The sequence below is a fragment of the Lucilia sericata genome, unplaced genomic scaffold, assembly GCF_015586225.1.
Source record: "Lucilia sericata isolate MDLA Ls3-8-SP2 unplaced genomic scaffold, ASM1558622v1 Contig001027F_arrow, whole genome shotgun sequence".
Taxonomy (NCBI): domain Eukaryota; kingdom Metazoa; phylum Arthropoda; class Insecta; order Diptera; family Calliphoridae; genus Lucilia; species Lucilia sericata.
This window is the reverse complement of record NW_023995008.1, coordinates 98,198-167,500: the sequence shown is the minus strand read 5'-3', so window position 1 is coordinate 167,500 and position 69,303 is coordinate 98,198. Positions and strand designations below refer to the sequence as shown.

The 69,303-nt window shown below is 26.2% G+C and overlaps 1 protein-coding gene across 5 annotated transcripts; it reads right to left on the bottom strand.

The window, feature by feature from the left end:
* Positions 1-10,247: 10,247 nt before the first annotated feature.
* LOC119609655 (transcriptional regulator ovo-like) lies at positions 10,248-66,033 on the bottom strand. 5 transcript variants are annotated; one of them, XM_037964508.1, is made up of 5 exons: positions 65,050-66,030; positions 16,643-18,109; positions 15,009-16,480; positions 12,746-13,291; positions 10,248-12,676 (listed from the first exon to the last, which is right to left on the bottom strand). In XM_037964508.1, the coding sequence occupies exons 1-5, from the start codon at positions 65,648-65,650 to the stop codon at positions 12,491-12,493; spliced, it is 4,272 nt and encodes a 1,423-aa protein (XP_037820436.1). In that variant the 5' UTR covers positions 65,651-66,030; the 3' UTR covers positions 10,248-12,490. The 5 variants fall into 5 exon arrangements, with proteins under 5 accessions (XP_037820436.1, XP_037820439.1, XP_037820435.1 ...); XM_037964511.1 differs by having other exon boundaries at positions 15,321-16,480; positions 65,050-66,023; XM_037964507.1 differs by having other exon boundaries at positions 15,009-18,109; positions 65,050-66,033.
* Positions 66,034-69,303: the final 3,270 nt, after the last annotated feature.

The window sequence follows — 69,303 nt, the reverse complement described above, 5'->3', positions numbered from 1 at the left end:
CACCTCACAACTTAAAAGAAATTAGCATTTAAGTGGTAATATTTTTCAGATAGATTTGCATGATTTCAAGTTAAAATGTAATTGTCAGACAGGTACAGACATTAATATTTTATTAGGTAACTATTTTTGCTTTTAGTTAGTTTAAGTAAAAGGGGATAATTCCTGTTAAATAAGAAAAAACCGTTACACATCTATTAATTTATAAATAGATACCTGTTCTTAAGTATGTACTTTTGGATTTGACTTCTTATATAAAGAGAACTTTTAAAAGGACAAAAGTCAGTTATATTTGAAACCTCTTATAGTAAGCATTACATTTCAACCACGTTAAGTTTAAAATCTAAAACCATGCATCTTAACTGTCACTTTACTTCTTGCAAATGGCATGGACCACAAAATGAAATATTCGATCATTTTGAAACTCAACATAAGAAATTTCTACGTGAACCTAAAGGAAAACTTTATTTTGATTTAAGTTTTGATGATCTGCAAAAAGAGGCCCTTATACTCTGTTCACCTAATGGTCTCTATTATTTTAAACAAAATCTTCAACAATCTCGCAGTGATGGTATTGATTTTGGTGTTTTCCATATAGGAGAATCTGAACAAGTGGAATATAAACTTAAATTGGGCCTTAAGCGTGAAGGTTATTGTGAATATTGGGGTCCTTTTACCAGTCAAACAGATCAAATACAATATCCTGATAAAAATGCTTTTAAACTTCAATTTGATTTTAACTATTTGGAAATCTTAAATGATATCATAACTTCCAGACGTTTACGTTTGTATTTTGGTGAATTTGATGATAACGAAGATAAAATATCGTCTGGACGCGAGCATATTGAATGGTCGGAGAAAGATGATCATCTTAATCGTTTGTGCATTGAACGTTTCACCTGTGCCATCTGTTTTGAGTATATACGTCGTGATGCTAGATTTTGTGAAAATAAACATTTTATTTGTCTGGATTGTTTCGATCAAATGTTGCAAAGGAAAAAACTTAAATGTCCCACTTGTCGAGGTCACTATTTATACGATTGTGTTGATCATGATGTCGAGTGTTTATTGCGCATGATCAAGTGGCCGGATATGGATGAAACTGAGGAGGTTAGCGAGATGGTAGAATTCTTTAAATCTAAGCCTAATATGGAATTTGTTACAGTTAGAACTGGTGAAAATATTTAATAATTTAGGAGGAGCAACATTTTAATTTTAATATTTATTTGTATAAAGTTATTTTAATAAAGAATAAAATTGATTTTGAATCGGAATAAAGGATGTGTGTATTTAATTTTGGGTATAATGGTCTGATCTCAGGTCAAGACTTCTTTACGTTTTATATCAGAAACAATAGACTTGTCTATAATAGGGACGAGATAGTACGGTGTCTAATCAATAACATTATCTGACCTGATCCATAGTCGTAACTATAATCTGAGCTATAGTTGAGACTACTGTCGAGTCAATAGTCCGATCTATACTAACGATTATAGTCTACTCTATTATCGATACTATAATCTGGTATAAAGAATGTTATCTCGTCTATAGTGGATACCATATCCTGTTTTATACTTAGTCGAAGCAATAACCTTTTAGTCGACACTATAATCTGGTTTACAGTTAAGACATCAAGTCTGGCCTACAATCGAGACTAGTCTGAGAACAAAAGGCTGCTATAAATCCGAAGAATATCCTAAATTATCGAAACGGCTGGTTTTACACCGTAAGTAGTGAGTGTCAAAAAGGACTACTATGGCCACTACAGCATCACAGCAGACCTATTTAAGCCTATCAAAATTGAGTGGCCACCCTATATACCTCATCCATATGCTTTTACTACAGACCAAATTTTAGATAACAGAATAAAACTTCTACAACCAACTACAGGCCAGATTATAGTCTCAACTATAGATCAGACTATTGCCTCGACAATAGAATGGACTATATCCCCCACTTTAACTCAAACTAAAGTCTCAACCTAAGAACCAAACCAGATAATATACTTGAATGTAGACCAGACTGTATTCTCAATCATAGACGAGACTATGGCTAGATAAGACCCGATAGACCAGACTGTGGTTTCAACTATTGGTCAGATTATAGCTCCGACTATCGACCAGCTCATATTATATTATTGATACATAGCACTCTGTTCTCAGTGGAGATGAAATATAGTCTACTCTTTCTCCTGATTATGACAAACTCTGCAGTAGTCATGGTATTCGAGACACATTCTCCTGGCGCAATATCCAAGAACGGGGGTTTTATATGCTTTCTATTAAAATTTAACAGTAAGCAAGACTTAGAGCCGTCATATAGAGCCCACGATAACTTTTAAGCCGAGACTATAGTCTAGTCTTAAGTTCAGGCAATAGTCTGGACAATAGTAGAGATAGTAGTCTGGCTAGCCTATCGTCCAGACTACAGTCAACGACATTATATGCTTTAGTCTATAGTGGAGTAGTGGAGAGACATAGGCATTTCTTATATTCGAAGCAACAGTCTGGATTTTAGTCGAAACAAAAATCTAATTTATAGTTCAGACTATGATCTGTTCTAGAGTTATTAGGATATAGTGGTCCATAATCTGTTTAATAGTCGATTATAGAGGAAACTATTGCTCTAAATTCGCGGATATTATCTTTTTCGATCTTTACTCAAGATTATAGTATGTTTTATATTCGAGATAATAGATAGTTAAGTCAATAGTCTAGTCTATATTCCAGACAATAGTATAGCCTATATATAACAATTGAGTCTAATTTATAGACAATAATATACTTGATGATTTGGTCTGTAATCAAAACTACAATTTGGGCTACAGTTGAGACTATAGTCTGGATTATATCCGAAACTAAAGTTTGATCTATAGTCGAGACTTTATTTTGGTCTAGAGAATATTATATGATCTATAGAGTGGAGACTATAGTATATAATATAATCAAGCAATAGTTTATAGTCGATACTATAATAATAAATTTGAGACTATTGACTTTTTTGCAAACGTCCACAGTCTTAACTAAAGTATAGAAAAATCAAATAAAAAACACATTCAATTAAATTTTTTATTTTTATTTTATTAAATATTCTTTAAACTACAAATAAATATTATTAAACATTAGTACTACTTTTACAAAATTACTATTCTATATTAAACTCAAATACACACCCTGTAATAATCAAACATTTTCACCACCTTTAACCTGAACAAACTCAACATTCGGCATAGATTTCAACCATTCTAACATTTCATCATTCTTCTTAGTCTCCACATCGGGCCATCTGATCATGCCCAAAAAACGATTAACATCTTCGTTAATACAATCGTATAAATACTGACCCCGACAAGTGGGACATTTTAGTTTCTTACGCTGTTGCATTTCTTCAAAACAATTGCAACAAATAAAATGTCGATTTTCACAAGATCTGGCGTCATGTTTTATATACTCAAAGCAAATGGGACAAGTAAATTGTTCGACACACAAAGCATTAAGTTCCTCATCTTCTTCTGACCATTCGATAAAATCCTCGGGTCCGGGACATAATTTATCATCATCATTGTCCTCAATATTACCAAAATAGAGACGTAAACGTTGCGAAGGCATAGTTTCTTGTACAAGATCCAAAAATTCGCTATCAAAACGTAATATGAATTCTCTTCTGTCCGGTTGCTTTAACAAATCCTGTTTACTTTCGTAGGGACCCCAATATTCACAATGTCCTTCACGCTTGAGACCAAGTTTAAGTGTGAATTCTACTTCTTCAGATTCTCCTATATGGAATACACCAAACTCATACACTTTACTCGGTGAGGCTTGTGGGTTTTTCCTTAACCAATAGAGACCATTAGGAGAGCACAATACAAAAGCTTCTTGTTGTAGATCGTCAAAATTAAAATCGTAATAAAGATTTCCTTTCGGTTCCCGCAGAAATTTCTTGTGACGAGTTTCAATATGATCGAATATTTCGTCACCGCTCCATTGGCAGGAATTGAAATGGCAGTTAAGAGTCATGGTTTTATAGTTTATAAAATTAGTTTAAACGGGGTTTTACAAACTGATTTGAATGTTGTTTATTGTTTGAAGTTTATCTGGTAACTGAATACTGTCTCATGCCAATAACTCGATTTATATATGTAATCGAAGATGTAGGTATATGCTAGAACAGGTATAAACTACATGTTATGGGTCTAGAAAATTTCTTATTGTCCATCTGGCTAATGCAATAAATCCCTACAGGTACCTGATTTATGTTAAATTTAAAATTAGTTTTAAAGTAGTGTAGAATTCTTTCTTAATTCCCCTTAAAAATCTCAATTACCTATAATATCATAAGATTTACTAATTTTTTATATTCGAAATACTTTCAACAATTTTTAAATCATATCGATTATAGTCCGGACTATAATCTCGTAGACTGTGGTATGGCAATAGTCTGATTTATAGATGAGACTGCAGTCTATTTCGTTTAAAGTCGAGACAAATGTATGGTCTATAGTCCAGACTATAATCTGATCTATAATCTCAACTTTAGTCTGTTTTTGGTTATGGTTCAGACTATAGTCTTTTCTGATTACAGTCTGATCCATAGTTCTGGTAGTAGACTGACTTGTAGAGGAGACTACTGACTATTTAGTTTATAGTCGAGTCTATAGTTTATTTGAGTCTATAGTTTAGTTTATATTCTCAACGTTATTGAGTTTCATGGTTGATACTATAGTCTGATCCATAGTCGAAACAACTGTCTGTTATATAGTCGGGACTATAGTCTAGTCTATATTTCTGACAGTAGACTACTGTCGTCTGTTTATGATCAAGACTATAGTATAGTCTATTGTCGACTATACTCGTGACAATTGTCTGGTTTATAGTCGAGACAATAGTGTCGATTTGTAGACAAGACTACAGTTTGTTCCGATTAAAGTCAAGACTAAAGTAGTTGAGACTCTTGTATGGTAGTCTGTTCTATAAACGACAAATAGTTTGTTCTTTAGTCTAGACTCTGTAGACTAAGCTCGATTTTTAGAGGCGATTTGGATTATAGTCTGCTCTATAATGAATGCAATACTTTGATGTATTGTCAATACAGTTATAGCTAGTTATAGCTATAACTATAGATAGGTCTATAATTGAGACTATAATTTGGTCTCTAGTCTAGACTATTACTAATATTGAAACTATACGTAAAATATATTATATTTCGCAAAATTGTATTCTCTTCGATATGCGTCGTAACCAGCCACCAGCATATAGTAAGTGCGGTTTCTGACACCCCTAGTCATACCTGGTTTTTGGAAGATTTAGAATCCTACAGTAGTTTTAAACTAATTTAAAATTTAACACAAAGCAGGTACCTGAAGTGATTTATTTTATTAGCCAGATGGACTATAAGAAATTCTCTAGACCCATAATATTTAGTTTATACCTGTTATAGCATATGCCTACATCTTCGCTTAAATATAAATCGAGTGCTTGGCTTGAGACAGTATTCAGTTGCCAAATAAACTTCAAGCAATAAACAACGTTTAAACTCACATATAGTCTTCAATTCTAAAACCCCGTTTAAACCAAGTTAACTAAGTTTAACTATAAAACCATGACTCTTAATTGTAATTTCAATTCCTGCCAATGGAGCGGTGCCGAAGACGAAATATTCGATCATATTGAAACTCGTCACAAGAAATTTCTGCGGGAACCGAAAGGAAATCTTTATTACGATTTTAATTTCGACGATCTACAACAAGAAGCTTTTGTATTGTGCTCTCCTAATGGTCTCTATTGGTTTAGGAAAAATCCACAAACCTCACCGAGTAAAGTGTATGAGTTTGGTGTATTCCATATAGGAGAATCTGAAGAAGTAGAATTCACACTTAAACTTGGTCTCAAGCGTGAAGGATATTGTGAATATTGGGGTCCCTACGAAAGTAAACAAGATTTGTTAAAGCAACCGGACAGAAGAGAATTCATATTACGTTTTGATAGAGAATTTTTGGATCTTGTGCAACAAACTATGCCTTCACAACGTTTACGTCTCTATTTTGGTAATATTGAGGACAATGATGATGATAAATTATGTCCCGGACCCGAGGATTTCGTGGAATGGTCAGAAGAAGATGAGGAACTTAATGCTTTGTGTGTCGAACAATTTACTTGTCCCATTTGCTTTGAGTATATAAAACATGACGCCAGATCTTGTGAAAATCAGCATTTTATTTGTTGCAATTGTTTTGAAGAAATGCAAAAGCGTAAAAAACTAAAATGTCCCACTTGTCGGGGTCAGTATTTATACGATTGTATTAACGAAGATGTTAATCGTTTTTTGGGCATGATCAGATGGCCCGATGTCGAGATTAAGAAGGATGATGAAATATTAGAATGGCTGAAATCTATGCCAAATGTTGAGTATGTTCAGGTTAAAGGTGGTGAAAATGTTTGATTATTACAGGGTTTGGGTTTGAGTTTAATATAGAATAGTAATTTTGTAAAAATAGTACTAATGTTTAATAATATTTATTTGTAATTTAAAGTATATTTAATAAAATAATAATTATAAATTTAATTGAAAGTGTTTTTTATTTCAGTTTTCTATACTTTAGTTAAAACTGAGGTCATTTGCAAAGAAGTCGGAAAAAAGTTAAAAGTCCGAAATTTAACTATGTTTAGATCAGATTAACTAACTATATATCAGATTATAGTGTCGATTATAGAGAAATATAATAAACAAAACTTTCAAATGTAGTCTCGTCCATAAATCAGACTATTATCTGGACTATAGATCGGACTATAGTCTCCCAGATTATAGTCCGAGAGAATAGATTGCAGTCTCCTCTACAAATTAAGTTAAATCTCACAACTATAGACCGGACTATGGATCTGACTATAGTTAAGAATATAAATTAGACTATAGGCTCAACTTTAAAGTAAACTTTCTAATATTGTCTCCACTTTTGTATTGCATGACTTTAAACAGAACAGATTGCAGACTGAACGGTACTATTGTCTAGACTATAGACCAGACTATTGCCTAGACTTGGTAGCAACTAAAGACTTTATTATAGTCGCAATTAGAGACTAGATGGTAGTCTGTAATGTCGTCTATAAATCTATAAACTATTGTCTGGACTATTGACCACACTATAGTCTACCAGATTATAGTCCGGACCATAGACTCGACCATAAACAGAATAGACTGTAGTCTTCTCTACAAATTAAATTATATCTCACAACTATAGACTGGACTATGGATCTGACTATAGTTGAATATAAAATAAGACTATAGGTTCAACTTTAAAGTAAACTTTCGAATATTGTCTTCACTATAGTACAGATTATAGTCTAGACTATAGACCCTATTTCAGGCACGACTTTAAACAGAACGTACTTTTGTCTAGACTATAGACCAGACTATTGTCACGACTATAGTCCACACAACTGCCTCGACTATAGACCAGACTATTGTCTCGACTTAGTATCAACTGAAGAACATATTATAGTCTCAATTACAGACCAGATTGTAGTCTAGACCAACGGTTCCCAAAAGGGGGTCCGCGGACCCCTAGTGGTCCGTAGCAAAATCCTAGGGGGTCCGCGAAGACGAACGAAAAAAATCATGAATAAAAAATATTCTCCAAATTTTTCATAAATACTAAAATACACAATTTTTATTCAATAATCCCAGGTTTGTTGGTGACTTTTTGAATTTTATTGTTTCGGTCGTTTATCAGGATGAAGCTAGGCCCTACAAATTTATTGTTTCACTTTTATAATGTAAAGTATTACTTGATTTGTAATTTTTATAAATGTATATGTATCGAAATAAATGTTTTTATATCAGACGGATAATGATTTGCCTTAGAATTAAATACTGATACTGGTATCCCGGAATATGAAATATAAATATTCCATTCCGACGTGATACACAGATTTTAACTTCATTTTGTTGTCCAATATTATTAAATCAACATCAGAAAATTCATAGCGTTTTGCGTAAATAGTCAAAACCACGCAGTAAAATAATTCGTAGGTATTTTAAAATTCAAATTTATGATCCAAATTCACAGTACATTCGCAAAGAGTTCAGGTCATATTTTATGTGGGTAACGCATTCCGCAACAACATCGAAGAAGTCTAACTTTCACATATTTTCCCGAAAACTTAGCTTACATACTCAGCTCACTCCTATGCAATCGCAAAAAAATTTAGAAACATGACTCTTTAAGCACATGTCGACAATACTGAAACCTTTTCGCTACCTTGACCAGAAATGAACATGAAAGCTCTCACGATCATAAAATTAAACATCATGTTAGAAGTCATTCTATATTTAAAACCTTGCAATTGAAAACATCTCCGAAATACTAAATATTCTCAATGTACGGGAATATTTTATAGGGTTTATGGACCAGGACCAAGACAATATTCGGATGAACAATTATTTATAACAATAAGATATCAAAATATGTATGGGGGTCCGTGAAATTGAATAAACTCCTCAAGGGGTCCGCGAAGTAAAAAACGGTGGGAACCGCTGGTCTAGACTATAGACTATCCTCTAGTCTCTACTATAAATAAAATAAACTTTAGTCTTCTCTATAAATTAGACTACTGTACACTAGACTAGTCTCGATTGTAGAACAGACTGTTGTAAGGACTCTACTTTAAACTTTCAAAGGATTTACTAGACCAGACTATTACAACGGCTATAGATCAGACTATACTCTCGACTACAGAACAAACTGTATTGTCTATTATAGACCGAACTATATTATCATCTAGAGAAGACTTTATATCAAACTATAGTCTCGACTATAGAACAAACTGTATTGTTGACTATTGACCAGACTATAGTCTCAACTAGAGAACAGACTTTATACCAGACTATAGTACTAAATACTTAGTACTAAAATCTGGACTATAAACAGAACAGACTATAATCTAATGTACAAATCACACCAAATCTAAATTAGATCATATAGACCACACTATAGTCCCAACTATAGATTAGATTATAAAAAATTTCTTATTTGTTTTAAATAAAACTCAAATTTTTTTTTAATTTTTTTGTAAAAAGATTTTTCTTTATAAAAAATTTTTATTTCAATTTCATGTTGCATGTGTTGCATTATGCAAATAGTATAATGTAGCATGTGTTACACATTATTTTTCTTATAATAATTAATATAAAATAATATTAAAACTAAATTGTTCATGTTTTTTTTAACATATTTCATTTTTAACTAAATACAAAATACTTAATTTATTAAGGATAATAAAGGAAAAGTTTGGAAAATAAAATAAATTTTTCTGTTAAAGAATTATTAAATTTTAAAGATAAAAATACTAAAACACAACTTAAAGTTATTCCAAATTATTTTAAACAAAAGGAAGAGAGATATGAGTTGAAAACTAAAAACTACATGGTAGTATTATATAAATCAAGTGGTTAGGGGGGCGGGGGAAGGAAGTAACAGTTTTAATAAATTAAAGCATTTTTTTAAAGGGAAGTGTTTTTCTAAGTTTATAAATATGTTTATGTTTAATATAAATTAAAATTAAAAAAAAAAAACCATCACCACATTGATTGCACAATAAACCCGATGATTGTTATAGTTTAATTAAAAATTATTTATTTAAATAATTAATTAACACTTTGGATGATTATTTTTTTTTTTTTATTAAAAAGTGTTTTTTTTTTTATAAAATTTTAATAAAAATCCTTTTTGTTAAGCGGATTTTTATTAAAATTTTGTTTTCAAAGTTTGCTGTACATAAACAATGTTTTTTTGTTTGTTAAAAAAAAATATTAAATTAATTATAAAAATCTGTTTCTTTTTAATTAGTTTAAGTGATTTAGATTTTTTATCATTTATGAACAGCAAATTTTTATTTGTTAAAAACTTATTTAATAATTAAAACTACCGTTTTGTTTTATAAAGTTTACTGTTGTTGTTTTTTATTATTATTATTTTCTTAAATTATTATGATTTTTATAATGTTTAAATTTTGTTTTTGTTTTAACTTATTTTTAAATATTTGAAAAAAATCAAAAAAAAAAAATTTAAAATTTTTAAGGCCTCTTGTTTGTTTTTTTGATTTTTTTTAACGAAATAATAATAATAATAATGTTAATGATATAAATTCTTATAAATTATATTTAAATTACTTTATTTAAGTTTAAGTTTTAGTTTAATGTACACATGATTATATAAAAAATATTTAGTTTAGTTGTTTTTTGTTTAAATTATAAAATTAAAAAGATAATTCAGTTTTAGAGAGTTCAATTAATATAAAAAAAAGTTCTCTGAATCCATTAAATAATTCATTTATAAAATTCACTTAAATAAAAAAACTTAACAAACAAAAAAAATATTCAATGAATCTAAGTTTTAGGGAAGGAGTATGAGGTGTGGGGGTAGGGTAGTAGGTTGTTTATTTGTGTAGAGTAATAATAATAAAAATATATATCCTTAAAACAAAATGAAATGATTTGTACACAATTGCAATTGAGTTTAAAAGTTAAAAGCTTTTGCTTAGTAAAAGGAGTTTGAAGATTTAACAAAAGAATTCTAAAAATTTTATTTTGCTTTAAAAATTTTGCAGAGAATTTAAAATTTAGGTTGACAAGTTATTAGGAAATATAAGGGAAACCCCTGAAGCATACCCTTTGACCCCTGGGGGTCTATTCCTTTAATCAATAATATTAAAAAAAAATTTTAAAATATTAAACAGCCGATCCCTGGGGGTCTTTAAACAAGAAACCGTCATTAGGGGAATGCATTAGAGTCCCCCTGGGGGGTCTTTTTCTTAACTTAAGTTAACATTTTCAAATTGTTATATAAAATTTATAAAAAATCCTTTACAATGCGAAAATTTAACCCCAGGGGGTCTATAGACCACATTTCGACATTTCAGGAGTACATTTGGGTGCCCCAGGGGGTCATTTTCATAACTTAAGTTAAAATTTTTAAATTGTAATATAAAATTTTTAAAAAATCAAATAATTTTTAATCAATTTTAAGGCATTATCCTTTACAATGTGAAAATTTAAACCCAGGGGGTCTACACACCAGATAACAAAGACTCCTGGGGGGGTTATACCCAAACTCAATTTGAATTTAAAAATGTAATAATTTTTTAAGTATTTTGACAACTTTTTCTTTGAAACCGAATTACGCAGAAGACCCCCAGAGGTATTTTAATATAAAACCGTTAAAACAAAAAAGATCCCCAGGGGTCTACAGGCCAGATAATAAGGACCCTAGGGAAGCTTAACAAAACTCAATTCGCAATTAAAAGTGTAGGAATTTTTTAAGTATTTTGACAAATTTTTCTTTGAAACTGAATTACGGCCAAGACCCCAAGGGGTATTTTATTATAATATTCACTTTTTGGTAAAACAAAGAAGACACTCCGGGGTTGTTAAACTTAATTTAAAGAAATGTTATTAAACTGTAAAATAAAATATATAAAAATATCTAATATTTCTAAAACGATTACAAAAAAAAGCTTTGTAACCCCCAGGGGGTCTTTAGCATACAGTTAACACCAAAACCTGGAGTTTAAAGAGGTTTTTAACTAAGGATTTATATAAAAAATGTATAAAAATTCCTGCACTTTGCTGGATTTCCTATAACAAATATTGAAAACAAGCCCCCCGGGGGGTCACTTAGCCAAAGTTTGATATTAAAGAGATCTAAATTCAAATAAGAATATTTTTAATTTAAAAACAAATTAATAGCAAAATAGTATCAGAAATTTTAAGTAATATATACTACAAACTCCTGCTCTTTGGCTGCAGGCCTTACTCTTAAACACAATTGCCATAAAATAGTTTTAAATAAAATGTGAAAAAAAAAAAATGTTAAAAATCAAATTTAAAAACTAAAAGGTTAAAGCCTGGTTAAAAACAAAAGTTAATATATAATTTACAAACTAAAAATAATATTATACATTTAAAAAAAATCTAAAAAAATATTGTTTACAGTATAAAGCCAAAATATGTTTTTTTTTCTTACTAAAGAAAACTTTAAAAGTTTACAATTTTAAAGCATTTTTTTAAAAAAATTAAATTAAAAAAGAAATAAACAAACTCATAATGACTTCAAAATTTTTTCACTAAACTAAAAGTAATAATGAGATGAGATGTGTTATAATGTTTTAAAAATAAAATTAAAGAATTTTCTAGCTTAAAAAGAAGAAAAAAACTACAAAATGACTCAACTAAAAATTCACTTAAAGGTAAATTCATATAGTAAGAAAAAAACAAAAAGAAATTCAATTTAAAAAAAAGATTTACAAAAGTTTATAAAAAAAGAATTTGCTCAGCAAAAATATGTAAAAAAATATATAAGTTTTTCTTAAAATAAAAAGAATTTCTACATCAAAAAAAGATAAATATTTGTAAATAATTATAAAATAATAATAATCTCGGAGTTTTTGTTCTGGTTAATAGTTTCTGTTTAAAAGGCAGTTGCTGTTTCTTTAACAAACTCTTAATTATGCACCGGCATAGGCAGTTGTCCTAGTAAATTGTTGGCAAATTGTGAATTGGTAAATTTAAAATGACGTTTATCATAGAATTTCAGTAAAGCCGGTGAATAAGGATGATTTTCTTTTAAGTGTATATAATGAACCTCAGGTTCACAAGTGGTATGACCACATTCCTCACAAACATACATCTAAAAACAAAAGAAAAAGTAAAACATTAGTATTCCTTAAAAAAAAATTCTTTAAAAAAGAAAACTTACCTTAGTTCTTCTCTCTTTATAGGCATATTGATGCTGTACACTATGAACTTTCAAGCAATGTGATTCCAAAGAACATCTTTGTGTAAAACTCTTCTCACATAGATTACATTTATAAGGTCTTACACCGGTATGGGTACGTGTATGTCTTTTCAAATCGAAAGTATCATTAAAACCCTTACCACAGAAAGTGCATAAGTAACGTTTAATTTCCGAATGACATTTCATATGACGATTTAGTAGACGTTGCAGCGAAAAAGCTTTCAAACAAATGCGACAAACAAATTTACCATTAGGTTCACTTTGATCATTACTATTAATGCTGGAGGAATTAGAATTACAATTATTATTGGTGGGTGAACCTCCATTCATCATGATAGCTGCTGAGTTATCGGGCATTATGTTGGAGGGTTTTTTCAAATCATCTATACAGTCTATGCTGCGTATACGATGATGATGATGACCATGAGTATTTTCAATGGCGAGAGGATTCTTAATGCCATGTCCGCCATTGACAAATTCCAATTGTACCTCGGGTGGCAGGCCCAACTGTTGAGGAGAAAGGGGAAAGAGAAAAGAAATTAAAAATTTGTAAAAAATATTGTTACAAACAAAAAATGCAAATTCGAAAATTATTCCTATTTGTTGCAAAAATAATTTTTACCCTCCCAAAATGCAAAAATTGTTTGCATTTTTATCTGAGGCAAATAGTAGAGGGCAAAAAAAATGTAATTTAACTTTAGATAGTCACTTACAATTAAAGATTTTGTTTTTTTACAGAAATATATTAACTAAAAGGCAGTTTAGGGGCAAAAATGCAAAATTATTTGCATCTTAAAAGTGCAAAATTCAAAAACATTTTATAAAATTTTATCATATAAAGCTAAATTTTTGGCTTTTTATCAAAAAAATATTACAAAAAATGCAGTAAAAGGGCAAAAATGCCAAATTTTTTACAACTTAAAAGTGCAAAATTCGTAATCTGTGTTTAAATTGGGAGCAATTCTAATACATTATGCAAAAAAAAGTCAGGAAAAAATGCAGTTTTGGCACAAAAATGCAAAATTTTTTGAAACTTTAAAGTGCAGAAATCACAAAAAATCTAAAAAGAAATTTTGCATTTACATCTGAATGTGTTACATAAAACTAAATATTTGAGTTTTTTGGAAAAATATTACGAAAAAGGCAGTAAAGGGGTAAAAATGCAAAATTTTTTGCAACTTTAAAGTGCAGAAATCACAAAAAATCTAAAAGTTTTGCATTTACTTCTGAATGTGTTACATAAAACTGAATATTTGAGTTTTTATGGAAAAATATTACGAAAAAGGCAGTAAAGGGGTAAAAATGCAAAATTTTTTGCAACTTAAAAGTGCAAAATTTAAAAAATTCTAAAAAAGTTTTACATTTACTTTCCGATTTGTCATCTAGAACTGAATAAATGAGTTTTTGTAGGAGAATATTACAAAAAAGGCAGTAAAGGGGTAAAAATGCAAAATTTTTTGCAACTTAAAAGTGCAAAATTTCAAAAAGTCTAAAAAGGTTTTGTTTTTCTTTTTCGATTTGACACATAGAACTGAATAACTAAGTTTTTGTGTAAAAATATTACGAAAAAGGCACTAAAGGGGCAAAAATGCAAAATTTTTTGCAACTCAAAAGTGCAAAATTTCAAAAAATCTAAAAAATTTTATATTTACATTGCGATTTGTCAGTTAGAACTGAAAATATTACAAAAAAGGCAGTTTAGGGGCAAAAATGTAAAATTTGTTTGCATCTTTAAAGGGCAAAATTTGAAAAAATCTAAAAAAGTTTAACATTTACTTTTCAATTTGTCATATAGAACTGAATGTTTGAGTTTTTATGCAAAAATATTACAAAAAGGCAATTTAGGGGCAAAAATGCAAAATTGTTTGCATCTATAAATTTTTGGCATTTATAAAGAAAAAAAGGAAATTAAGGGCAAAAGTGCAAACCAAAAAAAGCTTAAAAAAGCTATAATTCTCTAAAAGTTTTGCAATTCTGCAAGAAAAAATTAACAAAAAGGCAACTTAAGGGCAAAACCTCCCAAATTTGAAATATTAAATTTTACAACATACGCAATTTACATAAAAAGAAACGGTTAACATCAAAAAATTACGTTATTTACAATAAATAACTAAATAATTAAGAGAGAAAAAATAAAATAAAGAAAAACTCCCCCTTCCCTTCCCTAAAACTTGTACACAAAGAAAATATATGAAAATATTTAATTTGGACAATAAATGCTTACCCGTTGCTGAAGCACTTTGCTTTCATGCAACATTGCAACAGTAGGCGATGTCGGTAGAGTATTTAAACTGGCCGCCATAGAGGCGACCAATGAACGCTGATGATGTTGCTGTTGTTGCTTTAATGAACTAAACGACGAAGACGACGACGATATTGTGGAAACAGAGGAAGGAGACGACGACGTACTAATACCACTAGTGGTAGAACAATTTGTAGCACCACCAGCAGCACTACATTCCTCCTTCAGACCATATGGACAAGAGGAGTTAGATGTAGTGGAGTTGGCGGAGGCGTTAGAATATGTTGGACTTACACTTTGTATGATGGGTTTTGTGTCCAGCAATGATGTATCTAAGAGAGCTGAAGCTGAACCCGATGATGTATTACTGGCTGCTGAAGACATAGGATGATGACCTTGAGAGGCAATCAATAAATGACCATTGGCAGTTGTTGTTGCAGAGGTGGAGGAGGTATGATTCGACGAAGATGTTGCATTTGGTGAGGGTAGTGATAAATTACTGTTATCACTATGATGTTGATGATGCATATGATGGTGATGATGATGCAAGTGTTGATGCTGTTGTTGTTGTTGATGATGATGTTGCTGATGGTGTTGTTGTTGCTGCTGATGTTGTAACTGTTGCTGTTGTTGATGATGAGCTTGATGTTGTTGCAATTGATGATGATTAAGGTGGTTATGTGGCTGTTGTTGTAAAGGATTATATTGTTGGTTTTGGTGTGAGTTGTGATAACCATTTTGTTGTTGCTGTTGTTGTTGCAGTAAGAGAGAATTTTGATTTATTAAAGAATTTAAAGGTGATTGTTGTTGATTTGACTGATGATAATTCTGTTGCTGCTGCTGCGTTTGTTGTTGATGATGCTGTTGCATTTGCATAATCTCGCGTGTGGCATGTTGATACGATGGTGGTGGATTTTGTTGCTGTTGCTGCTGCAAACTGTTGGGATGACGGTCGAAATTATTATAGGAATTATTGCTGTGTGTGCGACTTATGTTATTGGTCAATTGTTGCATAAGACTCTCGTGGAAAGTATCCAATTGTGTGCTGCCATTATTGTGGCAGTCGACTGGTGTAATGGAAACTGAGTCTGGTGTTAAAGACGGTGTTGAGACCAGCTCAAAATCTTGTCTCGGCGAGGTGGAATTCTCATCTTCCACACAATTGCGCTGCAAAAATGAACTCAAATCCACGGCATCCGACAACTGTTCCAACAAATGATCCGTTTGTGAGGACAACATGAGAGTGGCAGTAAACTGCAGAGGATCCACCGAACCATTAGCTCCCTGAGCCGCTGAAGCTAAATCATTCATAATAGCATCTTCATAAGCAGATGCATTAAAATTACCCGAATTCCCCATGGTAGCTTGTATAATATTCTGAGCAAAAGCTCCTATATCGATCTTAGCCTCATCGTACTCTATGTCGGGCTCATCTTTTAGTATAATACCATAAGCTGAGGGATTGGGACCATAGGGCAAGTGAGGATGATGAGGATTAGAAGCAGATGCCGCCGCAGAGGAGGGAAAATGTTGCGGTGAAGAGGCCGAAGAAGGAGAAGAAGGATGATTATATTTAGCACAATGAGCTAAAGAACTATAAGGAAGAGAATTATTACCGTGACCGTTGTGGAAGAGCATGCTGGAGACAGAAGAAGAATTTTGATCCAACACCGAAGAACCGCCACCTAAAGTATCACCCCCCGAACCGGCAAATTGTTGTGAACCACTAACACCACCACTACCAGCGGCCGACATTAAATAAGCGGCTGCGTTTTGCAGTAAAAAGTTCGAAGTGGCCGTTGAATTGGGAGAGCCGTTAAAATTGCTAGAAGAAGAACCATTCATGGCATTACCACTTTTAAGAGACTCGTAGAAGGGAGGTAAAGCTCCCGAAGGAGGAGAGTTGGGGCCATAATTGCCCCTGCCATCACGTCCTCCTCCCATGCCTCCACCTGAACCGCCACTTAATCCCCCAGAACCACTAAAACCGGTGGGAGAACCTCCGCCGCTGGCCGATTGTTGAGAACCAGAACCAGAGTTACTGCCAAAACCTCCCTGGAAACTTTGTCCTTGATTACTGCCGCCTGAACCTGAAGTAGTGCGTCCGTGTCCTGCCGCTGCGGCCAAAATACCGGGAAGAGAGCGCACAAAACGAGGATTAAGGCGAGCCTGTGCCAAAATGGTGCGAGCAGCCAAAAGAGCACTACGACGTCTGGCTTCTCTTAATTTACGCTCACGCTCCAAACGTTTGGCATTCAACAGTTGTTCCTCGTCGTTATCCAAAGAGGATTTTCTACGAGGCACGTGATAATCTATGGGTTCTTGTTGTTCGGGACCCAAATGTTCTAAACTGGCCAAAGGCAATAGAACTTCGTGGGAACGTCTTTGGTTTTCTGCTTCGTTGGCGGGTGTTCTCTGTATAACACTACACCTTACGGCCGGCTCCGGACAAGGAGGAGGTGAGGGTCTTTGATCTTCTGGTGGTGGTGTGCAACGTACACGCAATGACAAGGGTTGCTCTTCGGGCACTAAAGGTTTTTCATCGACAATCAATTTTGAACCATCATCCGAGTCACTATCTGAATCGGAATTATCCTCAAACGATTCTCTTGATTGTTCTAGATCTTTTTGTTGTTGCTGTTGTATTTGTTGTACAATTTCCACAGGATATTCTTTGCGTTGAGCTGAGGTTAAGATGACACCACCAATCAATGACTTACTGCTGCTGCTGTTGTTGTTGCTGCTGCTGTGGACAGTTGTTGCACCTAGATAAGAGTTAATGTAACGATGTTTAGGTGAGGCAGATTTGGGTGTTTCTTCTGATTCCTTATCGGGCTTTGGTTCTGATTTGTAATTACAAAAAGTTTCCTTAGAAACTTGACAGTCTTTGAGTGAAGTCGTAGAGGTGGAGGAGGAGGATGTTAATGTTTGTGTTAATGAGGCAGGTGATAAAGAGGCTGTTGAAGAAGGTGATGCCGTAGAATTGCGTGAACAATTCAAAGGTAAAGTGGTAGTGGAAGCGGTGGGTGATACTGCTGCAGGTGATAATCTATCGTGTTCGGTGGTTAAAGAAACAGGACCAACTAAAAAGAAAATATAAAGTTAAAACAAATTAGTTAAGATTTTTAAAAAATGTTTGTCCAAAAAATTATGTAAGAAAAAAGAAAATGGCGTTAGAACAAAATGTTTACAAAAACAGCTCACAATTTTTATAAAAATTTCACTATTTATTTTTATAAAATGTTTTAATTTAAGTGAAGAATAGAAAATATTTAACAATTTATGATTTTAAAGATTAAAATTTATTAAATTTTTGAGAAAATTTTTAAAAAATTTAAGTTTTTTTATTTAAAACTTGTTGTTATTAGCAGATAACGGTATTTTTTATAGTTTTTATTAGATTTCCTAATTTTTCTTAATTTTTGCGATTTAAAACACGTTTTTTTTCACTAATTTGCTAGAAATTTTCCAACAATCTGTACAAATAAATCTTAATTTTAAAAAATAACTGTTCTTTTGCTGCTTTTGTTACTTAGTTGTTGTTGTTTTAATGTAATTTTATTTTTGCTTGAATATAAAAGAGATTAAAAGAGAAAACAAGAGTCAAACTTGAGGATGCTGTTCGTTTAAAGTGGATGAATTAGAGAGAGATAGCACTACATAAGTAAATAAAAACAAATTTTGCGATTTTTGTTTAAATAATTTTAATTTTGTATAAAAATTTTGAAATTTATAAAAGTTTTAAATAAAATTTTAGTTTTTCTTATTTTTTGGTTTTTTTGTAGTTGTTTTAATGCATTTTTTATTGTTTTTATGTTTTGCTCTAAAAAAGTTAGAGTTGCCAATAGGTTCAAGGACTTTAGAAGACGTAATAAAAAGGGAAAGTATTACAAAAGCTACCCAATAAACCAAAGAACGATATGATAGCGAAAACGGTATTGCTTTTAAAGGGCGATTATGATATCATATTTCATTATTTAAAACGATATTATTATAATATCGTTTTATATTATTTTGTTTCCAATAAAAAAATTAAGAAAATACAAACATTTGAAAAAAACTTCAAACATAAAAATAATTTCAATAAAAATTTTCGAACATAAGAAAACTAAAAAGGATATTAAAATAAAATCAACTAAATTATTGATAAATAATCCAAATAAATACGCGAATTTCGTTCGATACTTCAGTTTTGTGGTAAGTTGACATGTATGCAATTTTGAAAAGTTTCAGGTATTTGCAAGACAATGCATAATGTGATGAAAAATATGATTACTTTAAAATATGTATTAATGTATGTATGTAAATATGTACAAATGAATGCAATCCTTCTCTTTTCAGGCTTTTTTATATGTATAATAGCGAAATATTAAGTTAAATAGCGTTTTAAATGAAATTTTAAGAATAAAAGAGCATACAGAAAAAAAAACTGAAAAAGGCGATTTAACTATCATTATTTTTGGAAATTATGATAACGAAAACGATTTCATAATTTTATGGAAAAACGATATCATAAGGAAAGGTACCATTTAGTACGTAAATACTATCGTTCTCGATACGAGAACGACTATCACTTATGATATTTTTTATCACCTAAGTGATATCGTTTCGATATCGTTATAATATCGTTTGGTTTATTGGGTACTTGATGAAGTTAATAAGTGGAAGGGGGATAGAAATTGTTAAATAAACCACCTGCTTAATTAACAATTTAGCGAAACATTAACAATTAAGCGATTTTTTGGTGGAAAATTTAAATTTTCTAAAGGATTGAACTAATCCGCTTACGAATCTTGTTTGGTTAATGGTAAAAACTTTAAAGTCGACATATTGGACTTTTAGAGAATAGAATAAAGTTTATAAATAAAGAAGTCTTAGCGCTGTTATAGCGTCTGAAATATTAACAAAAACGGGGGGTTTTCAATCTTTATGACACGATATTTTGAAAACAAGGTATGATGAAGAAATTGTGGGATTCAGCCTAAGTTAGTTCTGTTGGAAAAGTATAATTTGATCATTTGGTATGTGTAATTTTAAGAAAAGTTTGGATATTATAAGAAACTAAGAAATAATATGATTATTTAGAAATCAAAAGATTTATCAGCAAAATATATTTTCCAACGGCAAATATCTAAATTTTTATATATAATTTAGATTTTGTTTTAAAAACCTTTAAAAAATCAAAAATATATCTTCAAAATTGCATTAAAAAGATAGAACGAAGTAAAATATCTTCTAAATTGTTATTTTTTAACTTTTTTCAAGTTTTTAGTGTTTTCTTATAAAAATGAGATTAAAAAGTTTAAAAAAGTCTAAAATTTCTAAGCTCCTTTTAATATTGTTTAATTTTTTACAAAAATATTCATTATACATAACTTTGTTGTTATTTTTCCATCTAACTCTTGACAAATTTAACGGTTTTAACAGAATTTTGTAACGGTTTTTTTTGAGCTAATAAGAAAATGTGCTTTTAATTAAAATTTAGATATAATTTTAATAAAATGCCTGTTTTTTTTTATAAAACTCACCTAAACCACAATAATTACACCATAATATATAATTCCATTTAAAGGGTTTTATAAAAATTAAATGATTTTTATTGTTAACAAACAAATTTTGTAAAATTTCATCAGACATTGTTTTGTCAAATTTTCAAAAATCACTTAAGGCACCAATAGTTAATATAAACTTTATTAATAACACTATAAACATTTGCTAGAGTTTTTAGTTTATGTTTAATTAAATAAACTTTAAATTTGTTATTAAACACTTTAACAAAAATTAGCGGTTTTAAAAACGGCATTTTTTAGCAGGAGTTTCAAATTAAAACTAAAAACAAACAAAACAAAACGTAAGAAAAAACAAACAAAACAACAAAATAAAAATATTACAAAAAAGTGTTATAAATAAAGAGTAAAAAAACCAAAAAAAAAAACTATTATACATTTAACTAGTGTTTATAACTGTTATAAAAAGTGGCAACTCTTGTTAAATAAAATAAAGTGGTAGCTTTGTTTGACAAAAAGCGAGAGAGCCATCTATGTTTACTTAAATGAAAACCAAATGATAACGGTTATTTTAAGGAGTTACCACAGTTAAATATTCGCAAACATTTTAGTTAATTTTACTTTTTTATAAGTTTTTAAATAATTTATGGCATTTAATAAATTATTTCAAAGCAATTTGTTTAAGTAAAATAATTTTCAAAATAATTTGCATAAATCTAAATGAAAATGTGAAAAAATTAAACATTTATAATTATTTTTTTTTATACTAAACAATAATAATAATAATAGCAGCTAACACTTTAACGAAACTAACAAAGACAAGGTTGAAAACTTGAAATGCAATTCAGGGGCTTACATACATGGCAAAAACACACCCATACATTTGTTGTTGAAATATATAAAGAAAAAAATTGCATTCAAATAAATGTTTTTTTTCTGCTTCTTGTAAGTTCATTGTGGTGGCCGTAACTAGCTTTGGCTTTAGCTTTAGCTAGTTAATTGCTTACTTTTCTACACTTTTGTATACATATTGTTTAAATTGTTTGAGTATTTGTTTTATATGTAGTAAAAACAAAGCCCTGGCTTTACATTATATGCAATACGTTTTTTTTTCTCTGTCTAAAGTTACTATTTGAGATCAAGATCAAGGTTTTTTTCATTCTTGATTGTTTTTTTTTTGCAATTGTTTGTTACAGTTTGTGCTAGGAGACTTGAAGGTATGAAATCGTTAGAATTTTTTAGTTTTTAATAAAATTTTTGTCTTTAATTGGAAATTTTATAAATTTGAAAAATTTTTTCTTTAAATTTTCTAAAATTTTGTTATATAATTTTTTTAAATCACTAAATTTTAACAATAAATATTAAATGTTTAATATTTTTTCTTAAATTTTTGTAGAATTCCTAAAATTTTGTCATAATTTTCATTTATTACCTTAAATCGCTAAAATTAACTAAATTTCTCCTTTTAATCGCTAACATTCACCAATTTTTTATTATATTTTTTTAAAATCACTAAAATATTTTTTATTTTCTCAAAATTTTCTTATAATTATCTTTAATTTTCAAAAATTTTGTAATTTTTCCTTAAAGTTTTGTTAAATTCCTAAATTTTTTTCATCATTTTAATTTATTTCCTTTTAAAACGCTAAAATTTACTAAATTTTTCCTTTAATCGCTAACATTCACCAATTTTTATATATTTTTCCCCTAATTCTTCGGAATTTCTTGCAACTTCATATAATTTCGCCAAATTTTCATATAATTTCTGTAGTTTGTCAAAAAATCTATAATATTTTTCTTTAAACTTAATAAAATGTTCACTAATCAAGAAATTTGTTATATTTTTTCTTAAATTTGAAATTTTCTTATATTTTCTTTGAATTTGCTAAAATTTTCTTATGAATTGCTTCAATTCTTTAAAATTTTGTTATATTTTTCCTTATATTTTCTTTAGTTACTAATATTCTAATATTTTCCTTTAAATTGAAAAAAATCTTTAAAATTTAAAAAATTTTCACTAATTTTTCTTTAATTCTCTAAAATTTAAGTTCTTTTCTTATATTTTGTCTAAAATTTTGTTATACTTCTCTTAAATATGAAGTTTTCTTTAAATTTGCTTCAATTCTTTAAAATTTTGTTTTATTTTCTTTTAATTCACAGACATTTTGAAAATTTTATTATATTTATTGTATAATTCTTTAAGAATTCCAAAATATTTCTTATATTTTGGCTTAATTCATTAAAAAATTCAAATATTTTCCATTTAAATCGTTAAAATTTTTGAGTTTTTCTCATATTTTCCTTAAATTCACTAAAATTTATTCAATATTGTTATATTACCCATTAATTCATTTAAAATTTATAACATTTTCCTAAGTATTCCCTTTAATTTGTTACAAGTTTCCAATATTTTCATTACTTTTCACTTTAATTTTTTAAAACTTCTAAAAATCGCAAAATTAAAAGGATAAACTCAAATGATTGGCACCACTTCATATTTATTACAAAGTTGCCACATGTCTATTCAATTCATCCTTAAAGCAAATCATTATAAATGTGTTAACAATTAGCGGTTTTTTTCATTGTTTAAAAGAACGTTTTAGCAATTTATATATTTAATTTATATGTTTTATATTGACAGGTGTTTTGTAGTTTCTATAACCATTATATAACCATAAAAAATCTTTTTATACAAATATTTATTAAATATTGCAAATTTCCCAACAAATCTATGATAATTTACTTGCAATTTAAATGATTTTTTGATTGATTTGCTTAATGCTCGTAATACAAATAAAAAATGATTAATGATTTTATGCAAAAACAAAAATAATAACTAATGGATTTTTGCAAAAATACTTTATTAAATAAATGATTTTGTGAAAGGTAATATTAAAGTTTTAAGCTCAACTGTAATGAAAACAAATAAAACGTAGCGTAAACACCTAAGTTACTTAGTAAAAAAAAATAATAATTTTAATAATATAAAAAAAAAAATTATTAAAAACTACATTATACACATTAACATAACAAGATAACACGTGTAAGAAATTACATATAACAGAAATAAAAGAAATTATTTAAAATAAGAATTGTTAATTACAACAGGAAACAAGAAAACAATTTTAAGAAAATTTTTAAAAAACAATAAAAATTTTCAAATTTCTTAAAAAAATCAAAAAATTTTTACAGTTTTATACAATTTTTTTTATAGAATTTTGTGAATTTTTATTCAAATTTTAAAATTCTTATTTATCTCCTTTGAATTTTAATTTTTTTATAAAAAATTTAAATTAGGAATTGAAAGTTTTTTTTTTTTTAATCAAACCATCATTAAGCATACAAAATTATTATAATGTTCTGTTTAATATTTGAAAGTAATATGTTATTCCTTATTTTTAGCTACAAAATAAAATACACCAAAAACTGGTTCTAAAAAGGCCTAAATGTACACAAAACCAGCGAAAAAAGAAACATTTTAAGGCGTCTGCGTTTAAAATACACGTAAAACCAAACTTCAAATCGTGTTTAAAAAAAACTTTTAAAGCGTGTTTAAGCGAAAAAACAAAAAAAGACGTAATACTTTGCAAAAAAATGTTATTTAAGATTATTTTACGTGATTTTATTTTGTTTGGTTCTTTGGTTAAAACGCCCAAAATTTCTTTTCTGGTGGGTAAAAGGGAATATGTTTGTTTTGAATTTGTTAAGGTTGAGGAGTCGTTTGTAAAAAGTGTTTATTTTTTTAGTAGAAGACTACCTACACCCTTTAGTTTAGTTTGTTATTTTTCTTATAGACATCTTTAGTAGTATCTGGTATTTTTTTATTATTCTATACAATTGTGGGAATATTTATTGAATTGTTGTTGTTGTTCTTTATATCTTTAACTAAAATACTATAAAAAATGTTTAGAGCAAAAAGCAAGTTTGCTAAGAAACAGCTAATTAAAATAGTTAATTCTTATATTTTTTCAAAAAATTTTAAACATTTAAAATTTTAACATAAATTTCAGATTTTTCTATATATATTTTCTTCCATTTCCGTAAAATGTACAAAATATTTTTATATTTTCCTTCAATTTTCTAAAATTTTCAAAATATTTAGAAATTTTTCTTTAAATCATGAAAATTTACCATATTTTCTAATTGATAGTTTAAATTTTGTTATAAATCTTTTTAAATCGTAATTATTTGAAGATTTCTTTAAAATTTGCTTAAATTTTTAAAGCTCTTTAAAATTCGAATTTAGTTTCTTTTAATTTACAAAATTTTCTTTAAAACTTTTAAAATTTAAAAAAATTCTTATATTTTTCTTTAACTCATGAAAATTGAATAAATTTTCTTGTTTTTCTTTAATTTTTTAAAATTTTGATATGTTTTCCATACAATTTTCCTGTATTTTTTTTGAATCTCTACAATTTTGAAATATTTTCTCCAAATTCTTAAAAATTTGTAAAATTTTCTTATATTCTCCTTTAATTGTCTTAAATTTTGTAGCATTTTTGCTTATATAGCAAAAATTCATAAAATTTTTCCCTTAGTTTTCTTTAAATCTCTACAATTTGAAATAGTTTCTTTAAAATCACAGCTTTTTGTCAAATTGTCTTATACTTTCTTTTAATTCTCATTAATTTTGAAATTTTTTTTTTGCTTAAATGGCATAAAATCATTCAATTTTCTTTTAGTTTTCAACAATTTTGAAATATTTTTTCTTAAATCAGAAATATTTGTCAAATTGTCTTATGCTTTTTTTAATTCTCTTTAATTTTGAAATATTTTACTTAAAATTTTAAAATTTTTCTTTAAATCTCTTTTATTTTGAAATATTTTTCTTAATTCTGAAAAAATTTGCAAACTTTTGCTATATTTTCTTTTAATGGTTCAAAATTTTAATATATTTTTCATTAAAAAGCTTAATTTCTCCAAATTTTCCTTTAAAATTTCCACACTTTTATCATATTTCTTAAAATTCTTTAAAACTTTAATATTTTTTCCATTAAATCTCTAATTATAACAAAATTTTCCTTAATTCTTTAAAAAATTTTAAAATTTTCTTTTAATTTACTAATTTTGTTCTTAATTTTTTACATAATTTTAGGATATTTTTCTTTAATTTAACAAATTTATAAAATTTCCCTCTATTTTGCTTTCAAATTTTGTAAAAAACTTATAATTAATAACAAATTTAAACAAACTTTACACATTTTCCTTTTATTCGTAAAAAATCGCTTATTTAACAGGATTCCCTTTTGCTGCTGGCATCATTGTTTATGTTACAAAGCTGCCACTGGGTAAAATGTCAAAGGGAAAGGGTTACCATTAACTGTTATAATGACTGTTAGATTAACTTAACAAGTGGCAGCATTTTTGTTTACTTTTGTATTAAAGGATTTAAACTGTTATTTAAAGGTATTTTTAAAGTTTTAAGGGAATAATTAGTTAATTTAATTGTAATTAAAACTAAATTTTAAAATAAAATTGAAATACTTTTATTTCAATGCAATAAATATGTTATTTAATTAATATAAATAGTTATTTTCCTCCAAAAAATCTTTGTAAATGTCAAACAACTAGAGTTGTTTTTTTCAGTTACACCTACAAATTATTCAAACCCAGTTAATTGTTTGAAAATATGCAATTAACTATTTGTTTATAATTACAAAATGAATTGTAAAACCAGCTTTAATAGAAATCATATAAAGCTGTAGTTGATCTCTAACGTTTCTCTAATAAAGTTTGTTAAACATTTTGTATTGTGTTAAGGTCAAGGTAACAAATTTTAGTTGTTTTGTTTTATTTTTTGTCGTGTATAAATTTCTATTACATTTAATTGTTTTTATTTTTGTTGTTGTTGTAAAAAATATAGTAAAATATCAGTTTAAACTAGGAAATTGTATATAGAATTTTTTTTGTACATATAACCTTCAACAAGGTTTCATTTTCATTTAAGTATTAAACTACAATCTAGTTACAAATAAAAAAAAAATATTTTATATTTTAGTTTAAAAGTAGTTGTCAAAGATTTTATTGAGATCATTTTAATAGAGCTGGGAATGTGATATAGTTTAGAAAAAACTAGATTTTTGTTGTTGTTAAGTATGAGAAGAGGAAGGGCGTTAGGAAGTTGTTTGTTTAATAAACAAAAGCATATAATTAAAAATATGATGATTCATAAGGGGACTTATTAAGAATTAGTTTTTATTAAAGAGATCTTGAGATATAAAATATAAAAGCTTTTTTATTTCTTTTATAAAACTTTAAAGTTTTAGAACGTTTTTTTTAAGAGTTTAATTAGTTGATATTTGTTTAGGAAAGCTTTTAAAAGTTTTAAATTTTTATTAATTTTTATAGATCCTACTTTTAAAGCTTTATTAAAAAACTTGTTTATAGTTTAAAGCTTTATAGAAACTTCTTAATAGTTTAAAACTTTATCAAAAGCTTTTTTTATGTTTAAAGCTTTATCAAAATCTTTCTTTTAAGTTTAAAGCTTTATCAAAAGCTTTCTTTTAAGTTTAAAGCTTTATCAAAAGCTTTCTTTTAAGTTTAAAGATTTATAAAATGCTTCCTAAGGCTTTATAAAGAGCTTTTTATGGTTTATAAAAATCTGTTGATAGTTTAAAGCTTTACTTAAAGGTTTTTAGTAGTTTACAACTTTCTTATGGTTTAAAGCTTTATAAAAAGCTTTTTATGATTTAAAGCTTTATAGCTTAAAGTTTTATAAAAAGCTTCTTTATGATTTAAAGTCTTTTCGAAGTGGTTGTTATGGTTAGAAGTTTTATATAAAGCTCTTTATGATTTAAAGCTTTATAGCTTAAAGTTTTATAAAAAGCTTTTTTATGGTTTAAAGCCTTTTCAAAGTGGTTTTTATGGTTTAAAGTTTTATACAAAGCTTTTTATAGTTTAAAGCTTTAAAAAAAGCTTTCTACGACTTAAGGCTTTATAAAAAGCTTAATATATTTGTAAACTTTCTACAAAGCTTTATAGTTTAAAGCTTTATACAAAGCATTTTTATTGTTAAAAGCTTTTATGAAGCTTTTTATAGTTTCAAGCTTTATAAAAGGCATTTTTATGACTCAAAGCTTTATAAAAGGCATTTTTATGACTCAAAGCTTTATAAAAAACTTTTTACGTTTTAAAGCTTCATACAATTGAAAACTTTCGATAAAGATTTATAGTTTTTTATAGCTAAAAGCTTTATACAAAGCTTTTTTTATAGTTTAAAGCTTTTTACAAAGCTTTTTTATAGTTTAAAGCTTTATAAAAGGCTTTTTAAAGAATTTGATTACTTTTACATGTTTAGCCTTTAATTAACTTAATAAGCTTGCAATAGTTAAAAGCTTTTGTCACATTTTCTTCATATCTAACCAGTTTTTTTTAGCACCTGCTTCTTATTTATGGCAAAATTTTCTAATCAGTAGTTAAAACTTTAAAATGAAAATCTAAAAATATCAAATTTTCTAGATACACAAACAACTTCCTTTCATTTCGCCAAAGACCAACAAGAAAAAAAGGGAAACCAGTCTTAGCAAAGGGTTAATAAAGGTGGCAGAAATTGCACAAGATATTTTCAACGGTTTTCAGATTTAAAACTTAAGAAAAAGGTATTACATACATACTAGAAGGTATTTATACTTTTAACGTTTTGGCCATTTATAATAATAATAATAAAAAAAAAAAGATTGTTAACAGTAAGAAAACACAATAAAAGTGGTTTGGTAACAACAAATAAAGGAAAAACCTGAAAAAAAACCTAGAAGATTTTATTTTTATTAAAAGCATAGAATAGCGAAGAAAAGACAAAACAACAAAAACCTAAAGTTAACTGAACAAAAAAAGAAACAACAACTAGACAATGTCCATCCAGCTCTATAACAAACAGGCCATAAACTTGGCTTAAAAGCTTTACCATACAACACAAAGGTTGTTACACACAAAAAAAAAAAAAAAAAAGAAGAAGCCTTCATTTTCTAGCTGTTTATTGTAGCTGTTGTTAAATAGATTCCTTTTTACAAGAATTCTTCATTTTCAATTTTACTGCTTGCATGTTTTTTTTTCCCTCCATATACTTAGCCAAGTTAAACTAAAAGAACTTAAGAAAGAACGAACCTTCCTTTGTTGACCGTGAATTCTTTAAAGTAATTGTTGGTTGTTGGCTAAAGTTGTTGCTTCTTGCTGCTTACTGTTGCTGCTTAGGAAAGGAAGTGGCAAATTGCTTTAAACAAAAACTTGTTGTTGCTGTTGCTTAAGAAACTATTCTTTTTTTGTTTTTTTCTTATTACAAAAATAGTATAAACATTTTGCTGTTGCTGTCTAGGTTGCTATTAAAAGGAAATACGTGGAAGAAAGAAACAAGAAACATCCATGTCTACATACGTTGGTTTTCAAAACCATAAGAAAATCAAATTTCTTAGTAGGGAGTTGCTTTTTCTGGGCAAAATCCTCTCAAAAAAGGGCATAATAAAATACTACAGATAAAATAAATGTTTGCAAAATATTTTATTGACTTGACTTTACCTTAGACAACAACAACTCTTCGTGCTTTTCATGTTTTTTTCTAAAGTTCTGCTTAAAACTTCTTCTATTCCCCTAGAGATCAACACGCAATCTCAGTTACTGGTTTTTCAAGCCATAACCATTAAAAAAAGCGTAGAAGTATGCTTTCGAAGAATGTAAAGTCATCATCATTATCAACATCTATTCATCATTTTAAATATTACGTGAATTTTTGAAATCATGCCATAATTTTGTGCTGTAGTAGTATTAGTAGTAGTAGAAGAAAGCTTTGGATGGTTCATAAAATTCTCCATCACATGACATAAGAGTGAGAAAATATTTATATAATTATGATTATTTTTATGTTTAGCACAAAAAAAAAAACGCTCCCACATTATTAATTTAGAGAACAGAGAACGTTAAGCTAATTTTAAAATCAAATTAAAAAGAGCTTTTGTTCAAAAATGTAGAAAAACGTAATAAAATCGTATAACAAAGGTTAATAAGTTTGATAAAGTTGTTGAAAGTGTGAAAAAACTTGAAGCTTTTTATACTAAAAGTTTGAATTATATGATTATTTATATAAAAGCTTTTAAGTTTTTTATTAGAAACTTTTAAATTGTTATTTTTTAAAAGCTTTTTGTTAAAAACTTTTTGTTAAAAGCTTTTTAGTTTTTTATTAAAAGCTTTTAAGCTTTTTATTAAAAGCTTTCAAGCTTTTTATTAACGGCTATAAAGCTTTTTATTAAAAGCTTTTAAGCCTTTTGTTAAAAACTTTTAAGCTTTGTATTAAAAGCTTTTAAGCTTTTTATTGAAAGCTTTTAAGCCTTTTCTTAAAAACTTTTAAGCTTTTTATTAAAAGCTTTTAAGTTTTTTATTAACGGCTTTAAAGCTTTTCATTAAAAGCTTTTAAGTTTTTTTAAGCCTTTTTAACTTTTCATTAAAAGCTTTTATGCTTTTTATTAAAAGAATTTAAGTTTTTTATTAAAAGCTTTTAAGCATTATTTAAAAATTTTTAAGCTTTTTATTAAGAAATTTTAAGCTTTTAATTAAAAGCTATTCAGCTTTTTAGTAAAACTTTTGAGCTTTTAGTAGATGCTTATTTTAAAAATATAGAAGCATTTTGTAGAAAGCTTTTAAGCTTTCTTTAAAAGGTTTTTAAGTTTTTTTTAAAAGCTTTCTGTTTGTTAAGCTGTTTGTGAAACTTTATTTTAAACTTTTTACTGAAAGCTTTTAAGCATTTTATTAAAATTTCTTACGCTTAAAAAAAAACTATAAAGCTTTTAGCTAAAAGCATTTCATTAAAAGCTTTTTATTAAACGAATTTTGTAAGAAGCTTTCTGTTTAAAATTGCTTACTTTTTCAATTTCTACTAAAAGCTTTTAGTTTTTTAAGTTCTTTTTTGGGAATTTCACTTAAAGCTTTTCTATTTTACCTAAAGCTTTTGCTTTTTATTAAAAGCTGTAATACTTTTCACTTAAATCTTTTAAACTTTTTATTATAAACTGTTAAGCTTCTGATAAAAAAGCTTTTTATTGAAAGCTTTTGCAAATTTTTACAAAACATTTTTAAGTTTTTTTCAAAGACTTTAAAACTTTCTAATTAAAGCTTTTTTCTAAGAAACTGTTAAAGCTTTTTATCTACTTAAAGCTTTTAAGAAGTTCAAAGCTATTTCGTTGTACACAACGCTTTTTATGCGCTTTTCACATAATTAGTTTAAGCTTTGTAAGCTGTTAAGCTTTTGATAAAAAAAGCTTTTTACTAAAAGCTTTTCGCATTGTAACTAAACATTTTTAGTTTGGTTTTCAAAGACTTTTAAGCTTTCTATTAAAAGATTTTTTCTAAAAAAATTTAAACTTTTTCACTTTAAGCTTTTTCTACTTAAAGCTCCTAAGCATTTCAAAGCTATTTGGTTGTACCCAAAGCTTTTCATGTAAAGAATTACTGCAAAGCTATTGGTTTAAAAATAATGTGTATTAAACTTTAGCTTAGTAGACTTTTTCAAAAGCTTTTTCGAGTTTAATGACAAACTATAAGTTTTTTTACAACTTCCTTTAGCTTTTACACTAAAATTTTATGACTTTTCCACTTCCTTAGTTATTTCCTTTGCTATTAATAAAATAGCTTAAAGCTTTTGACCCTTTCCTTTTGTTTCTTTTTATTCTATTCTCTAGTATTTGCTATTTCAACAACATTACGTTGTAAATGAAGATGATGATTTATTTACAATTTGTTGTTTTTCAATTTCATTGTAATTTATTGTGTTTACAGTAGTTGTTTTTTTCTTTTTTTGTTTAAATATTAAATCAATTGCTACTCAATTGCGATGTACATACATACGTAAATTTCTACGACGTTTTTTTTTGTGTGTTTCGCTATAGTGTGTGAGAGTGTGTAGATGAATTGAACGTAGTAAAATTTGTAAGCTTTTGTGTCTATGATAGGCAGGCAGTCAGTCAGTCATTCAGTTTGCAAAGTCAACGACCCTTGAGTGTAAAAAATAACAGCAACAAAATAGAAAAAATAACAAAATTGTTTATATAAAAAAAGGTACACAATAATGACAAACTATTACTATAACTACTACTCTAGGGGCTAAGGCTGTAATAATGTTAAGAGTACAAAGCATAGTTAGTTTGGAGAGAGAAAGAGAGGAACAGTTTTAAAAAGGGAAATGATAATAAAAACAAAAGCTTTGTTTATCTCAGCAATATCCTGTTGAATTAAAGAAAGCTTCTAGAAGTTTTTATTTTGTTTTACAATTTGTTTTGTTTTGATTATAAAACCTTTATAAAAACAAATAGAAATGAACTTTAAATATATTCAATAACCTTTTAACAAAATAATAAACACCCTCATGGAATTTATTGAACTGTTTTTTTTGTAAAAAAAGCTCTTTTTTCTCCCCCTTTTAAATTGATTAAATTTTACTACTGTTTAAGTTTCAGTTAGAGATTTATGTACATATTTTATATGCTTTTTTACTCTAAATACAGTTTATTTTTTGCTCTGCCATACATATTTCATTAGTTTAGAGGAAAAAACAGAATAAAAACAACAATTTGCTGAATATTTCTTTTACGAGTAAAAATGTCATAATATTTAAATTTTGATAGATTCACATAAACTGGAAAAAAAAAAAATGTTTAATTTCATTTAATATTTTCATGGTGTAATGAATACCTAAAGAATTTTAATTTTTTTTCAGTTTTTTGTTCAACAAAATGTATTTATAATTATATATTTTATACACGTTTATTGGTAGCAGTGCTTAGCACTCAGAAAAAAAGTCATAAATCTATCTAACCAACCAACCAGCCATATGGAATGATTATTATTTTTATAAAAATATTTTTTCTGTTTAAAAATGTTTGTTGCTAAAAAAGAATTTTATTTTATTTTAATAGAATATTTAGTATTAAATATATTGAAGAGTTCATAATAATTTTCATTGTCATTATTATCATAAAAATTTATATTGAAAGAAATCAATAACCTTTCGGTTTTGATTATTAAAACATGTTTAAAGTAAGAGTGTGTTAATTTGTTGGAATATTTGTTAAGTTTTTTTGGAATATTAATGAAAAAAACTTAAAGGTTAGTTTAAAAAGCTTTAAACTCCATCAAATTAACTTAGAACTATTTTTTTCTTTGGAAAGTTGTTAAGAAAACTTGTTTGAAAAAGTATCTAAAGCTTTTAATAAGCAATTTTAAGCTTTTTCCTAAAAGCTTTTATGTTTTTTACTAAAAACTTTTAAGTCTGTTAAAAAACTTTTAAGTTCTTTACTAAAAGCTTTTAAGTTTTTTACTAAAAGCTTTTAAGTTTTATACTAAATGCTTTTAAGTTTTTTAATGAAAGCTTTTAAGTTTTTACTAAAAGCTTTTAAGTTTTTTACTATAAGCTTTTAAGTTCTTTACTAAAAGCTTTTAAGTTTTTACTGAAAGCTTTTAAGCTTATTACTAAAAGCTTTTTAGCTTATTACTAAAAGCTTTTCAGCTTTTACTACAAGCTTTTAATAAAAGCTTTTCAGCTTTTACTACAAGCTTTTTACTAAAAGCTTTTCAGCTTCTTACTAAAAGCTTTTCAACTTTTTACGTAAAGCTTTTCATTAAAGGATTTTAAGTTTTTTGTTAAAAGCTTTAAGCTTTTTACTGAAAAAAATAAGTTTTTTTACAGAAAGCTTTGAAGTTTTTAACTATAGTCTTACTCAAACTTAAGTTTTTAACAGAAAGCTTTAAGTTTTTTAAATAAAAACTATTAAGTTATTAGGTAAAAGCTTTTAATATATTTAGTGAAAGCTTTTTGGTTTATATGAAAAAGCTTTTGAACAATTTAATAGAATTTTTAACCTTTTTAAAAAACATTTATGTTATTTATTAAGTAAAAGCTTTGAATGTTTTTAGTAAAAAATTTGAAGCTTTTAAGATTTTTACTACTAGTTTTAAGCTATTTAGTAAAATCTTTTAAAGCTTTTTATTTAAAGCTTTTTATAAAGCTTCTACTAAACTTCTTAATAAACAAGCTGCAAAAGTTTTTAAGCTTTTTACTAAAAGCTTTTAGGCATATTACCAAAATTATTTAAAGTTATTAATAAAATTTGAAGTATTATCTAAAAGCTTTTAAACTTTATATAAAACAAACTTTTAAGCTATTTTAATAAAGCTTTTTGTAAACTTTTTACTACAAAATTTAAAGTTTTTTATAAAAAATATAAAGCTTATTTTATTTAAATTTTAGTTACTGTCAAGCTCAAGATGTTAATTGAAAAACATCTTTTCGTAAAACCTTTTTGGAAAAAGCTTTTGGATGAAATATTTTTAGGATCTTAAATATAAGCTTTAAGCTGTTGTTTAAGCTTATAAATAATAACTTTAGAAGGCGTTGAATGATTTCAAAACTGTCTACTAAAACTCTACTGAACTTTTTGCTGAAAGCTTTCAAGTTTTCTTGTCTTAATCGTTTTTTTAAGTTGTAGACAACTTTTATTCAAAAGCTTTTATGTTTTTGTGGTATTTGTTTTAAACTAACATTAAACTGTAATCTTTTTTCAAAGATTTTATCTATTTGTTTAAATATTGCATTGTTTAAACTTTTGCTTTTAACACGCAAAATTAAATATTTTACTAGAGCATGACAATATATGATAGCGGGGCATTTTGTTAAAAAATTATTTAACGTTTTTGAGGGTTAAATGATTTAAATGATTTAAAGCATAAAGTAATTAGTGCAAAAAGATTTAGGAAATTAACAAAAAATATAATTACAAAAAAAAATTTAACAAACTAATGCAATACCAACAAAATAAGTGATAAAGCTTTTGTTGCTAAAAACTACTTAAGTGATTGAAAGCTTTTTTTATTACAATATCCACATAAAAACGGTGTAAGTAAAAGCTTTAATTTTGGAATTAGCCTAACAAACCTTTAAAGTTATTAAAAAGCTTTAATAAAAGCTGTATTAGATTAGTTTGACTAAATGATCGATCTTTAAATAGGAATGAAATGGGATTTAAAAAATAAAACTAAATTTTATTTATAAATCTATATAAATAAATTAATATTAATAGCGGCTTTTTGTTTATGATTATTTTCAATACAAAACTAAATATAGCTTTAATTTCCGGTCTACACAGTTGTTTTTTTTTTCGTTTATTTTTTTAAGCAAGTAGTATTTATGCGGTTTACTCCCCCCTTTAACAATTTTTAATTGCGCTTTTTAGTTTTGCTCATTTAAAAAAAAAATACGATAAAAAAATAAAAATAAATTTTTTAAACATTAAATTAAACGATGATTTTAAATTAATAACCTATAAACGAACAGCAAATAAAAAAAAAAAAAAAAAATCGAAAATAACTCATTAAAAATTTTCTTAATTTTAATAGCTTTATAATCAACCTCACACCAAATCAACACCTATTTTTAACTCAACTTGTCTACCCTTGATTGCCAGTTGGCTGGTTGGTTTTTGGCTCAACATCTCAAGTTGTCAGAGAGTAAGTAAGCAGTTTTAATTATAACAATCCATAAATCAGTATGTACTTATTATACTGATTATCTTTTGAAAAGAATCTCTTTTTTGTTTTACAAAAAATTACATTAACAAAAACTCACACGTAGTTTAATTATTATTACTACAAGTTAATAACCATGAACTTTACAATATGCAAAGAGTTGAAAATTGTTATTAATATTAATAATAAAAAAAATTACAACTAAGAAAAAAAAAGCATTAAATTTTTTTTATATACTGTATAATTTTCAGGGTTAAAACAAACAAACACCTGTAAATATGAATGAGATAAACAAATGCAAAATGTCATAAATTAAAGGTAATAAAAAGGCAAGGAAAAAAAGACAATGTTAGAAAAAAATGTTATGAATTTTTAGTAAAGAAAAAGATCAGCAAAGCTTTTTATACAGGCTTTAATGTTGAAAGGTAAATGAAATTGTTGTAATTCAGTCATAAAACAAATTTTAGACAAAGATTTTGATAACAAAAAGTTTAAAAACCTTTTTACAAAAAGAGCTTTCAAAAACTTTTTACAGATAAAAGCTTTCAAAAGCTTTTTTCAAAAAGAGCTTTTAAAAGCTTTTTACAAAAAGAGCTTTCGAAAGTTTTTTTAAAAGAGCTTTCAAAAGCCTTTTCAAAAGTTTTTTCAAAAAAATTTTCATAAAGAGCTTTCAAAAGTTTTTATTTTAATACAGCTTTGAAAAGCTTTTTATAAAAACAGATAAACTAAAAGCTTTATATAAGTGTTTTTAAGTATTGTGCTATAAAAGCTTTTAAGAAAATTAATTTAAGACAGAATTTCCTGGAAATCAAAAAACTTAAGACAAGAACTTTTTAATTCAGATAAAAGCTTTCTCCAATAAAAGTATATTTCTAAAGAGTTTTAAGCAAAACACATAAAAGACACAAAGTTTAAAAAGCTATTTACAAAAATAGCTTTAAAAGGGCTTTTTTGAAAAAACAAAAAAAGCTTAAAATAAGTGTTTTTAAGTTTTTCCAAGTGAAACAAAAGATTAAAAGGAACAAACTTTTTTGTGAGTTCAGCTTTAGAAAAAGCTTTTTTCGTTTTCATTATAAAAACAGCTTTAGAAAGCTTTTTATAAGAACAGTTTTACAAAGCTTTTTGCAAAAACAGCTTTAACATTGTTTTTCACATAAAAGCTTTCCTAATGTCTTTTGAAAAAGGCTTCTCTAAAGTTTTCTTTTTTAGCAAAAAGCTTTAAATTTGTTTTTTGCCTAAGAGCTTTTAAATGATTTAAAAAATTTTAAAAAAGCCTTTCAAAAAATATTAGGAAAGCTTTCTCATAAAAAGCTTTATAAAAGCTTTTTACCAAAAAGCTATATAAGAGCTTTTTACCAAAAAGCTATATAAAAGCTTTTTACCAAAAAGCTATATAAAAGATTTTTACCAAAAAGCTATATAAAAGCTTTTTACCAAAAAGCTATATAAAATCTTTTTACCAAAAAGCTATATAAAAGCTTTTTACCAAAAAGCTATATAAAAGCTTTTTACCAAAAAGCTATATAAAATATTTTTTCCAAAAAGCTATATAAAGGCTTTTTATGAAAAAGCATTTTACCAAAAAGCTATACAAAAGCCTTTTACCTAAAAGCTATATAAAAGCTTTTTACCAAAAAACTATATAAAAGCTGTTTACCAAAAAGCTATATAAACGCTTTTTACCAAAAAGCTATATAAAAGCTTTTTACCAAAAAGCTAAATAAAAGCATTTTACCAAAAAGCTATATAAAAGCTTTTTATCAAAAAGCTATACAAAAGCTTTTTAACAAAAAGTTATATAAAAGCTTTTTAACAAAAATTTATATAAAAACTTTTTACGAAAATACTTTATAAAAGCTTTTTACTAAAAAGCTCTCTAAAAGCTTTTTTCAAAAAACTTATAAAAGCTTTTTACCAAAAAAGCACTCTAAAAGCATTTTAAAAACGCTATAAAAAACTTTTTATGAAAAAACTTTATAAAAGCTTTTTACCAAAAAAAGCTCTCTAAAAGCTTTTTACCAAAAAAAGCTTTTCTAAAAAAGCTGTAAACATTAAAATTTCCTATTACTCTTACTGTAGGGCATTTTTCTCTTTTAGATAATTATTTAAATTGTTTAAAGCTTTGTCATTACGATTGTTTACAAAACAATTTATTACCAAATGAATCATGATTACCACCAACAACAACTTTAAATTCTTAGAAGAATTCATGAACTATAGATTAAAAAAAAAAACAACACTAAATTCATGTCAAACAAAAAAATGCACGATTTAAAATAGAAAACAAAACAAAAGCATTTCTTTAGTTAATGTTCACAATCAAGGCGGTAGATTAAGAATAATTAAAGGGTTTTAAATTACTATGAAAATAAAAACAACAACAACAAAAACTTTAAAAATTATTCTAAAATTATGACATCAAGCTAAAAAAAAACAAACACGTTGGAAATAACTTATGAACTATTTGCTGCTAAAGTTCAGTGAATCAGTAGCAGCTGTATAAGAATTTTAACAACAAATTTATGCTAAATTATTTATAAATTTGAAAAACGAAAAAAATATATATATATTTGAAATGTGAACAAAACAGATTAGTTGACAGCTCATCTATTTACACTCTACTGACATGTGTCTTTATTAATACAAAAAATTTCAAACACATCTAGATATTTTTTGCAAAAAACAACTTTACCACCTTTTTTTGCCTAAATGTTATCGGGAAGGACTGCAAAAAAACACATTGTTTCCTTTGAGTTGTGAGTGTTTTTTTTTTCTAACCATAAAAAACCTTTAGCTATTTCCAAGATCCTTAGAAACCCTTGTCAAATATAAGTTTTATGTTTAAATAATGTTGCTTAGTTTGATGTATATATCCGGTATTATAACAGAAAAAAAACAACTTCAAATTCCTCTTAAAGTTATTGATCACAAGAAAACAAAAGTTAGTTAAAGGGTTAGACAGACAACAGGTGCTTTTGTTATATGCTTATGAAAAACGAAGTTTAGTTATTTAGCTTATTGACCCAATAAAAGACAAATGCTTTTTTTTAAGCTTTCGTTTTTTAACTTAAATTTAAACAAATTATTGTTGTTTTGTTTTTGCTTTAGTTAAAAGGGAGAGGAGTATTTAAAGCTTAAACATTTATTGAGATTTTACGATATTTAGTTTTTTTATAATTTTTATTGGTTTGTGCAAAACGCCCTTTTGCAACACGATACTTTTTGCTTTGACCCTTTAGTTATTAGAAATTCTAAAAGTTTTAGTTCAGTTTAGTTTGTTAGTTAGTTAATTTATCTTAAAATTATTTATTAGTTTGCCTTTAAACTCATTTCAGCAGCTGTCTTTTCTACTTCGTTGTCAGTCTGTGTTTAAAAGCCCCAAGAAAAAACTAAGTTTGAAAACTTTATTAGACAAATTTGAAACACATTGTTTGAAAAGTTTTTCTAAGTTAAGTTTGAACACTTGGAACCCTTTTAAAACTTTAAAAGCCTGAAACTAAAGGAGTATTTTTATATGAGGATTTAGATTGTTTTAGTTAAAAGGAACATAAATGTCATTTTAGGGTTAAAGGGGTATGACTGAATTTTTGAAAGCTTTTTATAAAAGCTTTTAAAGTTTTCTATTAAAACTGAAATGCATGTAAGCATTTACAAAGAAATGTAAAAAACTTTTAAAAAAATCTTATAGCAAAAAGCTTTTAATGCTAAAGATTTTAACAGAAAAGCTTTCAAAAGCTTTAAAACTATTTTAACTGAAAAGCTTGTACTAGAAAAGCTTTAAAAGGTCCTTAAAAGAAAAGCTTTAACAGAAAATCTATAAAAAGCTTTTAACAGCAAAGTATTAAAACAATTTTAACTAAAAAGCTTTTATTAGAATATCTTTGAAAAACTTTTTATTGATAAGCTTTAAAAAGCTATCAATAGAAAAGCTTAAAAAAAATCTTTAGAAGCTTTTAATAGAAAAACTTAAAAAGCTCTTAATAGAAAAGCTTTTAATAGAAAAGCTTTTAATAGAAAAGTTTTAAAAACCTTTGAATATAAAAGTTTTAAAAAGCTTTTAATAGAAAAGCTTTAAATGATTTTAAATGATAAGCTTTAAAAAGTTTTAAAACGTTTTTAATAGAAAAGCTTTAAAAAGCTCTTAATAGAAAAACTTTAAAAAACTCTTAATAGAAAAGCTTTAAAATGCTTTTAGCAGAAAAGCTTTAAAATGCTTTTAACAGGAAAGCTTTAAAAAGCTTTTTACAGAAAAGCTTTAAAAAGCTTTTTACAGAAACGCTTTAAAAAGCTTTTTACAGAAAAGCTTAAAAAACCTTTTACTGAAAAGCTTTAAAAAGCTTTTTACAGAAAAGCTTTAAAAAGCATAGTTTAAAAAGCTTTAAAATACTTTAACAGGCTATTTACAAAAAGCTTTTACAAAGAAGTTTTTTGCCGAAAGCTTTTTTCGATTAAAAATAAACGATTATTTTGGCAAAACAAAAGACTTAAGACACAAACTTTCTCGAAGTTTGAGCAAATTTTTGTTTTGCGTTAAAAATTTTGAAATTTAGAGCTTTTGTTGGCAAAATTTAAGTCTTTTTGCAAAACAAAAGACTTAAGAAACAAACTTTTTTAAATTTGAGGAAATTTTTGTTTGAATTTGTTAAAAAAAAAGAAATTTGAAATAAAGAGCTTTTGGAGACAGAATTTTTTTGAGAATAGAGTTTTCTGCAAAACAAAGGACTTAAGAAACAAACTTTTTTTTAAAGAAAATTTGAGATTTTTTGGAGTGAAAACAAAAGACTTAAGAAACAAACTTTTTTTTGAGAATTTTTGAGGATTTTTTAAGAGTTTTGAAATTGAGAACTTTTACTGTTAGAATTTAAGAAATTAAACAATTAAGAATTTTGTGCAAAACAAAAGACTTAAGAAACAAACTTTTTTGGAGAAATTTTCGATTTGAAAAATATTTGTTTTGGAGTGAAAACAAAAGACTTAAGACACAAACTTTCTTTAAATTTAACAAAATAATTGTTTGGATTTGCTAAAAAATTATGTGCAAAACAAAAGATTTAAGACACAAACTTTTTTTGAAAAAATTTTAGATTTTAAACAAATTAAGTTTTGCAGTAAAAACAAAAGACTTAAGACACAAACTTTGTTAAAAGATTTTTACATTTTTTCCAAGTTTTTTATTTCCAAAGTTTGAAGTTACCAAATTTTGCTATTTTTATAGTTTTCTATTAATTTCCTATAAAATATCTCGACAGCTGTGACCTTTAAGCCACCGTTATCTTTTTTTTTGTGATTTACATATTGCAACAAACCAAATACATATGTATGTAACCTACTAAATATTTGAAAATGAATGTAGGTATTACCAAATGTGTTTTTTTTTTAAATCAATAAACATAAAACAACATTTCAATATTTATTACAACATGACAACATATAACTTTATATGAGAGTGTTGGTTTAAAAAATTAGCATCTTTAGTTTGGTATAAGTGTTTCTTTAAACACATGATTAACGAAAAAAAAGAGTGATGTAAACTTAAAAACAAAACAGCACAAATGACCACTAGCAAAATATTTTAAGAAACCCTTTTTTTAAAGATGCACAATACAAAACAAAATAAAAAAAAAAAATCTTACGAAAACTTGGTTATATGACCCATATTAAGGTTTAAAATCAATATATAGTTTTAAAACTTTACATATGAAGTTTTTATATAAAAATAAAACAACAAAACACCCACTTTCTTAAACAAAAAATAAAACAACATTAGGAAATTTATTTGAACAAATAAACGATTTCATAAATCTTAGATGTTAATAAAGCGTTAACATAAAAAACTGATTTTTTTTCTTGACAAATAAAAGCAAAATTTAAAGTTGGTAGCCTCTTCCCTTGCCATTAAAAATAAAACTATGAAAAATGACACCATGTGTTTTTTGTTGTTGTTGTTATAGTTTTGCTAGTAGTATATATTTACATATAAGTTTAAATGACGTAACAATTTCAAGTTGTTTTCGTTTAAGCCTGTCCATACGTCTGTTCATCTTTAGCTGTTTAATATTAAATAATTTTGTAGACTTTAGTCTAAAGTAGTTGTTGTTGTTGTTGGCTGTTGAACACATGCTTGAAGAAGAAGAAGGAAAAAAAAAACAACAGTTCCAGCTTTTTTTTTTTTGAACCAAGTTTAGTTGATAAAGTAAATATTGCCCAAATAAATTGAGAGAAAAAAAAAGCAACGGCGATATCATTAAGCGGTTTTGTTAAAGTATTTATGAGATATTTTTGTGTGTTACCGTTGCTTTGTTTGTTTAGTTGTTGTTGTTGTAGTTATACGAGAGATGTGTGTTCATCTGGATAACCTTGAAAACCGGTAGATATTTTGTTTGTTTAATTTCCAAAAAAAAACTGTATATTTTGTTTAAATAGCACGTCTGTATATGTAAAATAGAGCTAATTTTAGAAATTCTAGGAATTTGTTATGAAAAATGTGAAATATAAAATAAACTTTATTAAAGCTTCTTACGAAAAAACATTTTATGAAAAAAGCTTCTTAAAGCTTTTTATGAAAGAAGCTTTTTATGAAAGAAGATTTTTATGAAAAAAGCTTTTTATGATAAAAAGTTTTTATTAAAAAAGCTTTTTGTGAAAGAAGCTTTTTATGAAAAAAGCTTTTATGAAAGAAGCTTTTTAAAGCTTTTTATGAAAAAAGCTTTTTAAAACATTTTATGAAAAAAGCTTTTTGAAACTTTTTATGAAAAAAGCTTTTTATAAAGAAGCTTTTTATGAAAAAAAATTTTTAAAGCTTTTTATGAAAAAACCGTTTTTAAACTTTTTATGATAAATGCTTTTTAAAACTTTTTATAAAAAAAAATATTTTAAAATTTTTTATGCTAAAAGCTTTTTAAAACTTTTTTTAAAAAAAGCTTTTTAAAATATTTTATGAAAAAAATTTCTTATGAGAAAACTTTTTTATAAAATATTTTTAATATTTTTTTATGTTTTAACAAAGTTAAAAAAGTTTTTATAAAAATAAGCTTTTTATGAAAAATGTTTTTATGCATTTTAGGAAAAAAGTTTTTTTATTTTTTTATGAGAATAGTTCTTATTAAAATAAATGCTTAAAAACTTTTAAATTGTAATTTTGAAAGCGTTTGCTGAAAAAGCTTTTTATCAAAAAGATCTTTTCAAAGGTTTTGATGATAAAGCTTTCTAAAGCTGTTTAAGAAATAATGTTTAAGAATAAGATTTTTATGAAAAGAGGTCTTTAAAACTTTTAATGAAAAAGCTTTTTATAAAAAAGGTATTTGGTTTTTATGATAGAAGCTTTTTACGAATAAAGACTTTATGATTTTTATGAAAACAGAAGTTTAAAACTTTTAATGAAAAAGCTTTTTATAAAAAAGGTATTTGGTTTTTATGATAAAAGCTTTTTACGAATAAAGACTTTATGAAAAAGCTTTTTATGAAAAAAAGTTTTTACGAAAAAGCTTTTTATGAAAAAAAGCTTTTTATGAAAAGTCTTTTAAAGAAAAAGCTTGTTATGAAAAGGCTTTTAATAAAAAGCTTTTTATTAAAAAGTTTTTTATGAAAAAGTTTTTTAAGAAAAAGTTTTTCATGGAAAAGTTTTTTATGAAAAAGCTTTTTCATTATGAAATGTTTTTTATGAAACATAATTTTTATGAACAGGCTTTTAAATAAAAAGCTTTTTATAAAAAAGTTTTTATGAAAGAGCTATTGATTTTTTTCTGAAAAAGCTTTTATGAAGAAGTTTTTTCTGAAAAAGCTTTTTATGAAAAAAGCTTTTTCTGAAAAAGCTTTTAATAGTAAGTTTTTTGAATGAAAAAAGCTTTTGTGAAAAAAATTTAACGCTCTTTATGATAACACACTTTAAAAGGTAAAAGCTTTCAAAAGCTTTTCATGAAAAAAGGTTTTTTTTATAGAAAAAGAGCTTTTGAAAGCTTTTTATGAAAAAATTTCTTTATAATGTTTTTTAAAAAATAGCATTTTAAAAGCTTTTTATGTTTAAGTTAAATATTTTGAGTTTTTAAGGCAAAAATTAAGTTTAATGTAAAAAGTTAGATTTTATGCAAAACAAAAGATTAAAGACACAAACTTTACGGTATATTCTACTCTGGTTTATTTGCTCTAACTTCATTTTAAAGTAGAGAGAGTAAAAAATTTGCTTTCGCATTGTCTTAGTATGCTTTTATACATGTTTTAGAGCTGTTTGCTTTTCCCCGGTTTTAAAGCCTTAACTAAATGTTGCCTATTTTAAGGCTTTTCTGACTAAAATTTTCTAGATTTTTATTCTTTTTTTTACAAAAACTAATAATTAATAAAATCTTTATTTATACCTCGTTATTACTTTAAAAGTTTTTGTTTTAAAATTTGGCTTCTAACTGTCATAAATTGTTAAGACAAACATTAATAATAGAGAAAAAAAAAAAGAGAAAAAAAATACAAACATTTATTTGACAATTTCCTTAACTTGACATGACAGTATGTCATTTTGATTTACCTTAACCGCTAATAACATTAAACCCAAAAAACCATAAATGCAACGGCAAAGTATTATTTACAATAAATAAAACAAATAAAACTTAAGATAAATAAACTTAAACATAAACAGCTATTTGGTGTAATTCTGTATAAACAAACAAACATTGCTTATATATAGATATAAAACTATGTTAACCATGAGCTCAATTCTTTTGTTTATTAAAAAAAATATATATAAACAATTTAGAACTTTTTTTGTGTTAAACACACACACACACATGATCAATAAATGTTAAAATAATTTCAAAATCTATATAGCAAATAACGTTATATTGAATTAAAGAAAAAACAAAAACAAACAAATTTGTAATAGAAATAAAAAAAAACGTCACCTTAACATTTAATTCTTTGGCTTAAAATAATCAAAAGCTTTTTTTTCGAATTATATTTTAGTAGGCTTTAACATTAACCTAGAAATTTTAGAATTTTAATTTGATTTGCCAAAACCATATGTTTATATTTGTTCTAAAGTTTGTTTGTTTGTTTCTCTTACAAGCTTAAGAATAAGTCGTAAAAGTTTAGTTATTTATTTTTATTTGTAAGTGTAATTTGTTTATTTTAAAATGTTTAACTCATAGTGGTTTTTGCACACACAAACCAAGGTCAATAATATAAGCAATCATATAAAGTTAAACTTAAACTTGTAAGTGATTTTTTTTCTTATTCTTAATCTTTAAAGAATTGAACTTTGGTTAAGTTTACAAACTTGCTTAGCTTATACTACACTCATCTAACATTCTTAAATAGTTAAAAATGTTTTAAGCAAAGTGGGTATGTATGTATGTTTTAAGCTTTAAGATTAAAATCAAAGTGTTAATGTTTATGTTTTTTCTTGTCATTATGTCATTAATATGTAATGCAAATGACATTGGTTTCTTAACTATTTGCTTAGCTAGAGCTAGTTGGCTGCTAATAGCAGCAAAAAAAACTCTGTTTTAAATTGTTAACTTAATGGTTGTTTGTGTATTTGCAATTAAATGTATTTAAAATAAGGTTAAATTTAAATAATGATTTCATACATTGTGAATTTAACATAAAACCAAATAAATGTGCTTTATAATTATAGCTTAAGACATGAATGATTTCCATAAAAAGCTTTATTTGTAAAAAAAAAATAAATTAAAGAACACTTAAGCATTTTGCTCTTGTTAGAACAACAACAATAACTAAAGTTAGTCAACAAACTTTGGCAAAAAGTAAATAAACTAAAAATCTCCTAATGAAAAGAGTTAAAAAAGCTTTTTTTTATGAAAAAAGCTTTAACCTGAAAAAAGCGTAGAAAGCTTTTTTATGAAAAAAGCTCTATTATGAAAAAAGCTCTTTTATGACAAAAAAGCTTTTTTTTATGAAAAAAACTAAAAAAAAGCTATAAAAGGTCTTTTATGAAAAAAGCTTCTTATGCAAAAAGTTATAAAAGCTCTTTTATGAAAAAAGCTTTTTACGCAAAAAGCTAAAAAAGTTTTTTATGCAAAAAGCTAAAAAAGTTTTTTTTTATTAAGAGTTTAAAAAGTTTTAAAAGTTTTATGAAAAAAGTTAAAAAAGCTTTGTTATGAAAAAAGTTAAAAAAGCTTTTTTGTGAAAAAAGTTAAAAAGCTTTTTTATTACATGTTAAAAAATGTTAAAAAAGCTTTTTTATGAAAAATTTTAAAAAAGCTCTTTTATGAAAAATGTTAATAAAGCTTAAAAAGCTCTTTTATGAAAAAAGTTTGAAAAGCTTTTTAATAAAAAAGCTTTAAAAGCTTTTTTATGAAAAATGTTAAAAAAACTATTTTATGAAAAATGTTAAAAAAGCTTAAAAAGCTCTTTTATGAAAAAAAGTTTGAAAAGCTTTTAAAAAAAAAGCTTTTTTATAAAAAAACTAAAAAATTTGAGTTTTTTTTAATATTCAAGTTTTTAATAACAAAACCCCATTAAGTTTAATTAAAACTTCTAGTTAATTATATAAAATTAAAAAAGTTTTAAAAGTTTTATGAAAAAAGTTAAAAAAGCTTTGTTATGAAAAAAGTTAAAAAAGCTTTTTTGTGAAAAAAGTTAAAAAGCTTTTTTATTACATGTTAAAAAATGTTAAAAAAGCTTTTTTATGAAAAATTTTAAAAAAGCTCTTTTATGAAAAATGTTAATAAAGCTTAAAAAGCTCTTTTATGAAAAAAGTTTGAAAAGCTTTTTAATAAAAAAGCTTTAAAAGCTTTTTTATGAAAAATGTTAAAAAAACTATTTTATGAAAAATTTTAAAAAAGCTTAAAAAGCTCTTTTATGAAAAAAAGTTTGAAAAGCTTTAAAAAAAAAAGCTTTTTTATAAAAAAACTAAAAAATTTGAGTTTTTTTTAATATTCAAGTTTTTAATAACAAAACCCCATTAAGTTTAATTAAAACTTCTAGTTAATTATATAAAATTTTAACTTAATTATGTTCACCTTTTATGCATTTCCTGTTCAGACATCAGACTTTAAATCATCATCATCATCATTAGCAAAAACGTCAACGTAAAGATCTAAACAATTTATATATTTCTATAACTATTTGCACTTTTTTTAGTTCTCTCTTCTTTTTTGTTTTTACAACATGCAATAACATTTTATATTTGTTTATTATTTATATGCGTTGACCTAAATTTGATTGTTAAACAAAATCTATTGTTACTAATACTTTTTTTAAACAATATATTGCAATTGCTTAGCTAAATAAAAATAAATACTAAAAGAATCAAAAACAACAACAACAACTACTACATACTATGTATTTCAAATGAGTAAGTGAGTGAGTGAATGAATGAGTTTGTCATTATTATATGATTGTGATTTTCTGGCTTTTTGTTTAAAAATTAATGTAATATACTTAGAGCTTTCAGGTATGTTTTTTGTTCAGTTTGATTTTCATCTAACTGCTAAATAGTTAAATAAATAACACAAAACCAAAATCTTTAGTGAAGAGGAGAGGGGTGGTGGGTTAGGTGGGTTCTAAAGCTTTATGACCACTGCATAAATGTTGTTGCATGTTTGAGTGCTAAAATAAAAAAATTATATAGAATTTTTTTTCGTTTCACGAATGCGTGTTTAGCTTTGTTTGTAGAGAAGGTTTTTTTATTTTGTTAGTATTTGTATATAATGTTTTATTAGCTGGCAACATCCGTTATATTAGTTTTTTATATAATATTAACAAATTTTTTAAATATTTCTTTAAATTTATTACATTTTTTTACAATTTTTCAACTAATTTATTTTATATCGCCTAAAAGTAGGCTTTAGTATTTAAAATTCCATCAAATTCTGTGATTGAACAGAGAATTAAAATAGTAGTTTAAGAGCTACTACTTCAAGCTAAATAGTTAGAGCGAGAGCTTAAAAAGCTTTATGTGATAATGAAGTTAAAAAGGATATTTATTGCAAAAGCTTTTTATGGAAGAAAGTTGAAAAAGCTTTTCATAAGAAAATTTCTTGTATAAGAAAAAGCTTTTTATAAGAAACTTTTTATAAGAATAAAGCTTTTTATAAGAAAAAAGTTAAAAAGCTTTTCATAAAAATAAGCTTACGAACCTTTTTACAATAAAAAGCTTAAAAAGCTTTTTACAATAAACGGCTTAAAAGGCTTTTCATAAGAAAAAGCTTTTTATAAGAAAAAACTTTTTCTGAAAAAATACTTAAAAGGCTTTTTATGAAAAACACCTAAAAAGGTTCTTATGAAAAAATGCTTAAAAAGAGCTTTTAATGAAGAAAAGCCTTTTTATGAAAAATACTTAAAAAAGCTTTCTTTTATACTTATTAAACAGTGTAATATAATGCGAGAGAGAAAGAGTGAAAGTATGTGAGAGAGAGTGTGTGCGTGAGAGTTGTTTAATTCGAAATTGGTTTGTGTCTTAGCTAAAGCTTGCTAGAAAGTAATAAAAATGAAAAAAAAGCTATAAATCATATTTATTTAGTTGTTAGAAAAGAAACCCAAAAAATAAAAGAATTAATTTATTTAGATAAGAACAATAACAATAAATTTTTATAATTCTAAAGATTCGCATAAAAAAAATTTAAACTTTCTAAAAAGCATAAAAAAGCTAATATTAAGCCATAAAAATAAAATTGAAAACTTGTTAATAATACAAAGCTTTAAAAAAAGAAAATTAAGCTATTTTTGCGATAAAAAAAAAAAAATTTGATAAAATAATTAAAATAAAAAACTTTTTCTTTTAAACTTTTAATGATGGTGTTTTGTTTTAAATTTCCTTATTTTATAGCATTTAATTGTTTTTTATATATGACACATTTCCAGGAAACTTTTGTTGCTAAATAAAAATCCTTCAATTGTGTGTTTTTTTTAAATTTCTAATTATTATATTTCAAAAAAAAAAAAAAAAAAAAAAACAATTGAAAGTCGTTTACCCTCTAAACACCTTCAACTTTTCGCTAACAGTTTAATTAGAGTTAATATAAACAAAAAAAGCCTATAAATATTAACAAACAACTTTTTAATTTCAACAACAATAACAACACAAATTTAAGCCAGAAATCTATTAAATTATAAAGCAAGTTAATGACATTTTTAAATATAATTTTATTTGAAATAAAACATTTTAAACTGAAACACAAAAACAACAGTTTAATTTTAATAAATTATATAGAAACAAGTTTAGTTAAAAAAACATTTGCCAAAAAAAAAAAAATACAAATATTTTCTAAATTAACCAGTTTTTTATATAAATTTCCAAAATTAAAAAAAATCAGTTAAACAAAACAATTAATTTTTAAAATACCGGTTTTAATAACTGTTTTTTGCGTTAAATGCCAAAAAAAGGCGCAAATTCTAATGTTAAGTATATAAACTAGTTTAATATATAAATAAAAAAATTTAAACAAGTTTTTTTTTTTTTTTAACACATGTGTTAAAGTTTTTTTTTTATTACAGTAGGCTTGAAATTAAATATTATTAATTTTTTTATATTTTTTCAAATTTAAAACATTAACATTAACCTTGGTCTTGGTTTTTGATTTAATACATGTGTGTAATTGCTTTTATTGCTATTAAAGCTTGAGTATTAAGTATTTTTTCTCTTAGTTTTAGAATTTAAATTTTTATACAAATACTTACACACTTACAAATAGTAATAATTGTTTATTAACAAAACCATAAACTATGTAAACTTAACATTGCTCAAATGTATTAATTTACAGCAATATCAACTATTCCTAAGTTATAAAAATGTATGATAATTGTGTTGGTTTTTTGTTTTTGCTCATCTGTGGGAGGACTTGTTTTCTTGTTGTTGTTGTTTTCTTAACATCTCTTTTGTTAATGTTTTTGCTGTTTTTTCCTCTCTCCCTAAAAGTTTGTTTACATTTGCTTGTTTGTTGGTGTGTGTGTTAGTTTGTTGTAATATTATGCATTTTTTCTATGGTTTCTGTAAGCTTATGATTTATTATTGTTGTTGTTATTATTGTAATATTTATCATGATTGATGTGTTAAGTTGTTGTTTTTGTGGTAAATAATCTTAGGAGTCTTGTGATAACTATGAATAGCCTAAGTATGCAAGTGTTTTTAGGTGCAATTTTTAAGTTTTTTTTTCATGAAATTTGAACAAATTTGAATTTTTTACAAAATTAGACATTTTTGTAAATTTTTTTATGAATTTTATAGAAAAGCTTTCAGAATTTTAAAATCTTAAAAAAACCTAGTCAAAAAGCTTTTTCCTAAAAGCTTTTTTCTTTAAAAACTTTCTAATAAAAGTTTTTTTCATTAAAAGTTTTATTCAGAAAAGCTTTTTAATTAAATTTTTTTTTCATAAAAGCTTTTTGATAAAAGTTTTATTCATAAAAGCTTTCTAATAAAATATTTATTCATAAAAGCTTTCTAATAAGAATTTTAATCATAAAAGCTTTGTAATAAGAATTTTAATCATAAAAGCTTTCCAATAAAAGTGTTAATAATAAAATCTTTCTAATAAAAGTTTTATTCATAAAAGCTTTCTAATAAAAGTTTTAATCATAAAAGATTTATAATAAAAGTTTTATTCATAAAAGATTTATAATAAAAGTTTTATTCATAAAGGCTTTCTGATAAAAGTTATATTCATAAAAGCTTTCTGATAAAAGTTTTATTCGTAAAAGCTTTCTGATAAAAGTTGTATTCATGAAAGCCTTCTTCATTAAAAGCTTTTTAATAAAAGTTTTATTTATAAAAGCTTTCTAATAAAAGTTGTTTTCATAATGGCTCTATAATAAAAATTTTATTTGTAGAAGCTTTCTAATAAAATATTATTCATAAAAGCTTTCTAAAAAAGTTTTTCATAAAAGCTTTTCTCATAGAAGCCTTTTCATAAAAGCTTTATTTATAAAAATTTTTCATAGAAGCCTATTTCATATATAGTTTTTTTCATAAAAGCTTTTTTAACAATTTTTAATAAAAAGCTTTTAAAGTTATTTTTAATAAAAAGCTTTATAAGTTTGTTTCATAAAAAGCTATTTTGACAAAAGTGACGACGATTCAAGACTCTCGATCACATTAACACTTGCGGAAAAAAACTGTAATAGAAAACTTTTTATAAGAAAAGCTTTAAGAAGTAAGCTTTATGAACTTTTAAGTCTCAGATAACCTAGTACAGTGTATGTGTTGATATAATCTTGAGCTATATGACTTTTGTGAAAAAAAGTTTTTTATGAAACGAATGATAAAAGCTCTGTATTAAAAATAACTTAAAGAGCTTTTATGAGGAAAGCTTTTTATAAAAAAATTTTATGAAAAAAGCTTAAAAAACCCCAGCATTTTTTGTTAAATTTTTAAAGTATTTTCATTAAAACTAAAGTGAAATTTATAAATTTCTAGCATTTTTGGCAAAAATACAGGTTTTACAAAAAACCAGTATTTTATTGAAAAACCAGTATTTTGGCAAAATTGTGAGATTTTCTTAAAGAATCAAGTTGTTTATTGTAAAATATAATAATTGATAAAGTTTCTTACATTTTTATCAAAAATACCGGTTTTACAAAAAACCAATATTTTGCGAAAATTGCGAGATTTTCATAAAAAATTTAGTTTTATATCTCTATAAAATATAATTATTGATTAAGTTTTTGACTTTTTTAGCAAAAATACTGGTTTATATAAAACCAGTATTTTCTTGAAAATTGGCTTAATAGTGTGATTTTCATAAAAATTTAGGTTTTTCATTATAAAACATAATAATTGATATAGATTTTTTGCAATTTCATTTAAATTTAGGTTAAACCCATTTTCTTTTTCTCTTTTTTTTTGGTTTGAAACTACTTTCAAAACTGTTATTTAAACATTTTAAAACAATCTGCAAAAGCTTGCAAAATTTTTATTTATATTTTTTTTAATGTAAAACAGATATATTTTTAAAACTTGCTTAATTTTTCTTTAACTTTCAACAGCATTTGAAACAAAGATGAAACAAAAGCAAACAAGCGAAAAGATAGTTTTAACAAAAACCAACGGTTTGTTATGCAAATTTCAATATAAAATCAACAAATATTGATAAAAAAATAAAAACTGTTTTTTTTTCGGTTTAACTGCACTAATCAGTTGACAAGATTCGAAATATAGTTGCTCAATTAAAACAAACACTCAAACACATTTAACATTATGCATAAATTAAATATTAACATTTCACAATATTTAAGTTGAAATGACAAAAGACAAAGTTGTAGCAATTTTTACAAAAAAAAAAAAAAAAAACTCCAAATAGTGAAGACCCTTTTATTGTTAATATATTAACATCTTTATAATATAATTTGAAATCATATATAATTTAACAATGACACATGTGGGTTACTCAGGTGAGACATACTATTGTCATCATCATAATCATTATCATTGTAATCATCATTATTATATTTGTTGTAATCATTGCTTTACAACAAAACCCTCCAAACCGGCAATTATACAATGTAAACGGGATTTTTTTTTAGCTAAAAACTCTACCAGACACGCAACATTTCCACTGGCACTTGTTCCACGCTTTTTTTTGGTGTGTAAAATATAGACTTTACAAAAACATGTTAAAATCATCAATGAAATTAATGGTCTGATATTTACAATACACTTATTAAAGGGTCCACATTAAAACAAATCTGTCGAAATAAAAGCTTTAATACAAGCTTTATGAACTTTTGAAAGCTGTACACTTTTAAACTAAAAAACAATTTTCCTAAATTTGCAACATATTTTAAACAAAAATTCCCTTAAATAAGATTCTATTAAAAGTTAAGCAAAACTTTTTAAAATTATGTTACTTATATCTCAACATTTTCAACAATGCTGCCCCTATTCACCCTACCTTCATAAGTGTTGAACAATTTTTTTCAGAAAACGTCATGCAACATCATTTTAACATCTTGCTGCTCTTTTTTTGTAATTTCACAGCAGCCGCCTTTATAGTATTTTGTCATTGTTGTTGCATTTAATGTTGTTGTTGTTGCTGTTTTATAATCCATTGCACATTTACAAACATTTATACAAAGAAGAAAAAAACTAAAATAAATACATTTAATATATTTTACAAGTCAACCCTGACCTGAAAAAGTATTAATTTTTATTTTTTGTTTCTGTCATAGCTGCAGTAAAACAACAACAACAACAACAACAACAACGTTTAAATACTATAACAACAATAAATGCAAACAGTGACAGAGAGTAACCATTAAATGCAGTTATACAAGTGACGTTTTTCCATTAATAAGTCTTGGTTTTTTTTTACTTAACACATACGTATTTGTTTGCTCTCTTGGCTCTTTTTTTAAAAGAGAGTAAATCTTAGTTAATTAAATAAAACTCATTAATTATTAAAGTTTTTAAATGTTTAATAATAAATATTTTACGTTTAATTAAATGTAATTAATATATAATTGAGATTTTTAAAAGTTTTGTAATAAAAATATTAGTTTAAAGTATTAGCAAAAACCAGTATTTTTTGTGGTGAGCAGAAATAGGGGTTTGAGAGAGAAAATTTTTATGAAAAATTAAAGCTTATGAAAAATTCTTTAATATAAAAAAGAAAATATTTCAGAATTTTGTGGACTTTTGATGTTATAAAAGAAATAAGATAAAAATACTGGTTTTTTAAAAAGTCTGGTTGTGCTGTTGTGGATTAAAATTTAAAAAAATTTTTGCTGTTATAGTTTAATATCAAGAGAGTAGTTTTATATTTTAGTAAAATTTTTAAAAATTTTGAAAATTTTCAAGTTTTTTTTATACTTAAGAAGAATAGGGGTTTTTTGAAAATCTTAAATTTTGTAAAACAGTAAAATTTTTATTTTGGGTTTAACTTAATTTTAGTAAGATTAAATAAACATATTTTCTAATTAAGTATTATAAAATAGAGGTTTTTCCAAAAACCAGTATTTTCTTAAAAAAAACATTATTTTTGTTAAATATTAAAAAGATTTAGATTTTTGTTTTAAAATTCATTATTTTTGTTTAAGTTCTTAATAAAGTTTGAAAATTTTGAAAAATTTTCTAGAAAAAAAAAATCTCAGTATTTTTTGTCAAGCTTTTTTTTATTAAAATTGTAGATTTTTGCTTTAAAAACCCATATTTTGTTATAAATAAAATTCCCAGTAATTTTGTAAAAGTTTTTGTTTGTTAAAAAATTTTAAGAATTTTTGCTAAAAAACTATATTTTTGTTATTAATAAAGTGATAATTATTAATTTGTGTAATTTTTGTTAAAATACCGGTTATTATAGAAAACCAGTATTTTTTAGAAAAACCAGTATTTTGTTAAAATTGTTTAAAAATGTTAAATAATCATGTTCAAACCTTTGTTTTTCTTAAAATCTGGTATAATTACTCCAAAAAATTACAGTTTTGTTAGGAAAAATTCCCAGTATTTTTTGTAAAAGTTATAGTTTGCTAAAAAATTTTAAGATTTTTTGCTAATAAACTATATTTTGGTTATAAATAAAGTTAAATTTATTCAATTCTTCCATTTTTGCAAAATACCGGTTTTTATAGAAAACCAGTATTTTGTAGAAAAAACAGTATTTTGTTGAAATAGTTTTAAATTATTAGTTAAACATATTAAAAACAATTTTTTTTAAATTTTGTTTAATTATCCTAAAAAATTGCAGTTTTGTTAAGAAAAATTCCCAGTATTTTTTGTAAAAGTTATAGTTTGTTAAAAAAATTTAAGATTTTTTTTGCTAAAAAACAATATTTTGGACATAATTGAAGAGATAATTACTAATTTGTGCCATTTTTGTAGAAATACTGGTTTTTATAAAAACCAGTATTTTTTCGAAAAACCAGTATTTTGCTAAAATTATTTAAAATTGTTAGTTAATCATGTTAAAAACTTTATTTTTCTTAAAATCTTGTATAATTACTTCAAAATCTCATAGTTTTCTTTAAAAAAAAACCCAGTATTTTTGTTAGAAGCTTTAATTTATTGATTATTTCTTTAATTTTAGCTTTTAAAACCAGTATTTTTGATAAATTATTTATAAAGGGAAATTTTCCTTTTAGTTTATTAAGCATATATTAATGTCTTGTAATTATTTTTCAAGCATTTTACCGGTATTTGTTTATTTAACCAAAAAAAGTTCTTATCTGGCTTTGTTTTGTGTCTAACTTTTATTTAGTAGACATCTGCTTTTCTTCTTTGTGTTTAAGTGTGTGTGTTGCTGCTATTATAAATATGACTTTAACTTCCTGTCTTTATTATTATTATTGGGCATTTAATGTTTGTCCCAAAGAATTCAAACAAACACCTTAAGTTTTGAGCAAAAGAAGATAAAAATCAGCAAATATTGAAAGAACAAAAAGAATTTTAGCAAATAACAGGGGGGTTTTACAGCCTTGATCTTTCAATTATATTAAAAAGCTATAATTTTGTGAGGAAAATATGTTAAAAGCTAATTTTTTAACACCTTTTTAAATTTGACTGCTTTTTTTAGCAAGTGTTTATAAGGGTTTATATGAAGATTAAAGGGCTTTAAAAGGTTGTTAAAGGTATTTATTAAATTTTTTTTTAAATTTGTTTTAAATATTTGTTTAACAAGTAATGTTTTTAGCTTAAACAGCTGCTTTTTTTGTTCTTTTATTGATTGTCAAATAAACTTTCTTTGCTCTATTTATTTGTTACATTTGATAGTTTTTTATATACAGCTGTTTGCAGAGCAGAGAAAACAATTTCCGCTAATATATTTTCTACCCTTTTCTTTTGCAAAAACAAACTCTTTAAAGGAAGTTTGTTACACAGTTATTTACTAAGTTTTAAGTATATTCTACCTTTAAGGAAAGTTCTATCTTAAAATAATATATGTTCTATCTCTAGCAAACAGATGTTTATTTCAAGAAAAGAACAATGTAAGGGGTTAAAAAAAAGTTCAATTAACTTTGCCAAACATTTCAAAAAAAGAAATTTTCAACATTAAGCTAAAAAGCCACAAATAAAGTAATAAAAACTTCTTTAAATCTTAATTAAATATTAAACTCTAATAGTCTTAAAACTATTCCTAAAGATTTGGCAAAGTCTTTTTTTTTCTATTTCAAATTCATATTAAACCAAAATCTTATTTGCTTTTTGTTTGAATTTCATGTCTTTGTTGTTTAACAGCTACCTGCTTTTTAAAATTCTTTATATTAAAAAAAAAACTACAGGTAAAAACAACCTTCACAAAAATCTACAATTCCCTTTTCTTTTCATTTTCACTACAATTTGGGGTATTTGAAAGCAGACAATCAGAAACTAAAGGAGCAGCATTTCTTTATAATATCTTCCTTAAACAAAAAACCTACACACACACACACATCTATGTATATAAATATCATTTATTTTTAACACACCCTCAAAAACTCATAAATTTTATTTTTAACAATACTTTATATACAAATCGGTACATAAATCCCATCTCCGAAAAACAGCAGAAATATCCCGAATTTTTTGTTTTAAATGATGCATTCATACCATTTTTTCATTTTCTACTTCTTCAACTTTAACTGAATCATCTTACAAAAACCAGTTTAAAATATTTTGTTTTTGCTTTTTTTTTAAATTTGTCAAAGAAAGGTGTATCTGTATAGGACTGCCAAACAAAAATGTACCTGTAATGTTTATGTATGTATGTACGTACAAGTATTTAATGGATTTTTAAAAATCAGTTACATATAAATCACAAAAACAAAAATACTGAAAAATTTTCTGATGATTATAAATCAAAAATTTGTTACACCTTAAATTTTGTTAAAAAGGTAATGAATTTTGAAATTTTTTTCTGCTGGTGATTCTTTATGGTTTGGTATATTCAATAAATAGATACATACAATGAAAGTAATTAATCATGAAATTGTAAGGAAAATAATTGAATTAAAAAAGTATTATTTTTGGCAATGATTTGAACTTTTTTTGTTAAGATATAAAGAAATAAAGGGATAAAGGCAGAGAAGGACGTTTTGTGGCTAAATGACAATTTGAAACAGTTTCAGAAAGCATTAAAAGCAAAGAAAAGAAAAAGGGTTACAAAGCTACAAGTGATTTTGCTTCTTTTTGAACAAAAGTCTTGTAACATTTTTTTTATAAAATGCTAGTTTTTCCATATTTCCTGTAAGCCAACAATTTTAAAGAAGGTTTTCATGTTTGTGTCTTAAGTCTTTTGTTTTTCAATACAAATTTTGAAAGAAAATTTTTTAGACGAATAAAAGACTTAAGTAACGAACCTTAAGTGCTGAGCGAAGGAATTACAAATCAAGTTTGTGTCTTAAGTCTTTTGTTTTTTCACCAGAACTGAACTAGAACTGAAATAGAACTGAGCTAGAACTGAACTAGAACTGAACAAGAACTGAACTAGAATTGAACTAGAACTGAACTAGGACTGAACTAGGACTGAACTAGAACTGAACTAGAACTGAACTAGAACTGAACTAGAACTGAACTAGAACTGAACTAGAACTGAACTAGAACTGAACTAGAACTGAACTAGAACTGAACTAGAACTGAACAAGAACTGAACTAGAACTGAACTAGAACTGAACTAGAACTGAACTAGAACTGAACTAGAACTGAACTAGAACTGAACTAGAACTGAACTAGAACTGAACTAGAACTGAACTAGAACTGCACTAGAACTGAACTAGAACTGAACTAGAACTGAACTAGAACTGAACTAGAACTGAACTAGAACTGAACTAGAACTGAACTAGAACTGAACTAGAACTGAACTAGAACTGAACTAGAACTGAACTAGAACTGAACTAGAACTGAACTAGAACTGAACTAGAACTGAACTAGAACTGAACTAGAACTGAACTAGAACTGAACTAGAACTGAACTAGAACTGAACTAGAACTGAACTAGAACTGAACTTGAACTGAACTAGAACTGAACAAGAACTGAACTAGAACTGAACTAGAACTGAACTAGAACTGAACTAGAACTGAACTAGAACTGAATAGAACTGAACTAGAACTGAACTAGAACTGAACTAGAACTGAACTAGAACTGAACTAGAACTGAACTAGAACTGAACTAGAACTGAACTAGAACTGAACTAGAACTGAACTAGAACTGAACTAGACTGAACTAGAACTGAACTAGAACTGAACTAGAACTGAACTAGAACTGAACTAGAACTGAACTAGAACTGAACTAGAACTGAACTAGAACTGAACTAGAACTGAACTAGAACTGAACTAGAACTGAACTAGAACTGAACTAGAACTGAACTAGAACTGAACTAGAACTGAACTAGAACTGAACTAGAACTGAACTAGAACTGACTAGAACTGAACTAGACTAGAACTGAACTAGAACTGAACTAGAACTGAACTAGAACTGAACTAGAACTGAACTAGAACTGAACTAGAACTGAACTAGAACTGAACTAGAACTGAACTAGAACTGAACTAGAACTGAACTAGAACTGAACTAGAACTGAACTAGAACTGAACTAGAACTGAACTAGAACTGAACTAGAACTTGAACTAGAACTGAACTAGAACTGAACTAGAACTGAACTAGAACTGAACTAGAACTGAACTAGAACTGAACTAGAACTGAACTAGAACTGAACTAGAACTGAACTAGAACTGAACTAGAACTGAACTAGAACTGAACTAGAACTGAACTAGAACTGAACTAGAACTGAACTAGAACTGAACTAGAACTGAACTAGAACTGAACTAGAACTGAACTAGAACTGAACTAGAACTGAACTAGAACTGAACTAGAACTGAACTAGAACTGAACTAGAACTGAACTAGAACTGAACTAGAACTGAACTAGAACTGAACTAGAACTGAACTAGAACTGAACTAGAACTGAACTAGAACTGAACTAGAACTGAACTAGAACTGAACTAGAACTGAACTAGAACTGAACTAGAACTGAACTAGAACTGAACTAGAACTGAACTAAAACTAAACTAGAGCTGCACCTAAACTGTTGTTAAACAAGTTGACTAACGAAATTAAAAGACTTAAGAAGCAAACTTAGCATTTTTAGCCAAGAAACACACCTTTTAATAAAGAACTAAAGAATCAAGAAACGAACTTTATTTTGTTTTGCAGGCAAGAAAGCGAATATGGTTATTTTGTTTAACATAAAATTTTCCATTCTAATAAAGTAAACTGACATAATTTCCAAAAATCATATTTTTCTCAAATATTTCAAATAAATTTATGATTGAAAACCATGGTAGGCTAGTTACATTTTAAAAAAACTTCCCGTAAAGTTGAGCAACCAGACTTTAGAAAAATCCTTTGGGAAATTTTCCATTTTAACATTTTGTTAAATAAAGCAAAACTAAAACTATAAATTTCATAAATAACTATTAAAGCTTGAGAAGTTTTATGTGTACTTTATAGTTAAAGATAACAAAGAAACTAAAGAAGAAGATTCTCTATATAAAAATATATATATAATAGTTTTTTGTTTGTTAAATTATTCTATACACATGGCTGCATGGTTGGTTTAGCTAGACTATATACATATACACACACCCATAGGAGTACAAAATCAAAAACAAACAGTAAACCCTAACAAAGCTTAGAATTTTGAAAATTTCTTATGTATTACTAGTTTATAAACAGTCAACTGTATGAGGTAATATAAAAATAGCAAAACAAGTTATATAAAGTATAAAGATTGTTTTTTTTTTGCTATATTTTTCTTTAATGCTCTATGGTCTAGTGAAGATGTGCGCTAAAGCTATAAGTATGTATAGGTATATATAAAGAACTTTAATAGAGAGAGAGGTGGAAGAAAAAAAAAATCAAGAATAATGTTAAAAGCAAAAAAATAATAACAATATTTATAATTATAATCAAGTAAAATGATGATAATCAAGTTCTGTTTTGTGATTTTCTTTATCATTATAAACATGCATGTAATATTGCATTAGTTGGTTTTCAAGCTCAGCCAGCCACAAATGCATTTTTCAAAGCCATACCAAAGTCAAGGAAATTATTATTATCTTTGTACCACCACGTTGGTTTTTCTTGCTTAACTTGAGCTTGCTGGCAGCCCAACCTTTACCATGAAACAAAAGAAGCCTAAGCAAAAAAATGCAAAGAAAAAACAAGAATTCTGCTTTAGTCTAGGTTGGTTTTGGTTTGGTTTTCAGCAGACACCATACAGCACAACATGCAACACCCATAGTGTTTTAATAAATACATACATATATTGTGGCTGTTAAGTATGAGTTTTAAAGCGAAATTTTCTTTATTTATATAGACACTTGCAAGTCTGTTACAAAAAAAAAAAACAAAAAAGTTCTGTTTTATTATTTTATAAAGATTATTTTTGATTCCCGATGGTTAAATGGTTTTGGCCAGGCTCTGCCTCTCTGTTGTTTTGTTGTATTAATGCCAGCGGCTTTATTTGACTTAAAGTGATTTTCTGTTGTTCGTTTTTGATTTGATTTGTTGATTGTTAGGTAATAGTTTTTTCTATGCTAGATTGTTGATTCAAAAAAGGAAGTTATATTTGTTTTACTTAAATTTAGTTTAAGAAATTTAAAACTTTTAATGGTTTTGCTGAAAAAAAAAACTTAGTCAAAATTTCATTTGAAGATGGAAATGTTTGAAAGTAAATTGCTTTAGAATTGATGAGGTCAAATATTTGTGGCATTATTTAGCAATTTAAAAAAAACCCAAACCAAAATGGTTTTTTAAGTAGTTTGTTTGGAAAAATAAAGAAAATGTGTTTTGAAAAGCAATTATTTTAAAATTTATGTAAAAAGAAACCTAAAACATTCTTAAATTAACATAAAATAAAGTATTTTAATAATAAAACAAACAAAAGACTTAAGACCCAAATTTGTAACATAATTTTTTACAAAATTTTTTTAAATTTCTGTAAAACTATGCCACTAAAACTTAATTTTCTAATCAAAAAACAAAAGACTTAAGACACAAACTTCTAATAATATTACGTAACTGTTTTAGAAAAATTTTATAAATTTCCTAAAAAAACTAAAGTTTTAACAAACAAAATCCTTTATGTTCTAAATTATTCTTCTTTTAAACATTTTTGTAAATTTTAAACAATTTAAATATTAATTTAAAATTTTTGTTTCAAATTGTTTATTCTTTTTATTAATTCCAGTTCAAAGACCAGATTTTTTTAATTACTTTTAATTTATTTTCTAAATATTAAATAACAATTATAAAATTTAATAATTTTTTCCATTATTTCTAGTCTAGACCAGCTTATTTTATTTTACAATTTTGTTTTAAATAAAAATTCCCTTGTATGAAATTGCCACAAAGAGCTAACAACTGGTCTTGCTGGCAGTTAGCAAATTAAGTTATTGTTTCATTTCAATAATAAAATTTAAACATATGCAATTAGTTAATACATTTATATGATGAAAACCTTAAACAAACACCTAGTTTTAATTCAAAATGCAAAAAGTTTAAAACCCAGTCAAATGTTTGGAATAAACTACAGGGAATCATTAGAAAGACGAATGATTTGTTTACTATATTTCTTAACTAAGACTTTTTATTCTCTTCTGAACATAAATGTTGTTGGGTTTATTGGCAATACAAATACATTTTTAAGTTTTATTAGTTGTATTATTGATTTTGTTTTAATATAAATATAAAATATTAATGGACATTTCAAATAACAAGAAGCTATTATATGGTAATGCTACTGTGTCTAACAAAACCGATATGGATTGAAAAACCAAAATAACTGAATTGTTCGTGAGTGGTCATTACAGTTCAGTCAAAGTTAAGTTGTAGTTCATTTGTAGTTTAGATGTAGTTCAGTTGTAGTTCAATTGTAGTTCAGTTCTAGTTCAGTTCTAGTTTAGTTCTAGTTCTAGTTCAGTTCTAGTTCAGTTCTAGTTCAGTTCTAGTCAGTTCTAGTTCAGTTCTAGTTCAGTTCTAGTCAGTTCTAGTTCAGTTCTAGTTCAGTTCTAGTTCAGTTAGTAGTTCAGTTGTAGTTCAGTTGTAGTTCAGTTGTAGTTCAGTTCGTAGTTCAGTTCTAGTTCAGTTCTAGTTCAGTTCTGGTTCAGTTCTAGTTCAAGTTCTAGTTCAGTTCTAGTTCAGTTCTAGTTCAGTTCTAGTTCAGTTCTAGTTCTAGTCAGTTCTAGTTCAGTTTCTAGTTCAGTTCTAGTTCAGTTCTAGTTCAGTTCTAGTTCAGTTCTAGTTCAGTTCTAGTTCAGTTCGAGTTCACAGTTCTAGTTCAGTTCTAGTTCAGTTCTAGTTCAGTTCTAGTTCAGTTCTAGTTCAGTTCTAGTTCAGTTCTAGTTCAGTTCTAGTTCAGTTCTAGTTCAGTTCGAGTTCAGTTCTAGTTCATTCTAGTTCAGTTCTAGTTCAGTTCTAGTTCAGTTCTAGTTCAGTTCTAGTTCAGTTCTAGTTCAGTTCTAGTTCAGTTCTAGTTCTAGTTCAGTTCTAGTTCAGTTCTAGTTCAGTTCTAGTTCAGTTCTAGTTCAGTTCTAGTTCAGTTCTAGTTCAGTTCTAGTTCAGTTCTAGTTCAGTTCTAGTTCAGTTCTAGTTCAGTTCTAGTTCAGTTCTAGTTCAGTTCTAGTTCAGTTCTAGTTCAGTTCTAGTTCAGTTCTAGTTCAGTTCTAGTTCAGTTCTAGTTCAGTTCTAGTTCAGTTCTAGTTCAGTTCTAGTTCAGTTCTAGTTCAGTTCTAGTTCAGTTCTAGTTCAGTTCTAGTTCAGTTCTAGTTCAGTTCTAGTTCAGTTCTAGTTCAGTTCTAGTTCAGTTCTAGTTCAGTTCTAGTTCAGTTCTAGTTCAGTTCTAGTTCAGTTCTAGTTCAGTTCTAGTTCAGTTCTAGTTCAGTTCTAGTTCAGTTCTAGTTCAGTTCTAGTTCAGTTCTAGTTCAGTTCTAGTTCAGTTCTAGTTCAGTTCTAGTTCAGTTCTAGTTCAGTTCTAGTTCAGTTCTAGTTCAGTTCTAGTTCAGTTCTAGTTCAGTTCTAGTTCAGTTCTAGTTCAGTTCTGGTTCGTAATATTTTGTTTTCTACTGTAAATGTTTGTCATAAATACAGAAGTAGTTTTTTTTCTCAATAATTCTCAATCAAAAGGGGGTGTGGTCTGGCATAAAAAACTAAAACATTTGTAATGTGTTTATTAAATTAATTAAACATGGCTTAATACTAAATAACCCCAGATAAAAAAGTACACTTAGGTAGAAAACAAACGTCTAACAACATGAATAAAATAAATATAATAAAAATCTTTTGATATTATACTTAAGGTGGGCGTTTATACAAAAAACTACGTAGTTAGCCAAAAAGCGCAATTTTAAATTTGCTACAAAGATTCTAAGCAAAATTATATTTGAAATTTTAAGCAAATAAAACATCAATCACTTTCATTAAGCCAACAAAGAATATATAAAATAAAAAAGCTTTTAAGATTGTTATTTTCATTTCTTAAACTGACAGTTATATAAGCAACATTTTTTGACTAATTTAGTTCCTTTAAATGACAGCTATTCTAACAGAATTTGTCTATCTAGATAATACGTTTTATTTTTAAACTTTTTTAAACATAACTAATAACAGTTAACAATATTCTCTATTTTCTAACCCAAAATTCATTCATATTTCTTATATTCTTTCGATTTGGAAATTATCTTCTTTTACTTTTAAATAAATTTGTTGTTTCATTTATTTACATAATTTTTAACTTTTTTATGATTACATAATTTTCCTATAAAATGATCTTTGTTTAAAGGTCGTCAATTAAAATATTCCAGCTGTATTCTGAGTTACGCATTAGTGTCGGTTAAGACAACAAACAGAGTTTAAAACTAATAAAATGTTTAAATATTTATAAGCTTTAATTTTTAGCCTGCTGAGTTACGCTAGAGATTAATTTATTTGGGACCAAAGCTAAGAATCTTTCTATTAATATGTAAAAGAAACATGATAAAGAAAGTTTGTTTTTATGTTGTAGGCATTTACTTTCTTAATGTTTATACTAATTTATTCAACAGCAGGGTTTTTGGGGAATTTTTGATAAAAAATTTTCATTCATAAATATTTTTGTTAAAGAAATTCTGAAAGAAAGTGTTGGTTGGGAGTTTAAATGGTGTGAAATTTTTAATTTTATGCTAGATTTATTAATAATTTAATTAAGTTTAGGAAGTTTATCGATAAACAGCGTTTAACATTTATTGAAAATGCAGCTTTAGGAACTTAACGATTATTAGAAAACTAAGAGGAAGTAAAGAATTAAAAGAGATTAGAAAACTTTTAAATTTGAGCAAATAAAACAAAAGATTTAAGCAGAAAACTTTTTTTAGAGAAAATTAAAAATTTTTTAAAATAAGTGTTAAAGAAGTTAAAACAAAAGACTTCTTTTAACCAAATTTGAAAAAAAAAGTTTTTAAATAAAATTGTTTAAAAATTTTAAAAAATATTTCAAAATTTTATTAGTAAACTAAGAGGAAGTAAAGATTAAAGAGATATTAGAAAACGTTAAATTTGAGAAAATTAAAACAAAAGACTTAAACAACAAACTTGTTTTAACAAATTTGCAAAAAACTAAAAAAAAAAATAAATTTAAAAACTATTAATTCTTAAAAATTTTAAATAAATTATATTTTTCCAACAATTTCGACAAATAAATAGTTTTTAAATTTAAATTTATTTAAATTTTTTTTTAGTTTTTTTCTATTTGTTTCGAATATTTTATTAAAAGAAAATGTTTGTTTCTTAAGTCTTTTGTTTTTGAAACAAATTTTTATGTTGAAATTAAGAAAATTTGTTGAAAAATTTAAAAACTTTTCAAAAATTTCAATAAATTTGAGAAGAAATGAAAAGGAGACATGATGAAACTATTGATTTGAGTACATAAAACAAAAGACTTAGGCAACAAACTTGTTCTTTTAACAAAATGTTCAACAACTAGAACAAAAATTCAAACAAGAAATTTTTTGAAAAAATTCCAAAAAATTTAAGAAAAAGTTTGAAATAAAGTTAAAATTTTTAAAATATTGAAATATTTTTATTTCAAAAAATTTCTAAAAGTTTTGAAAATTTTAAAAAAATTTTGAAAAAATTTAAAAAATGTTCAACAAATAGAACAAAAATTCAAACAAGAAATTTTTTGAAAAAATTCCAAAAAATTTAAGAAAAAGTTTGAATTAAAGTTTAAATTTTTAAAATATTGAAATATTTTTATTTCAAAAAATTTTTAAAAATTTTGAAAATTTTAACAAAATTTTGAAAAAATTTTCAACATTTTTGAACGTTAATAAAAAATTAACAACAATATTAGAAAAATTTTAAAAGTTATAAAAAAATTGAAATTTCCACTTTTTGTCTATTTCATTTACAGTTTAAAATAAAAGACTTAAGCAAGAAACTTCTTTAAAAAACCAACTACAAAAAAATAAGAAATTTTGTGCAAAATTTCTAGGAAATTTGAATTTTCTTTAAAAAATAAAAAAAAAATATTGAAAATTTACATTTTTTTTAAATTTTAGAAAATTTTTAAAAATTTTTGAAAATTTAACAAAAATATTGAAATGTTTATTTTCAATTGTAATCATTTTGTGATTGAATTTGTTTCCGCTGTTTATTTCACAAGTTGGTATAAAATTTTGTTAAAACAAAAGACTTAAGAAACAAACTTTTTTTAAAAAAAAATCTAAAATAAAACGATATTTTTCTTAAGAAAACTATTGCTTAAAGCAATTATAATTTAAGATTGATGGAAAATCTTAAATGTTAGAAAATACTTTTTTCTTTAAAACAAATTTTTCAAAATTTAAAATTTTTCCAAAATACTGCAACATTTTGCTGTTTCTATTATAACACATTTTCTAGGCGAAGTATTATTATGGAAGATACTCTAAATTTCTAGAAATTATGAAATAATGATGATTGCGACAAAATTTCCCAGAAATTAAAACTAAACTTTCAATGGTTCTAGAGGAAATTTCCCTAATTTTATATAAATATAAAATAGTTAGCTTTTTCTGAATTAAATTTTGTTCTATTACCATTTTCCTAGAGATATTTATGAAAAACGAAACATGATCTTCACTACTCACCTTCTTCTGACTCTTCCTTTTCCTTATCCAAATTCTCTTGTTGTTCTGTTTGTTCTTGTGGCTGTTGCTGTTCATTTTCCAATTTTTTCAAATTACGATTTTGCAACAATTGCTGATGATATTGATGAAAACGTTTACGGCCCAAATACGTAAGACTTGAGACCAAACTTAAGGGCTGTTGCTGCTGTTGATCCTCAACATCTTCCACCTCTTCCACCTCAGCCACCGATTGCTGCTGATCATTCTTATTTAAATTAAGAACTTTATCATAAGGTGAATGTGAACGTGAGCGGGATTGATGATGCTGGTGTATGTGTAAAGCCTTTAAAGAATCTGAAGTGTTATTAAGGCTTGAGGAGGGACTTTCATTACTAAAATCCTGTGGTTCAGGTGAACGTGGTGGTTGTGTTGCTGGTGGTGAGGCTGGACGATAGGGTGATGGTGTGGGTGAATGTGATGCATTATTCTGATGACGTTCGGAGGGACTGAGTGGTGGTACCAAACGATCATCATCGTTTTTATGTTGTAATAGATTTTGTGATTCCAATAAACGTTGTTGCTGCTGATGCAGACGATTTTTGATTAAAAATATTTTAGGCATTTTTGTGTTATAAGTTTAATTCATTCAAAATTTTCAAATTTCTTTAAGTTAAGGGGTAAAGGGGTTTGCTTTTTTGTTACTTTGTTTTTAGTTAGACATTTAAATATAATTTCTTTTAAAGTGATTTTTTTTTTTTCAAGAAACACTTTTTTCCACTTTTCCGAATTCTTAATTCCACTTTTTTCTAAAACAGTTTTAGCACAAAACACTAATCCTTGGTGTGTTAAAATGCTAAATTACTGTTTGTTGTTGTTTTCTCAACTTTGAACACTTGTCTAAATTGTTTAAATTTTTTCCAAATTTCTTAAAATTTTCTTTACAATTTTCAAAATTTTCAATATTTTGTTTATTTTAGTTTCATTTTATAAAAAAATTCTTTACATTTTTGTTTTTTTAAATTTTTATTTGTGTTTAAATTTTGCTTTTTAACAATTTTTTTCTATAAATATTTCTTCTTTTTTTTACAAAAAATTCTTATTTCATAATTTCTTTTTGTATAAAATTTGCTTTAATTTCTTTGCTATAGATTCTTTAAATGTTTTGTAAAAGAAAAACGCGTGTATCCTCTATGATGGTTCATCTCTTACTAATTGAAACGGTCTATAGTCTAGTCATATCCAGGCGGTTTTTACGAGTGCCGTTGCTGCGTTTAAATTTTCTTTTGTATTAAAGTATATGTACGTGCGTGTGTGTGTGTTTTTGAAGCTAAGGAACCGATCTTAGAAATAACGTCAACGTCCACCACAACAAACGACAAATACTCAAAACGTTGTTGGCACTGTAATTTTTTTAACAAAACAACCGTAAACCGTTGTTTTCCAGAGTAACGTTTAATAACGAATGACTAAAGAGCCGCTCAATAATAAAACGTTAGCAACAAAAATACTTTTACACCAATATCACTTATACACATATACAAAATTACTCATGTACATTTTGGCCGTAAACCTCCAAGCCCCCTTTATTTTAGTCTTGCTGTGTGGTTGTTGTTAGTGTGTGTTGTATCTGTGTGATCACTTTAAGTGATGAGTAAATGTTTTTTTTTCCTGTAAATATGTGTTAGTGTATTTGCTCATCTAGCTGTAGTTTTTGTTGTTGTTCGAGTATTTCAATTTCAGTTCGTTTTTAATTCGCTTTCTGCTTGATTGTTTGGCTGCTTTTGCTTACTAACTTACATTTTGTTCGGTGGGGTACTTTTTTCTTTCTTTTAAAGTCTTTCTTTTTTGTTGTTTCTGCAAAGCAACGGTTTTACCTGCTGTTTGTTTGCTTTGTTACGAGGGCGAACTGAAAATGCTTTTGTAAGTTCCAGCTCAGTTATACTTCACTTGTAATTCAGTTGTAGTTGAAGTTCAGCTGTAGTTCAGTTTCAATACATTTATAGTTTAACTCTATAGTTTAAATTTTAGTTAAGTTGTGGTTAGTTATGTTCTAGTTCAGTTCTAGATCAGTTCTAGTTCAGTTCTAGTTCATTTCTAGTTCATTTCTAGTTCAGTTCTAGTTCAGTTCTAGTTAAGTTCTAGTTCAGTTCTAGTTCAGTTCTAGTTCAGTTCTAGTTCAGTTCTAGTTCAGTTCTAGTTCAGTTCTAGTTCAGTTCTAGTTCAGTTCTAGTTCAGTTCTAGTTCAGTTCTAGTTCAGTTCTAGTTCAGTTCTAGTTCAGTTCTAGTTCAGTTCTAGTTCAGTTCTAGTTCAGTTCTAGTTCAGTCTAGTTCAGTTCTAGTTCAGTTCTAGTTCAGTTCTAGTTCAGTTCTAGTTCAGTTCTAGTTCAGTTCTAGTTCAGTTCTAGTTCAGTTCTAGTTCAGTTCTAGTTCAGTTCTAGTTCAGTTCTAGTTCAGTTCTAGTTCAGTTCTAGTTCAGTTCTAGTTCAGTTCTAGTTCAGTTCTAGTTCAGTTCTAGTTCAGTTCTAGTTCAGTTCTAGTTCAGTTCTAGTTCAGTTCTAGTTCAGTTCTAGTTCAGTTCTAGTTCAGTTCTAGTTCAGTTCTAGTTCAGTTCTAGTTCAGTTCTAGTTCAGTTCTAGTTCAGTTCTAGTTCAGTTCTAGTTCAGTTCTGTTCGTAGTTCAGTTCTAGTTCAGTTCTAGTTCAGTTCTAGTTCAGTTCTAGTTCAGTTCTAGTTCAGTTCTAGTTCAGTTCTAGTTCAGTTCTAGTTCAGTTCTAGTTCAGTTCTAGTTCAGTTCTAGTTCAGTTCTAGTTCAGTTCTAGTTCAGTTCTAGTTCAGTTCTAGTTCAGTTCTAGTTCAGTTCTAGTTCAGTTCTAGTTCAGTTCTAGTTCAGTTCTAGTTCAGTTCTAGTTCAGTTCTAGTTCAGTTCTAGTTCAGTTTAGTTCAGTTCTAGTTCAGTTCTAGTTCAGTTCTAGTTCAGTTCTAGTTCAGTTCTAGTTCAGTTCTAGTTCAGTTCTAGTTCAGTTCTAGTTCAGTTCTAGTTCAGTTCTAGTTCAGTTCTAGTTCAGTTCTAGTTCAGTTCTAGTTCAGTTCTAGTTCAGTTCTAGTTCAGTTCTAGTTCAGTTCTAGTTCAGTTCTAGTTCAGTTCTAGTTCAGTTCTAGTTCAGTTCTAGTTCAGTTCTAGTTCAGTTCTAGTTCAGTTCTAGTTCAGTTCTAGTTCAGTTCTAGTTCAGTTCTAGTTCAGTTCTAGTTCAGTTCTATTTCAGTTCTAGTTCAGTTCTAGTTCAGTTCTAGTTCAGTTCTAGTTCAGTTCTAGTTCAGTTCTAGTTCAGTTCTAGTTCAGTTCTAGTTCAGTTCTAGTTCAGTTCTAGTTCAGTTCTAGTTCAGTTCTAGTTCTAGTTCTAGTTCAGTTCTAGTTCAGTTCTAGTTCAGTTCTAGTTCAGTTCTAGTTCAGTTCTAGTTCAGTTCTAGTTCAGTTCTAGTTCAGTTCTAGTTCAGTTCTAGTTCAGTTCTAGTTCAGTTCTAGTTCAGTTCTAGTTCAGTTCTAGTTCAGTTCTAGTTCAGTTCTAGTTCAGTTCTAGTTCAGTTCTAGTTCAGTTCTAGTTCAGTTCTAGTTCAGTTCTAGTTCAGTTCTAGTTCAGTTCTAGTTCAGTTCTAGTTCAGTTCTAGTTCAGTTCTAGTTCAGTTCTAGTTCAGTTCTAGTTCAGTTCTAGTTCAAGTTCAAGTTCAAGTTCAGTTCTAGTTCAAGTTCAGTTCTAGTTCAAGTTCAGTTCTAGTTCAAGTTCAGTTCTAGTTCAAGTTCAGTTCTAGTTCAGTTCAGTTCTAGTTCAGTTCTAATTCAGTTCTAGTTTAGTTCTAGTTCAGTTCAAGTTCAGTTCTAGTTCAGTTCTAGTTCAGCTCTAGTTCAGTTCTAGTTCAGTTCTAGTTCAGTTTTAGTTCAGTTTTAGTTCAGTTTTAGTTTAGTTCTAGTTCAGTTCTAGTTCAGTTCTAGTTCAGTTCTAGTTTAGTTCTAGTTCAGTTCTAGTTCAGTTCTAGTTCAGTTCTAGTTCAGTTCTAGTTCAGTTCTAGTTCAGTTCTAGTTCAGTTCTAGTTCAGTTCTAGTTCAGTTCTAGTTCAGTTCTAGTTCAGTTCTAGTTCAGTTCTAGTTCAGTTCTAGTTCAGTTCTAGTTCAGTTCTAGTTCAGTTCTAGTTCAGTTCTAGTTCAGTTCTAGTTCAGTTCTAGTTCAGTTCTAGTTCAGTTCAGTTCTAGTTCAGTTCTAGTTCAGTTCTAGTTCAGTTC

Bases quoted from the DNA above. Each gene is read 5' to 3' on its own strand.
- LOC119609655 (XM_037964507.1), bottom strand. From the start codon at position 65,650: ATGCCTAAAATATTTTTAATCAAAAATCGTCTGCATCAGCAGCAACAA. The intron at 13,292-15,008 runs GTAAGCATTTAT...TCTCCTCAACAG, and splicing joins GCAAAGTGCTTCAGCAACGG to TTGGGCCTGCCACCCGAGGT. The intron at 12,677-12,745 runs GTAAGTTTTCTT...TTTTGTTTTTAG, and splicing joins ATAAAGAGAGAAGAACTAAG to ATGTATGTTTGTGAGGAATG.